Source organism: Pseudoliparis swirei, chromosome 17 (genome assembly GCF_029220125.1).
Source record: "Pseudoliparis swirei isolate HS2019 ecotype Mariana Trench chromosome 17, NWPU_hadal_v1, whole genome shotgun sequence".
In the NCBI taxonomy this organism is placed as follows: Eukaryota; Metazoa; Chordata; class Actinopteri; order Perciformes; family Liparidae; genus Pseudoliparis; species Pseudoliparis swirei.
This window is the reverse complement of record NC_079404.1, coordinates 5,317,713-5,378,660: the sequence shown is the minus strand read 5'-3', so window position 1 is coordinate 5,378,660 and position 60,948 is coordinate 5,317,713. Positions and strand designations below refer to the sequence as shown.

Here is a 60,948-nt window from a genome sequence, read left to right as displayed (position 1 = left end):
CCAGCGATCCATGTTGTGGCAGCAGCGGGCAGGTCATGTCGGCGCCGGCGCGGCAACCCTCCAACAAACTGCTCCAGGATTCTGCCTGCCTGCTCTGCCGCGCCTCTTGTGCTTCCGGGCTGCAGCCACCTCGTGCAGGCGTCCCTCAGCGCCGTGGCCGCGCGCCGCGGGCCGCGCATCATCGCCCCCATCGTGAGCGCTCGCGATGATCCTCAAGTCAGCCCAGCCAGCCAATCACCGCGCACCGCCTTTCCCCGCCTGTGTGTAAACTGTGGCGAGAAGGGGGGGCCGGCCCGCCTCTGCTCTGCTCTGGCCCTGCCACAGTAGCCACCGCTCTCTGCCCGCCTGGTCCTTCGTCCCTGCTGCCATCTGACCACCATCTGACCAGCAACTGCCCATAACATCACATGCTGGGTTGGCAGATCTTGGTTTAGCCGCTCTCTTTCCATTTGAAAAAAAAAAAATCTCCAGTGTGACAGGCTCCACCAGGTCGTGGCCTTTTTGCCCCAAAGCCCCAAGGAATGCACCAGAGAGAACGTTTGTTTTTATTTTTTTTTTTAAGCCCTGCGACTGTGTCTCTCTGCTCCCCCCATGGCCCCTCTGTCCTCCTCCCTTTATGGGGACAGGACAGAGCCTCGAGAACCCAACCCAGATTGTCATCAGCTGATGATGATGACACAATTCGCTGAATGACAATCAGACACCGTTCCTGAATCCCCACCCCCCACCACTCTGCTCTGCAGAGGCTTACACCCCCCTGCCACACATATACACCTACTTTAACGTCAAAAACACCAAATGTTGATGTTTTGAAACTTAATTTATTAGTGTGTATTTTCAGCCGTCAGCATTTTGGGGATTTTAAAGAGATGCATTTTTTTTTATTTGGTCCCATGACTTCCTAACAATTTCTCCCTGGGAAATTTATGCAATTTGAAATAATTATATTAAAACAAAGATCCAATCCAATTGATAATTGCTACTCTAGTTTAAAAAAGGAGGAACTATGCCCAATTTCAAAATGGATACATGTTATTCCAAATATGTTACGCAATCAAGTTTAAATCGGGAGATATGGTAGAGATGACACAGAGAACCCAGAGTGTACATTTTCTGTTAGATTTAAGCTAATTTGGGGATTGAAATAAAAATAAAAGGAACATTATATGGGTCCGAATCAGTCAGCTATAGTTTCCAATAAATAAAAGCATATTTCATCCTTATGTTTAAGGTTCACACATCTTGGATTTAAAGTTATAGAAATGTATCTCAAGCAGTCGAAAAAAATGTATGTTTTTACATTTATACAATAATACTATATTATTACACTATAATTATGCGAGGCGTTGACTTAAATTGAGTTCATGGCTTCAATTGTACAAACCAAAGAACATATTTCTGTGATAATAACATAGTTTGAACGAGATTGTGTGAGTTTCTCCATCATCTTCTCTCTTTTTTTTCATCCCTCAGTCACCACGTCGTGTCCCGCATCTCTTACCTTCCCAAAGCAGAGCTTTGATTGACAGTCGTTTTATTTTCAATACACAGAAGCTGTTGCCCAGATGATGTGTCTGGGGAAGAATGGCATTAATGTGCAAGCTAGTTGAACGATCTGGTTACCTGAATGGCACTATGCATGGATTCACCCGCCTGTCGGGTCTCTTCAAGTTGATCAAAAGAACCACGATGTTGAGTACGGATTTTGGCATAACGACAAGATCATCGGCCATGCCAAGTAAGGTCAACGGTTCACATACTAATGATCCATAAATGTCAACTTCATCTCGTCACCTCCATTCAGCCAATGGAGCTGTGCACAGGGGTCCTCACTGGACCGAATCACAACCTTTCAGCCAGGTGAATACATGTGACCAGGGGCGTTTGTAGGACTCAAAGAAAGGGGGGGCTAAGCCCCAAGGGGAGTGTCATGTCACGCAATTTGTTTGGGGGGGCCCCGGATATCCATTGTTTCCGACAGTTCATAGATTGGTTCAATCAGAAAGAGTGTGCTTTTTCTCTGTAATTTTGCTTGCATTCAGATGATAACAAAAGAGACAGAATGTCAGGGTCATTGTGATACTTTATGCTAATTTGGACACTATCACTTAGATAAAGATAATTCAGCGTCAGATATACCATTCAATGGAGAGAAAAAATGCAATAATGATATATATGAATGCTAAGAATAGAGAGATGTCGATAGTTATTTCTTGTATTTTGAATTCTCTCGGTCACTGGAGACAGTTTCTATCTGTTATTCCCTTTTATTTGCCTCAAGTAAACCTAAATGTAAGCAGGTAACACTGAAGCGCCCCTAAAATAGGCCTAACGACGCCCCTGCATGTGACTGTACACGGGAGGAGATGTTCAAAGATGGCCTCTGGTATCAGATGTGAATGATATGAAATCATTCCCTTTGTTTCTCTCATGATTAAAGTCTTTGGCTCGATCCTTTTGTGTTCTGACTTCGACAAATATAGTATCTCTGAGGGGAAAACCATGTTGCGAGGCTAAGTTTTGATTTGACTATGTTAGGCTGCGAGGACTGGCTGGTTTTGCATACAGGTTGTTGACATGCAGCTCATTCACACACAGTGATGGAAACATGCAAATGGACATTTGGAACCGAAAACCTCAACGGACTCTCACAAAGTCTACTATTAACCTCTTTTATTATAACTCAACTAGAATGGGCACTCGGTAGAGCGCATACCTTCGCATATCACAAGATTGGGCATTGAATTATGAACATTTTAGCATTAGTTGAATGCCAATTGGATAAAAATTGACCGCGCTATGGTAGAAAGAAGATGTTGACCTTTTCATGACCTTGACCTTTGACCCGACCAGTCCCAAAATCTAATCAAATGGTCCCCGGATAATAACCAATCATCCCACCAAATTTCATGCGATTCAAAGAAGATTTTGACCTTTTCATGACCTTGACCTTTGACCCGATCGATCCCAAAATCTAATCAAATGGTCCCCGGATAATAACCAATCATCCCACCAAATTTCATGCGATTCGGTTTAATACTTTTTTAGTTATGCGAGTAACACGCATACAAATAAATAAATAAATACACAGCGATCAAAACATAACCTTCCGCATTTTCAATGCAAAGGTAATTACTACTTCAAATAAATGAGGAAGATGCTCGGTAACTGCTGGATAGAAATAGGCAATTGTTTACTAACATGATGGCCAGTGCTGAGAGACAGGGGGAAGGGGGGAGGAGAAGAAGCACATGTCAATTTTTGGGGATTTCTTTCAAAAGAGAAAGAAGCCAAAGTCTTTGTACTTCCTGAAGTGTAAGTGCCCGCCTAGCTGTTGGGTTAAATCAATGTAAAACTCGCAGTTCCTGGGCTGTCCCGCTTTCTTCCTTCTTTTTTTCTTCTTTTTCCTTCTCATATTGCTCTGTGAGCAACACGTGTTTTCATTCACAGACCACATATTTTTTCCACTGGAGAGGAAACTGGAGGGCAGTTCCTGACTGTGAGTCATCACCGGTGCCCCAGCAGCTAATAAAGTTACACGCAAAAGCAGGGACTTCTCTCTTCAGTCCGACTTATGGATGAAGTTGATTTTGTGTTTTTGGACTCCCCAGTTTTTCCTGACATGTCATTCCACTGGATGTTGCAAATGGATTCTAAAGTCTGAGTCACATGTCCCGCCTCAGGACACTGGCAGAGCGTGAGTTTGCATGACTTTGTTCTTTGTTTTCCATGAAGGGGCAGGATTTATGTAAAAATAACATCGATCGAAGTATTTTTTTTGATTGTTTTTTTTTGTTTGAGTATGTATGACTAAAGTTTTAGACTTATTTCCCCCAACTAAACTGAATCCATTCAGTACAAAGCAGTCATTCAGGCTACAGGAGTGTGAAACAAAAAAATATCTAAAACTCCTAGTTCTTTTATTTATTTCACTTTTTCTTTCTCCGTCTGCAGCCCGCCGACATTCCTGTAAACCAAACTCACAGCTCTGTTATTCTCAGTAAAGACCCGACATCCCGCTATGGCAGCTACGGCGCTCGTCACAGAGAACTTTAAGTTTGTGTCGCTCTTCTTCAAGAGTAAAGATGTGATGATCTTCAACGGTCTGATTGCTCTGGGCACCGTGGCCAGCCAGACCGCATACAACGTTTTCGCCTTCGAATGTCCTTGTTCGCCTGGGAGGAACTACCTCTACGGCCTGGCTACCATCGGTGCTCCGGCGCTGGCCTTTTTCCTTGTTGGAATAATGATGAACAACAGCACGTGGGACCTGGTGTCTGAGTGTCGGCTCAGAAGTTGCCGGAAGCTGTCGGGGGCCTCTGCCTTTGCGCTGCTGGGAACCATCGTCGGTCGAGGTATGGTGGCACCTATAACGTGGGTAGTTTTCTCTTTGCTGCAGGGCCAGGCGTACATGTGTGCCTTCAGCGAATTCGTCGACCCCGGCACGCTGGAGGGCTTCCCCTCAGGTCAAGGGCCGAAGGTAATGGCGAAATTCCCGTGTCAGAGCAGTGTTCCGACAGAGCTGTCAAGCTTCGGTGCTGAAGTTGAGCGACGACTGAAATTTGAATCTCAGGTAGTGAAGTACTTAATTTTTTTAATTTATTTTTTGCAAGACAGGCTTAGTTTTATCCTTAGACGTTGGTTTAGTGTAGCTATTGCAGCTGGGCACATGTAAGGGATGTTACATATCGATCAAAAATAAAGGCCAGCCGCTACCTTTGATCTTATTCGCCATCAAAACCCATGAAAGGATTACTTACACATGAGGAGGTACAATTATTTTCTTTTCTTCCAAATAACTAAGTGAGAAAATACACCGACAGCCTTACGTGGTGGAACTATTTCTTCATCTTCATCTATAGTTGCCAGATACAGTGAGGTCATTGAGTACAGGTTTGGGGCGCAATAGTACCAGACCTGGCAACCCGCTGTGAAGACAAGACTTCAGGAGGCACTGCACACTGTGACAAGACATAGTTTCATCTTTTAGCTTTTTACTGAAGCTTTATAATGGGACTTTGAAAGTATCTTTGTTTGAAAGGTTCAACTATTCCCATATAAATTAACATTATCTTTTGGCACATGTGGAGCAATGACATTTTAATACGTAGACATTTTTGAAGCTATTTATTTTGACATTTGTATTTACTTTTTATTGTAAAGTAATATTGATTATTCATTGCTTATTTAGGTTATATTTTGATATGTTAGAAGAGCTTTTTTCTTATGATAGTTTTAGTTTAGTTCATTGTGATTGTTGTTTTAAATATATTTAGTTTTAGGATTCACTGATTGGGTAACACTGGGCACCTGTGGTTATATGTAGATGGTGGTCGGCACAGGACCAGCATGCACCAGGGTGGCCTCTGTTTTTTTTTACCAGCATCAGCACAGAGAGGAAGTGTCCGCGTTTTGTTTGTTCTTTTTGTTTGTTTGGAACATAAATTATCAGAATAATAACGTACCAAAATGGACATTACTTTCTTTTTGGCTGCGTCAACTCCGAAACCCACGGTGCGTCAGTGGCAATTTGATTTAAAGTTTCATTTGATTTCTAAAGGACAAATGGCCACTACAGTCATGATAACATGTTTAGCTTCATGACTAAAATGTAAGTCTCTGGGAAAGAAAAGTCTCTTTGGGCCCAGTGGCATCACATGACACTGCCCAGAAATTGTAATTCCATCGTTTTTGGCCACTATGTAACATTTGCTTCAAGACCCAGCGTTCCTTCTGCGGGCTTGTTAGAGACATGGCGAGGAGACAAAGGGATTAATATGAACTTGCAAATATAAATGTAACGGATCCATTGGTGTTGACCTCAATGCTCTCGCTTCTTTTCAGCTGACAGGCTGGCTGCTGGTGGCGGTAATGTCAGTGACGGTGTTCCTGATGCTGTGCTTGAAGCGCTGCTCCTCTCCACTTGGCTACCAGCAGGAGAACTACTGGTCCCAGTACCGCTCGAACGAAAAGACCCTCTTCCAGCGCACTGCGGCTGTCCACGCCCGCCAGCTGGCCGCGGAGAACGTCAAGACCTTCTTTGGCTTCGTGGCCCTGGACACGGATGAGAAGGAGCAGCTGGCTGAGCACCAGAGTGCCGGTCCCATCTGCAGCACCAACTGGAACAGGGTGACTGGTGTTTACCTCTACAGGGAGAATAAAGGACTGCCTCTGTACAGCAGGCTCAACAAATGGGCCACGTACAGCTTGGAGAACAACGTGGAGGCCATGGAGAAAGAGATGGATGTGATCAGCTGAACGGATCTTTCTGGAAGGCGGTCCGGTGACTGCAAGCATCATTGCGTCAGTGTGCTTCAAACTGAGTGGGTCATCAAATAGCAACTACAGTGCAACCCCCTCCCTCTTCTCCTTTCCTGTTCCATGACTTTCTCTGACAATCGCAATGACTTTCTGAAACTGTTTCGATGATACCTCATGAGACCCGCTTAGTTTGAAGCATGCTGAACCCTTTCGTTCATTATCAATACAACTTGTCCACCCTCGGCTATGCTCCCAGACGGACACATGGACAGCTGTGGACAGTGTGTGGAAGACAGGTTTCCGGGGGGGGGAGGGAAGTTACTCTACCACTTGTAACGTAGTGGCGGCGTGGACAACTCTGGACAAGTCTGCTTGGTCGTATTTACACATATGTTTATATATGTTTGTTTGCGCCATTCAAATGATATGAAAAGTACCCTTTTGATTTACAGTGTTTCAGTGTGACCCAAAAATCTGAAATTATATATTTTTTTAATCAAAACATGAAGCGCACTTCGGTACGTTTACCTCCGGTATTACCATGTGTCTTGATACAAAAATAAAAAATTCACGTGTTTTCCCATAACAATATAACCTCACCTTCAAATCAAATTTAGTACATCAAACCAATAATTTTATTTAAGTTAACATATTTAATAAAATATCTAATACATCTAAAATAAATTAATTTAAATTCAATAATTAAATGTTAATATAAACTAATGTATAAAATAACTAAAAAAATTGTCAAACTAAACAGAAGGAACGCCTGGAAGAAGGACTGAACCATGGACCAAGTTGGACCTGGGGCTGAGACTAGGCACTACACCACACACCACCCCTGAAAATGTCATGCCTCTTCCTGCAAATGCAAATTTTAGAGCAGATGCCATAAAGGAAGGTCCAACCTGAAACACACACATTTTATGAGTTTTTATTAACACCATCTAACCTAAATAAATCTAATAAATGAAATATTCATTACATTTTGTGTTAATCCATTAAAAATATATATCTATTTTGTAATTGTTATTTTTTGATGTGTCAAACTATATTTAAATGTGTCTGCCTCAAAGAAGGCTTGAGTTTTTTTTTGAAAGTGTAACCTAAAATAAATTAATGAAAGTTCATACATTTTGTGTTACACTTATTCAATATATATAAATATCTTCGTTTTTTAATTGATTTAAATGTATCAAACAATATTTAAATGTGTCACCTCTAAGAAGGGCTTGAATAGTTTTTTTGAGTGCAGCGCGTGTGTTGACGAGCCCGTCTGCTCGACCTAATTTGCAAATCAAATTTGATCACAACACAGGCTGAAACTAGTCAAAGAGAAGAGCTCAGGTATACATGTGGTGCTAGAGAAAGGATTTGACTGGAATCAACTCAGATTCCTCATGGAAAAGGTTCCATTTGCAATGTTCCTTTTAAAAGTTAAGTTCCTTCATTAATAAACTCAAAACCAATATGTTTGGCAGAGTACTGTCTCTATGGGCTAAATATCGTCTCCAGTCCAGCCATATAGATGTGACATTGAATGTGGTCCTGATTATGTCACCTCGACATCTTTTATGGGTTATGTGACGTCATCTGCTGGGTTTTTAAATACTTTTTCATCTCTTTTTCATCTCTCTTTCATTATTGTGATTACAATCAAGCGTGGTTTCTTGTCATGCAATCCCCATCATCTAACTTGGGATGGTCCCTGTGTTTCTCTACTGACGTACAATAATACAACAATAATCTGGCCAGGCAGATTCAGATGCTCTCTCTGCAATCCTGCAAGCCAATGGGAAGAGAGTATGCTCCACCCTTGAGACACTTTTACTGGATTTGAAAATGCTCACAAAGTTTCTGTGCACAAGACTTTAAGTAGTGTTGGCATAATGTGTTTTTGTGAGGTGAAAGACTCACTAAATATTATATAATATATAAAGAAATGAAAAAATACTTTGTTACAACTGCTGTCCAGACAAATCAAACACGGGTTCTTTACACATAATTTATCTACAAATGTTTTTCTAAGACACAATGTGTGGCGGAAAGGTATCATAGTGTTCTGTTTAAGAGTAACTCATATTGCTGAAGTCTGAATAAACACAGAGACAGCACATCTTGACCTCGGCACCAAGGCGCCAACGAAGCAACCTAAAGTTGATCTTATTATTGTATTATTATTTTATGTTCAGGGTGCAACTTTGTTCTTCTTTTTCTATCCCTCCCCCTTACTCAACAGGGCCGCAGACAAGTAACCTCTCACATGCATGCACCAAGGCCTCGGTATGGCCTTGGTGCATGAGTGGAGGAGGGAGGGCACTGCTCGGAGGAGCAGGGGAGGGGGGAAGGGCAACCGTTGCAAACATTATAGAATTTGTATGAATCTCTGTTGAACTATTTTTCTGGTTCAGACCTCCTAACCATATGTGGTGAACGGATGCTGTTCACTAAATTTAATTATTCCAAGTTTATGTTTAATACATGTTTTAAAGACATTTGAGTGTTTCACATCGCATTTGTTTTCTCTAAAGGAGTTTGAAAAGGGTCATAACACCATGCAATTCAGCAGGAACTCAGCTTCTCATACAATGTGTCAGCCTACCTATACAAATTACACACTAACTGCTTAAGTTTATCTCCAAAAGTTAGAAGAAGGCTATTTAAATAAATATATTATACTGACTACCTGTCCAGGGGAACCATGCCTTCGCCCGATGTCAGCTGGGATCGGCTCCAGCCCCCCCTGTGGCCCTGAATCGGACAAGCGGTTTGAATAATGGAATGGATAAGTAATCGATCATCTTTAAAGCAACTTTCTGGTATGATTGACTAGACTAATTAATCTCCTCTCTCGTCCATTGTACTCTGAATTATATCATATTTGGAATCATAGTGGAGGATGTTAAGAATATAAAATACATACTTAGTACCCGAAGCACCATACCTTGTGTCCTTCTATGGCAGTAAGGCCCTGACCAGAGAGAACAGCACATACACATGCTCACACACATGCTTTGGAAATTGGAACATACTGACATTGCCGCATAAGAAGCACAGACTGGTACAAACTCTTTTTGACCTCGGCCAAAAGATGACACATCCACACAGGGAGGATAATTAGGCACGCTGGGGAGAGGCACGAACTATGCACAACACCCCCCCCATCCCTCAGGGAGGACAACTAGGAACTCTGTGCACCCCCTGGCTCTGGCCTCACCTTGACCGCTCAGTCGTAGAATTGAGATTTAATAAGAGCCGTACCTGACACCGTCAAATAACTTGTTTATGTAAGCAACAGATAGTTTCAATGCCTTTTTAGTTTCTATTATATTAAAGAAACCAGCACCTCCTTAGTAGAAACTGCACAGCTCCTGCTTTAGAGGGAGAACAACATACACACACACTGATGATGACGATGGTGAGAAAATCAGAGCCAAGAGGGTGGGACCACCCTGAGCTCCATCAGAAGGTGTTCAAAGTCGAAACCAGGAACACCTCCAACTGTTTTAACCAACCACTGCTGCTGTCGTGAGCCAAGAGGGTGGCACCACCCTGAGCTCCAACGATGAGATGGACAAAGTTTAAACCGAGTGACGTCTCCATCTATATTATCCAATCACGCTTGCTATTAAAGATTATAAAGAGTCATGTTCTCCATGAGAACTTTAGTCTGTTATCGAACGATGCTTTTTGCTGACTTCATCCAGGCCCGTTGCTGCACGTTAAAGATGTTGTGTCTTCGGACTTCTTGTTCTACCACACTTGATTAAATCCACTTTGTTTTGAATTTTACTTTGCCGTCCTGGTCATCTTTTCCCAACCTTCGACAATGATAACATTTTCTGTTGAGTACTTAATTTATTTTACGTTAAATATTGTATCTATGAACTATATTGGTGTTTGTTTTAAGAAGAGAACTGCACCTTAAATAATTGTGGTATATTAAAAAGAAAACAGCAATAAAAAAAACTACTGTACATTATTGATGCCAGATTAGTTATTAGAGGCGAACATTTAGCTATTTTGGTTTATTTCGTCTTTCATTAGATTATAGTTATGTTTACATTGTGTGCTCTGTTTCCTAAATAGCTACAGATTATGTATCTGGTACTGTATATTCTTGTTTTAGTCTCCATTCTCTACTCGACAGGCCATACTCCTGACCAGCAGATGGCGCTAAAGGGGCTCAAAGAAGTTAACCGGTAAAATAATCACTGACGAAGAAATCTTCACTGCGCATGTGTGAAATGCTGTAGTTAAGTTTCGCGCGGGCTGATTCAAAATATAAACAAGATGTCTTTAATATCCGCGCTGCAGTTTCTGAGGTTGAATGAAATTTCGAAAGGTAAAACTGCATATTTCATAACGTTTTTCATTATAATGTATATCGCGACTACGCCTAATTGAATTTGAGTCTTTCCCGGGTGTTTGACAACTAACCTAACGTTCGCTATTTCCCGGGTTATGGTCCCTGTCCTGAAGCCCTACACAGGAAGAACAGCGTCCAGGACTCCACTCACATATCTTGCAAATTAGACAATGCCGGCTGCTTTGGAAGCAAAACACAGTTAAAATTGAACTCGACACCTTGTACCTACGAGTCATTGGCGTTATCGGAAAACAGCTGTCTAACGTTGACACTGTTGTGCCGCTGTCTTGACACGTTAAACATCCCCAGCCCCGCGCGTGTAACGTGAAGTAAGCCCAGTTTAAATCAGCATTAAATAACGAAAGTTATCTGTTTGCCGAGTTAAAGAACGCAGGTGTATAGTTACTAAACGTGTTAACTCATGTTGTAAGGTTATTAACACACACCCACTGCTGATAACGTGGGCTAACATGTCATCGTTTTGTTTGAAATACATCGTTATATATGATTACATATTTTATACATTTCGTTTTCACACGAAACAGTTGCAGCTTTTACATTCCCTTAACCTAAACTGCATGTCTTTGCAATGTGGGAGGAAGATGGAGAACCCACAGGGAACCCACGCTGCCACGGGGTTAACGTGCAAACTCCACATAGATAATAATAAAGCTCAGACAACACATTTTATAGCGAGTAAAAAAGTGTTTCAAAGAAAGATATAAAAGAACAAAGGATAGCATTTAATGCATTTATGCATAAATATATGAATGAATCAGAACGAGGTCTGTGAACTACAAGTAGCCTACGGATCCGATCTAACAGGAAGTAACTGTTTATTTGACATCCGACTTGACTGCTGTTTTCGTCAACTCCCCCTGCTGCCGCCGCTTGCTCTCGTCTTCTTTCCAGTCGAGGAGCAGTTCATCTCGAACGAGCTTGACGTCTGTCGTGTTATTGTGTCATGTGTGTGGGGTAATTTGATAACTGTTGTGATTTCCAGCCTGGGTGGATGAGGTGTGGGACTTGGAGTTCACAGAGAGAAAATCATTGGATGACATCATAGAGGACGAACTCTCAGTCAGTGGAGACAAGGAATTCCGAACTTTGTACCAGTGTTTACTGACCCATGCTGCTAACCAACAAGATGAAGCTGTGCAGGTAACCTGATCCAGCTCTGGAAAATTCCGTTTATGTATACATATATATATATATACAGTTTACATGTAAATATATATATATATATATATACACACATATATATATGTGTGTATATATACACATACTGTATATATATATATATGTGTGTATATATATATGTATATATATATATATATATACACATATATATATATATATTTATACACACATATATATATATGCTGAAATGTACCAAAGCTAGTGGCTGCCTAAAATGTTGTGTGCTCCGATGTCGCCAAAAACCCGTCTTCCTTTTTTCTCTTCTTTCTTCCTTCCTTTCTGGTGGCAGTAGTAAGCATTGTCTTGTCTCCCACATTGCACTGCAGAGCATCTGGGCGATTCTGGGGGAGAACGAGGTGCCAATCAAGTCCCTGGTGGCCGTGCTGTCCTTCTTTGTCCTGGCGGGGAAAGATAAAACGGCTAACGTCCAGCAGAGGGTGAGCGGTCTGCACGCAGCCTCACTTTACCTGCTGCTGCTGGGAATCCCAGGTGAGGAGATCTGCGAAAAAAACCTCCACAAAGGAAGGTCTGTGTGTAGTTTCAGTGCAGCCACGGTGTCAGATTTATGAAACACGAAGCAGCATTTGTTTTCTGTTGAATAACCAATAATAGAAACTGCCCAGCTTGTCGTTTCACTTAACTGCTTGTGTGTGAGATAGCACCCATTAAATTGTTGAGTAATGAAAAAGACTTTGAACACAAACATATACAGTTATTATTTATTCCCTTAATCCTGAAGCAGATTGGATTTCACACCTAAAAGATCATTCTAGTTCGATGCAACGGGTCTTATTTATCTTTGTGTGTGCACGACACAAACTAAGCCACAGGTGTCATGAGAACCAAAACTCAAATACCAAAACGTGATGGTACTCAGAATTAGGCCTCGAGTCTAACGCTAATCTCTGCAAGGACTTGACAGAAATACTTCATGACGTGTTGTTAACGGTACAGGTGATGGTAGTTTGGTGGAGAAGCTAACATTTGTGTTCGACCTATAGAAAACTGTGAAATGGATTCGTCGTATCTTTTGGAATCAGACTGAAAACATGAACTGCTCTTTTGTCATTATTTAATTTTTGGTGAATTACGTGTGCCTGAATTCATACTGCTTTAATATTGTTGAAGAGGCCCTAACCCTTTTCCAATTAAAGTATGAAAGCCACTAACGGGCGAACGGGAGAACACGCTAGGAGGCGTGTTCTGTCACAAACAAATACACTGTCCAATGGGCTTTGTCCCTTTCAATGGTTTTAATCCTTGCTCCGTGACACATTAGCAGAACATTATTATTGGCCAATACAATTGCGATACATTACACATTGCTTACAGCACAGCACAGGATCCTGTCCACATGGTCAAAAACGGTTTGCTTCCCATCCCCACCTGTTCTCATTAGCAGGCACTTACCTATACGCTTTTTAATGTTACTGTGCCACCCTGTGTTCAAATGTAGGACCTGCATCTCCCAATCCACCCGGGGTTTCCCTCAAAGATATAAGAAAGCAACAAAACTACATTATGACTCCAACAAAAAACAGACGTTATGGCTCTAAAACAAAAAACAACAACGTTTTTTCATGCATTATATAACTGAACATTTTTGAGCGGTCTATTTGCAGAATTGGAATATAATATTCATAACTATGTTTTTGTTACATATGATCAGCTGCAATGATCATATCTACGTAGGGAGCTAGTTCTCTCTGCCGGCTAAATCCAGGACTAACGATAAATTAACAAAATGTATGTGTGTGATGGTGCGTAACATATGTATTGCTTCCAGGGAGCATCGCCACCAAGGTTTTCCACGAGGTTTTGTTGGACACGTGTTCAGACCTGACCTCTCACTGCTGGCCTGAGGACTCTGGAAAGAAGCGCAAGAAGGACGGCACGAAGAGCTCCCAGACAGACGGCAAACGCTCCAAACCACAGCGAAGAGAAACGTCAGAGGTATACGACACCTGAAATCAGTCAAACCTGCCGACAGGATGTGTGATGGCACAATCATTTATTTCAGACTTTCATAAATTGGCCTCACCTGTAGCAGGTGGAATATTGTGAGCTCAGATTTAAATGTCCTCAAACCACCTGGATTGATTGCTCTGATGTGAGAGTTACCATTACATATGTCATTTTTTTATCCAAAGCGACTTACAATACGTGCATTCAACCGAGAGTACAAACTAAGAACAACAAGAATACAGAAAGTAACCATTACCACCAGTTACCATTACAAAGGGTGACTTTTTAAAATAGCCTTTCCTTTTTCCACTAAATGAGAGCGCCAGACATGAGTTGAGGGCAACCTGGGGGAGGGGTCTTCTGTTAGTCAATCAAAATAATAAGCGCTTTTGACACCGTCAGCTAAATTTAGAGACTTATATTTGACAAAAAAGGGGACACGTGTTGCCCTATAACTGTATTATTTATTTTTATTTTGGGACAGTAGCTTAGATTACAAAACAACAATAATATTAAATCTTGAATAAAAACAGACTGATGGTGTTTTTGTAGTCGCTTTCTTGAAGAAATGTTACTTTCTTGATTGTTGTTGTTCTGAGTTTGTACCCGTGGTTGAATGCGCTTATTGTAAGTTGATTTAAATAAAAGATAAGAGTCAGCTAAATGGTATGTAATGTACTGTAATGGAAATCAATTTTTCCTTGAAAATTACTGTGGAAAACTGATGGTATCTTTGTGAAACTGCCCAAAATGTTTTATCACTGGACATTCCCAAAATATATAACAGTGATTTTCTTAAAGGTCTTTTGAAACAAAGAAATTGTGCAATGTTCTGGTACAACAAATCAATTGGTAGTCATTAAATAAATTATATTTTCGTACAGAATTGTTGACATTTTATACTTGCAACACATAATGAGATACCTCTTCTGACGATAGAATGTGCTTGAATCGTAAAACACCAAAATGAGAAGTATTAAAATGGAAAAAATATATAGAATGGAATCTGTAAACGTCGTCTCTGTTATCCTCAGATGGAAGTGGATGGGGCAGAGGAGGAAGAGGAGGAAGAGGAGCTTCATTTCACTGCAAAGGACTTGATGAAGATCAGAGACGCTGTGGTTCTCCTGGTTCAAAGCCTCCTCAGACTCCTGCAGACGTTTCCGCTCAAGAACAGACCCCAGAGCGCCGGCAACTGCACGCAGGTAAGCTCGGGATTCCCCGTCGCCCCGCCCCTCATTGCGGTGTCTTCATGTGTTTTCCGCTTTCTCCCTGCAGATCTTCAGCAAGCTCCTTTACTTCGAGCCGGTCATCGGAGAGATGACCTTTGCGGCATTGTGAGTTGTCCCTTTCACTTCTCTCTCTCTCTCTCTCTCTCTGGAGCTGACCGTTGTTCCTGCACAGGGACATCACCAAGCTGAGGAGTGTTCCCGAGATGGCTTTCCACGGCCTGCAGCTGCTCTGCTCGCCAAAACACGGAGAACAGAAAGAAGTAAGATCCAGTAATCATTCCCCCACGGTGGGCCAACAGTATGCACACCTGCTGGTTTATTTACTATATCAGAATCAGAAACAGGTTTATTGCCAAAGAATGTTTTCACAAACAAACGAGGAACTTTTTTTGGCGGAAGGTGCAAGATTCGCGCACCAAGACACCGAGGCGCCGTCCGCGGCGCCATCTTGGAAAGGGTGGATGAAAGATTACAGCATAACATGAGGGAAGAGAGGCGAGAAAAGAAAAGCCACCCCGACTATGCCCCTAGAGGGTACAGTGTGGGAGCAGGAGAAACAAAAACACCATTGCACATAAGCACATACATCTTAGACATGACTTGCAACGAGTAGGAAGGGGGGGGGAGGTAATCCAAAGACTGGGCGATAGCCCCGTCATTGGGGGCAGAAGGTAACCAGCACCGACAAGCAGCCAGCCCGGTCCTTCGCCGTCACGGCGCCGGACACAGACCCCGTCCTGTCACCCTGGGGGGGCAAAGCAGGCGAAGGCGTGGGATGGGGGGGGGTAGTGAGTGCATTTCAGTGTGTTGGTTGTGTGTGAGTGGCCTGATGTATCGTCCTCCCCCAGTCCACAACAGACAAAGTTCCCAGACCGCAAGATGGTCGTTGCCATGGAGATGGCCTTGAAGGGTCCTGGGGAGAAAACAACCACAGGTGTCTGTGGATAGGGGGAAGGGAATGAGAGAGAGTCTCGCTTCAGTGATCTTCGGGGGAGTTGTTGTTCCAGTCACGGCCTTGGCCAAGGCCCGTCCTGGTAGAGGGAGCCGAAAGCAGATAAGATTGGGATTGTTTGGTCTTCCAGTAGCTGCATATCAATTTTGCGCACCTACTATTCCTCCATTTTCCTCCCGTTTGCCAATAGGATTTCAAATCGATCCAATTTCATTTGCAGAGCCATCAGCTTCTCCACGATGTTGTCATTCTGACGGTTTAATGCCAAAGTCTGAGTGCCAACAACTCTGCCCAACGTCAATCATGTCGGGCAGCCTTAGGGGGCTTTTAACGGCTGTCACCATTTCCTTAATTTTCCGATAAGCCAGGGCAGCGCCAAATCCAAACAGCAGAAATCCTGTAATCAAAGTTCCGAATAGGTAGATGTCTTCTACGTCCTCCACGGAAAGGGCTGCTAGGCACAAGACACGCCACTTCCCCCACGCGTCCATCGTGTATCCAGCAACACTCGTCCCAGCAGGACAGGCAGGTTCCCCCGAACCCGAGCTTCTCGTCGAGAAGATGGTGTCAATTGCGTTTAGGGACCAGTTGATCACGTCCATGGTTTTTAGTTCGAAGAGCGATGCGGAGAGAGTCTCTCAAGTATAGAGACAGACAAGACATGACGAGAGAAGCCAAGCAGGGAGGGGAAGGTCATGGGGAGGAGAGGGAGAGAAAAATGCGACCGCCTTCGTCGAGAGCCAAATCCATATGAACTTCTCCCACGAAATGAATGTGTTGTAACTCTGTAATGACTCCTTCTGTACACATCACATCTATTTCACCTGTCCATCCTGGAGAGGGATCCTCCTCTGTTGCTCTGCTGAAGGTTTCTTCCCTTTTTTCCCTGTGAAAGGGTTTTTTGGGAGTTTTTCCCTATCCGATGTGAGGTTCTGGGACAGGGATGTCTATGTGTACAGATTGTAAAGCCCTCTGAGGCAAATTTGTGATAATGGGCTGTACAAAATAAACTGAATTGAATTGAAATGTGCAGCTATTCTAAACACGTTACACAAATAGTGTCCCCCGCTACTCTGGATAATCCACAGACCTCGCTGTCAACTGTCTTTGTGGAGAGGATTTCTTGACTGTCTGGTTAATATTTCCAAGCAAACCACATACATATCTTTCAACTTTACTGCACTGAGGTTAATAAACAGACTGGGGGGACACGTCTACTGAAAATTGTTTATTGTCTGAAGCAGTGATGCACGGGTGAAGCGGGTCAGAAGAAGTAACAGTCTGATTAGTAGCAGAGTATCTCTCTTGAAGAATGTATCTCTTTAGTCTTATATGAATATCAATCAATATGAATTGTGTTTATTACTATTTTAATCGGTTTGACTATAACATGACGATAAGAAGATGTATAGTGTTTTGAAGTCAAACACTCGACATGTACATGGTCAGCATGGTCAAAGCATGGAGACCACCTCAGTTTAACTTAATACATTGTATGATAAATATTGTGTTGTGGTGCATTTTCATCAAATGTAGATTCAAACATATTTGTACTTACAATGGAGTCATATAACCGAGCGTCATACCTTCCAAAGGAGACCAGAAGTATGCGTATACGCCTTACAGCCCATGAGCTTTTCCTGATTCATTTTGTGACTTGACGTATGTGTTTTTTCTTTTCCAAACCCACACCAGAGGGATGTTTCTCATGTGAACTGATGTGTGTGTTGTCCAGTCCCTGCGGAGGGTCTTCCACCAGCTCCTTTACGTGATCCTGATGATGAAGAAGAAAGACAACAGAGGGAAACCCTCCCTCCTCGTACCCAGCCAGGCCATCCAGGCCACCCGCATCCAGACCCTCCGCTTTGTTTGGTAAACAGCCGTGTTTTACAGTTCCTCGTCTAAATGTTAATATGCTGCACAACAATTATGTTTTTACAAATGTGAGACTAGAAAATGAAATGCTTGAATAAGTTGATGTCCCAATCCAGCAGTTTTAGCCTCAGTTCTAATTTTAATGTTCTAACATGCTGATCAATGTTTTTTGTTTTTTTACATTTAGCAACGTCACAGCCACACACACACACACACACACACACACACACAATGTCGTCGATCTGAAAGTTCTTCAGCGTGAATATCGAAGACATAGATCTCACAAAGTCACTGCAATTAATTTTCAGTTGAATTTTATTTGTCCACTAACCTTGTTTGTGAATGAATGGAAATCGGACTCGGACAATACTTATATTTACTTTAATGTTGATTAAATATGGATCTTAAAAATTTAAATAACAGCTGTACTAACATCTAGATACAAATATTGAAGTTCCTGGTTAAAATGTGTATCAGCTTAGGTTATTGATACAATATGAAAGCTTGACGGAAAAATTGATGTGATGTGATCAGATAGAGAGAAGGCTTATTACCTTGTTGATGGCCAATACATATTGATAAATAGTCCTGGATATCTGTACTTAACAGCTTCTATAATGATGAAAGTAGTCAAACTGACTCAGGATCAGAAGCTACAGGAGAGTAGCAACAAAAGTCCCAGGACATCAAGAGCAAGGGCCTAAACATGTGGCACTAGTCAAGATGATAAACAAAGAAACAGCTACTGGTTGTAAACCTAATGTCGAAATGAAATAAATTAGGGGAATTTATGTTTCTGTTTAGTTTTTAATGACTAATGTTGCACTTTGAGTCACGTCTGCCATCTGCTGGAAAAAAAGAAAAGTTCAGTTGGATTTTATTAGTATCTAAAATAAAAAAATGTCAATATGATATTGTTTTATGGTACCCACATCTGTCTTAAACTAGAATGGGCACTCGGTAGAGCGCATACCATCGCATATTACAAGATTGGGCAATTATGAACATTTTGGCATTAGTTGCATGCCAATTCGATAAAAATTGACCGTGCTATGGTAAAAAGAAGATTTTGACCTTTTCATGACCTTGATCATTGACCCGATTGATCCCAAAATCTAATCAAATGGTCCCCGGGTAATAACCAATCATCCCACCAAATGTCATGCGATTCAAGAAGAGTTTGACCTTTTCATGACCTTGACCTTTGACCCGAGCGATCCCAAAATCTAATCAAATGGTCCCCGGATAATAACCAATCATCCCACCCAATTTCATGCGATTCGGTTTAATACTTTTTGAGTTATGCGAGTAACACGCATATAAATAAATACACGGCGATCAAAACATAACCTTCCGCATTTTCAATGCGGAGGTAATAAGTGGGACAATTAGATCATACATTGCAACAGTCATAAGCGGAATGTAAATATATGTGACATCGAGCAACTCCCATCTCCTACTCTCTTGGCGGTTCTACCCATTTACCTGCAGACGTGTTCCGAGCCTTGTAGCTGATTCATGTGTTTGTGGTTGCAGTCATCTTGTGGACGAGCTGAAGGAGATGGCGCTGCCTGTACTCCAAATCCTCCTGCAGCATATCTGCTTCCAGGTGAATCCTCCAGCAAAATGCAGCGATGCACTTTCTATTTGTGTCAACTGTTTACCTCTTAAAGGGGACATAACATGAAATCTAAAACAGCTGCCAAAATGAACTATTGTGCGGATGCATTTGAGTATCTGTTGTTCCTACCAACCCACAAACTGAAATTAGTAAATTAATCCGGGTTTTTTTCAGATCAGAAAACATGTGGTTGAAGGAGGCAATCAGATTTGGCTCCCCTTCCTTGTCACATAGAGACTCATGACAATATACTGGCCCTCTGTATATGTGTATATATTGTATTTCTATCCAATCTTTTTAATTTATTTTTTTGATGTGCAAGATTTGAGAAATTGACTTTACTTCTCTTCATTTATTCCCTAAGTAAACATTGTAAACATGAATTCATGGCCTCAATTTCTAGTTTCAAGTATTCTTTAATACAGCGTGATGTTCATTTCGTAAATGATGGTCATTTAGAGTCAAATAAACCTCAAAGCAGAGTATGCTTTAGGACAGGCGTACTGTGATTGACAGGTCGCTGCAGATACCAGAGACGTATGCGCCGTCTCTACGTCACTTCTCATCATTCCAAATATGATAACCTCTACTTCAAAACGGTAGTCCACAAACCAGTGGGTGGCATCTCCATGACTACGTCCACTACTTGTATACAGTCTATTGGATGAACCTGAAAATGAACATGATATGTCCCCTTTAAAATTAGGAAGGCAGTCACATCACATCAGGATACTTACAGGCGATTGTGGTGGTAGGATAGTTTGCTCTCACGTTGTGTTGAGCTGACGCATTTGTATAGCTGTGATATAATGAGTCTGCTTTGGGATGTTTAGATGGTGGAGAAGAGCGAGTTTCGAAGCCATGGAGCCCAGGCTGTGGGTATGTTGACGTCCCAGATGGAAACTGCAGACTATGTTTGCTTCATCAAGTGGCTGTTTAACTTCTCCAGAAGCTCAAAGGTAACTCAATTTAAACAATTATCACCTCAGACATGTTGGTAATTGTTTTTATTCCATATTTTTTTATTGTAATTCACACACCCAGTACATGATCATTGTAGGTTTCTGTACATGCTGATGATTGCACAGGTTGATTAGCAGAACTTCTTCTCCTCCTGCATCTGTATTGCAAACATTATATTCATCACTGACTTTCAAAAGACAGCTTTCAACCTGTTTTAACAAATACTGAAGGCTGTGTACTAAGCCTGTCACACATTATCATCACCACCATTACCAGATTATTTTAACACAGCTCATTTATTTGCATAACATGCTGCTAAATACAATTTGATGCTGGGCTGCTGAAGACACTTTTCTGGAAAGCAACGAAGCGTTAACTACTGTAACATAAAAGGGAAAACCTGAAACACGACTTCCCTTACATCATCATCATTAAACGATTCCTAGAAGGTTGGCTTGTCAAGGATAAAGTCTGGAGCTGCTCCATAGACAAGCAATTGGAAACACATTTTGTGGACCCACATAATATACATTTTCTTTTTTTAATGGCCAAATGAGCAGAGTTGTGAAACAGAAAATATACCATATACTGTGTTATGTTGTGTAGCAATCATTGCAATACAAGACAATATTATTCTATATAATATACAAAACAGAAAGACTGAAAGGGTATAGGGAGAAGCAATAATGCTTATATCTTCCTATCCTAAATTAATTTAATCAAATGAATCAGAAAATTTAGATAAAATAAAGAAAAAAATACACAGAATATTCCCCTGGGATTGATGAAGATTTTAAAAACTAGTATTTATTTTTTGAATGGTTCTCCTTAAAATCCTTTGACTGGATTATAACTGTAAACAACCATTTAACCGGCCTGCTTCATAAGTAAGCAAGTTGAAAGACAGAACAAATACAAAGTCAAGCCTTCAGATTATTGAAGGGCTGCAAATATCCCCCATTGTGTGTTGGCTATCAGCGGATGAAGCCTACGTGTCAGTGAGGCTTCATTACATCGTATCCGTGGGTGTGAACAGTGTGTTGGGCTGCCTCCTCTAGATGGTGGGCCGGCTGTTTTCTGTGGACGTGGTGATGGTTTTGCTGGAACAGCCCGAGAGGAGTTTGCGGGAGTGTCAGGACCCGGAGTTCTCCTTCTTCCTGTCGCACAAGTTCCTGATCCAGAAACTGCTGTTCGATCGGCGGATGGACGACTCGCCCACAGTCCAAGGCCACGCCTTGGCCTCCCTCGCCCAGTGTCTGGAGCTGCCCTCGCTCAACGCCACCCGGGCAGTCTACAACCTCTTCTCTGCCAGTGAGAAAACACACACGCTGGTAGAAACACACATTTAGGCCACTTTTGGATCTGAAACCAAGACTCGTTTTGGTAGACGATGCACTTTTCAATGAATTATTAGAGAATGTAAGGTGATGTGCATATACAGCCTTTAGCTTAAGAAAACTCTCATAAAATTTTAATATTTCCTCAGACCAAGTTAAAAAAAAGAGCTGAGTGTTTGTCAAGGCTCAGAAACCTTGCAGGTGTTTGTTAATTAGACAATTCAATACTTTTTCATGATATTCTAATATTGAGTTTTCTAAATCAGAATAAAAGGCTTTTGATTTGTATGTTTTTAATTGCATTACAGAAAATAAAGAACTTCATCACAATATTCTAATTTTCTGAGACAGTCCTGTATATATTTTAAGAGCAGCTGCGTTTGCATCGGGCCCTTTTTTCTGCGGATACATTTCCACTGAAGTAAATTGTCTACTCTTCTCTTTTTAGCTGGAGCCCAGACAGTGTTGGAAAGCGAAATTACAGAAGGTACAATATTTTTTTGTTTCATTTTTACAGATTTGTTGTTTGATTTGTTTTGACTTTGGTTCGAGACGGGCTGGGAAAGGTTAGTCCTCCCAGACAGATTCGCTCTTGCTTTTAAATTATAACTCTTGTTTATTACAACTTGTTTTGTTTCTTTATTTAATTCCGATTGGTGGTAATCACCTTTAACTCGAAGTTTAAAACATGGGTCTTTCCAAAATAGTCAGTGCTGGTCTGACAGGGAGTTTACTAATCCAGCAGGGACTCGAGGTATTCCTTTGGGACCAGACCCCGAGTCCCAAGGGGGTCTGGTTTGTACTAACGGATTCTTTTTTTAAATGATTTAAACTCCAATTTTGGCCATATCTTACACATTGTAATGGCCTTCACTGTCTTGCATGTTGTTTGAAGTGTTTCACAGATGTGAGTGTGTGTTTCAGGTAGCCTTAGTTCCCAGCAGACTCAGAAAACCTTCCGCACGCTGCCGTTCAGGACCGTGGAGATCAGCACCTCGGACAGCTCCGACTGTAACGGTGAGACAAGCCAATCTGATTGGCTATTCAAATGTTTTCATTGTATGCATTGGGCGGCATTTTGGAAATAGATGTGCAAGAATTGTTTCCACGTTTTCTCACGGTGTGAATGCACTCAAAGTCTGACATTGACTCAGAGAGGTTTTGTTATTTTCGATGCAGCAAAAGAGAATCTGGCTCTGCTCTTGCGGCGGGTAAAAGACTCAAAGATAAACGTGAGGAAATCGGCGCTCCAGGTATGAGGAAAAACTGAACTTCATGTTACAAATTGAAACGAGGATCAGCCTCCAGTATACTGTACGTGTTTCGCCCTGGTGTTCTGTGAAGATGACCCTTTAACCTCTGGGCTCTGCCATCTCTACACAGACCCTGGTTGGTCTCCTGAAACATAACGTGATCCCTCTGAGCTGGGAGAACCTGGCTACGCTGTCGGAGCGCTGCAGGGACCCGGCCGTGTCGGTGAAGAAGAAGGCCCTGCAGTGCGTGGGAGAGCTGCTCGCCGTGAGTCTCAACATGCTTTTGACATTTGATACAATTAAGAGATAAGAAAATCTGTTGCACATTTTGCAGTACACATATTTGCTCTGACCGCTAGACCAAACCAGAGTGCACCGTGGTGCAGAAGGCGTGGCTGCAGGGAGTGGTGCCAGCCGTGGTGGACCCAGAGAACTCGGTGCAGGACAAGGCCCTGGAGGCTCTGGACCAGGTGCTGCTCAGCCAGGTCAAACAGTACTCGGCCAGCCACCAACTGGATGGCAGTCAGAGGCTGACCTGGGACCTGCTGGGCCTGCTCTGCAACGAGTGCTGGAACCTCAGGTCGGAACCAGCTGCATTCAGTCTACATCCATGCTAAATAATTGGTCTACACCAGCGTTTTATAAATGGTTTCTGTCCATATTGACACGCCTGACAATGCATATCACATGACCATTCGCGTGCACTGGGCATGCAGGTGCTGATGTTATCAGGAAGTAAATAGATTATATTTTTACCCTTTGATAAGAAAATGTGGTGGTTGCTACATAAGATCTTCCTCTCTACTTCCCACTACACACTCAAATAGACAAATTCAAATTACATTATTCTAACTTAGTTAAAAGGCTCTCGGTCTAAAATTGGTCTAAAATTGACTTGAAAATCACTTACAACTCGAGGTTTACTAGATCACGAGTCAATGAACGCGGTGAACACGTCGCTGACTCGTTTCCTCTCGGTTTTGTTGTTAGTCTGCTGTCGCACACGTAGCTCTGCTGGAGGCCGAAGGCCCTGTCGTACTGGAGAGAATCTATTCTTTTGTTTCATTAAAGTTTCTTTGTGGATTTCACAATTGTTGTGCAGAACAAAATAAGCATTAATTAGAAAATTAAAGTCCTCTGTTTTGTGTTCACTGCCCTCCTCAAAGTTGCAAACCGTGACTTCAATCCTCTGCTCCGTAGTGCTGATAACGCCGCTGTAATCGCTCCAATAGCGGCTTGTTTCCTCCGCATGTCTGCAGAAGTAGAATTATTTAATGCTGAATTTACCTTCGCAACAGCTGCTGCTAGTATCGACAAAAATGTCTGAAAAGCTTGTAATCTGTTATCCATGTTGAATTACCCACTGGGAGTCGATTCACGTCATGAATCAAGACCCAATGAAGTGCGAACGCGGTTGTCTGCGTCAGCATTTTCAATGATTTATGTCAGTGGTCCCCAAACTACGGCCCGCGGGCCGTATTCGGCCCGCCTCCACATTTGGACCGACCCCCTGAACAATACCAGAGACGCGTTCCGATTTATTATTTTTTTCACCCTGCCCGCTGCCGTTGAGATTGCAGTGAGACGCGGAGAAAATGTGAAGTGGTGCTCTTCGCAATAAAACATCTTTGATGGGACGTGTCGCGTCTCGGCCAATCAGCGTTCAGATGTCCACAGTGTTTGGGAAGTTAGGTTAGCTTGAATGTTAGTCCGCTACATCTGCTGCTGTCACGCTGCACGGTGTAGCGATGCTAACAAAGTACCCGTACGTTAAAAACGATGTGATTTAGCATAATTTTAGTATCGATTACTTCATTAAAAGAGCGCACGATTAGAGCGCACACGCTGCTCCGCTCCGTGCGCTCCCCCCCCCCCCACCTGCTGGCCCTCCAGCAGACAAGGGAAACGTTATGTGGCCCTCTCAGGAAAAAGTTTGGGGACCCCTGGTTTATGTTGTTGCCTGTCGTGAACCCCCAGAAAACAGTGTCAATATTTACAGCCTCTAACATGCCGGAGGCTTGGCGTAAACGTAGCAAAATGTATGCTGTGTGGATGTAGCCTCAGTCCAGTTTGTTTCATACTAAACTAGAACGGGCACTCGGTAGAGCGCATACCTTCGCATATCACAATATTGGGCATTGAATTATGAACATTTTGGCATTAGTTGCATGCCAATTGGATAAAAATTGACCGTGCTATGGTAAAATGAAGATTTTGACCTTTTCATGACCTTGACCTTTAACCCGATCGATCCCAAAATCTAATCAAATGGTCCCCGGATAATAACCAATCATCCCACCAAATTTCAAGCGATTCGGTTTAATACTTTTTTAGTTATGCGAGTAACACGCATACAAATAAATAAATAAATACACGGCGATCAAATCATAACCTTCCGCATTTTCAATGCGAAGGTAATGAGAACAAACTCCACTGAATGAGTATCACATTATTATGTAAGGTTTTTATCAGCAATCTGTTCAAAGCGATCTTTCCTGACTTTCTAATCAACGCTGCTGTCGCTGACGTTGTTTCTTGTCCCGGGTCTCCAGCCGGTATTTCAGCAGGGCGTTCACCATCTGGTCCAAACAGAACAAGTTCACACAGACGCTCATCACCAACCTGATGTCCCACACGGAGGCCGAGCACGCCGCCGGCGCCTGGCTGCTTCTCTCCAAGGTCGTCCCCTCGTCCCTCAGGCTGCCCTACGGGAAGATCCTGAACGCCTGGGAGAGCATGTTCAGGTGAGAGGGACACCCACTGTTTAATGGCAACATCAACAGATGAGCGCCCAGTGCCACCAAGATGATTTTTTTCGTACTTTTCCTACCTTTTATTTTTGACTTTAGTTCAAAGGACATAACTGCGACGACCTGCTGTCACATACTGTGTGTGATGGGAGACATCGCCGGGCATTTAAACGAAGACACCAAGGACAGGATAGTTGGTGTGTAATGTGGTGTGGGATGAATGGTAAAATTCACAAAAAGAGAGTTTTGGAAGTGTCATGATGTCTCTTTCTGTCTCCCCTCTCTCTAGCTGATCTGATGTCTTGGTTGAAGACTTTTACTTTGTCTCTTGAGGTGATCTGTGCTGCTGTGGAGACTCTTTATCAATTCGGATGCAGCGAAGACATCAAAGAGACTCAGGTTGGAGTTCTCCCCTTTTCTCCTTACAAGTGCCCGACACACAGTCTCGTAATTAGAAATGTTGGAGAGCAAAATGTATCGTTTCATGCTGTAGTTCAAAAGACGGCTCTGTTAGCCGAATGTTTTCACGTTTACTGATGCTGCTTGCTTCAGAAAACTCATATCTTCTATTTGTATCGTAATTATTTAAAGATAATCTAAATGTATCTTTTTTTGGTTTTTATTATGAGGCATTACAAATATGATTTGTTTTAGAAATAGCAGATAGTCACAGTAAGAACAAAATAAATTTAGAAAGAATTAATCAATAATCGCATCTACCGCTGATCGTGATTATAAGTATTTAACTATATGGAAAGGACCGGACAGAGAAATGAAACGCTTTTCTTTATCCCTTATTTGTGTGTCATGGGATTTGTTCCTGGAGGACGACGGTGAAAACATCATTGAGGGTTAAAAGAAAGAAGGTGCCGGTGGTGTAGCTTGGTTTTATCAGAAAGATTTTCCGATGTCGTGGCTGAAGGTTAAAGAAGATTTAAAAAATGTGGACGCGATGCAAGAAGTCTTCGTTAGACATATTAACATGTTAGCCGTCATATGAGTGATTTTTTGTTGTTGCGGATATCGCTTTTAGTTGTCCAGCCAAATGAATAAAGAAATTAATTCATATTCAATTCAATTCCCTTTATTTGGTATAGCCCAGAATCACAATTTACAAATATGCCTCAGAGGGCTTAACAATGTGTACACATACAGCATCCTCTGTCCCAGGACCTCACAACGCATCAGGAAATACAAAAATGTCTGAAACCGAATTCTGATTTTGAATAAAACTTTTTCTATTCTTCAATGAATAGAACTGTTCTGTTTCATTAGTTTACTGCTAGGTGCATCGTACATGCCTGCACTTGCCCTTTAAATACAAAAAACTAGTGAAGTTTGTGCCAGCATTTTAAGTTTTCATGGACAGTATTAATACAGCTGTTTTCATTTTTGGTGGATTTATAGTATGATCATAAAGGATTATCTTTATCTTATTAGGATAATAATAAAGATATTATTATTATCTTAATAATAATTAAGATCTAAATTGCCTCATCGGATATCTCAATTATATCTTTCTTAATATTAAATATATATTTTTAGGATATCTTTATCCTATAAAGATAAAGGATTATCTTTATCTTATTAACCCTTGTGTTGCCTTCGGGTCATTTTGACCCGATTCAATATTTAACCCTCCTGTCGCCTTCGGGTCAATTTGACCCGATTCAATGTTTAATGTCGGTGTTCTTTCGGGAGTCAACAAACCTCACACTTAAACTTGGAAAACAATATTAATTCTAATAATTTTCTGGAGATTTTAATAGCTGGGGTCATATTGACCTCAAGGGTAAAATATGTTAGTAAATATAAAGGTAACAGGAGGGTTAAACATTGAATCGGGTCATATTGACCCGAAGGCGACAGGAGGGTGAAACATTGAATCGGGTCAAATTGACCCGAAGGCAACACAAAGGTTAATTAAATATTTAAGATGATCTTTATCTTATTAATTTAAGATGATTTTTAGCTTATTAATGTAAGATTTAAGATGATCTTTATCTTATTAATTTAAGATTTAAGATGATTTTTATCTTATTAATTTAAGATTTAAAATGATCTTTATCTTATTAATTTAAGAGTTCTTGTAAAAAAATAATTTAAGATTTCTTATAACTTAAGATTTATTTATCTTCTTAATCTTTATCTTATTAATTTGGATCTTGTGCAGAACCTAAACGGCTCCTCATCCAGCGATCGACAGATTCTCCCCATATGATGTCTTACCTCATAATTGAATAAAAAACATCACTCAACCCCAGTTCACCGCTTCCTGTCGTGTCGTATGTGATTTCCTTTGTTTCTTTTAGGCTTTTCTAAACCAGCACTGCGGGGAGCTGGTGTCGGTGTCCGAGGCTTATTTAGCCGGCATCATCCTGAGAGAAAAGGGAGCCCAGAACCTCAACGAGGAGCTGATGGTGAGATCTAACCTTTCGCTTGCTTGTTGATGTTATTTCCTCACCCTGATGGGCCAATCATAGGGATGATACATGTCTGTAGTTCATTAAAGATGCCAGTGTGCAAAATGTAACCTCAAACCTGCCTTTGCCACTTTGACACAGTCTGTTCATTATGCTGACCCGAACTTATGCTGACTCCTAAACCAAGTTGATAACTGAACCATCACTTCTGTATGCTGTTTCACCCGATGTAGTTTTAAATAGTTATTTAATCGCCACGAACACTAAATGTAAACATGCAGTCATTTTCAAGCTGCTGAACAGTGGTATTAAAATCTTTATTTTAGATCTGTATAATAAGTCGTGGACACGGACAACAGCTCAGCTGTTTGCAAAATACTGTGGCCTTTTTATTTTTCAAAAGACCCATAGTTCTGCACCATCCCAGGTGAGTGTGTATGTAAATGTGGAACTAAAAGTGATATCTCCTTCAGGTGAAACACCTCCACACTCTGGGTGTGGTGTCACTCCACTGTCCCGCCAAGGTCGGCAAAAGGACGGTGCTGCTGGTGGAGTCCGTGTTGACAACACATTCTGACCAACTGGCAGGTGAGGAGCATGGACACCTGGGGAAATGCTGTGGTTCTTAAATCCACGTGTTCTATTCCAACAACTAGCAACCTGGTTCTGTGGTTAGAAGGAGAATTTCTGATTGTGTCGAGTGTACTCTCACACGTAAAGCACAATAATCTGATAGCTGGCGTGCGCCCAACTCCACCGGAAATCAGGGAGTCATGCGGTCTGCAATCAGCTGGCCTACACAGGGATTTGCTTTGGCTGAATGTCGGTTACTAGGGCCTTTCACTTATTTGGGATCGGGTCGCTGTGGGAGCAGGCTGACCCAGACTTCCCCGCAACATTTCCCAGCTCATTCTGGGGGATCCCCAGGCGTTGGGAGATGTAATCCCTCCAGCGGGTTCTGGGATCTCCAAGAATATCTCAAAGGCTGAGCCCGGCCACCCGAGGGAGGAAACTCATTTCGGCCAGTTGTATCCACGACCTGGTTTTTTTCGGTCACTACCCAGAGTTTGTGATCATAGGTGAGGGTCGATAGGTGAGGGTCGGATTGGTACTGACCGGTAAATTGGGAGCTTTGCCTTCCGGCTCAGCTCCCTCCTCACCAGGACGGTTTGGTGAAGCGCCTGTGTTCCTACTGCAGCCGCACCGATCCGCCTGTCGATCTTCCGCTTCGTCTTACCCTCACTCGTGAACAGGACCCTGAGATACTTAAACTCCTTCGCTTGGGGTAGGCACTCCGTCCCCACCTGGTGGGAGCGATCCACCGGTTTGCTATGGGGCGTGTCCGACCTATTTCCGAGAATACAAACACAGCTCTCACTGCAGGCATACAGAGACCGGATGGCCTGTTGCAGTGGGTCCGGCCCCCCATTCTTCCGCAGCATCCCCCACAAAACCCTCAGAGGGACCCGGTGGAAAGCCTTCTCCAAGTCCACAGAGCCCATGTAGACTGGTGTGGCTAACTCCCAGGACCCCCCCAGTAGTCTTGCGAGGGTCCACTGTTGGGCTGTCTTGGCTGGCTCTTCAATGGACTTGCAGACCAGGGCAGCGGTTCACATTTTCCAAACTATCGGAGGATCACACTCCTCGGCCTCATGGGGAAAGCGGATGCCAGGGTGCTAAGGAGGCTACGACAGTTTGTCGAATCCGAGAGAAGCCGTTTGAATTCTGTCCCAGTCGTGGAACAGTGAATATAACATCTGAAAATACAAAAAGGCTGGAAATAAATGCAGCATTGTGAAATAAAGTCCCCTTTAACCTATACAAATGAAGTAGTCCTTTTTGTAAAAAAAAATCTTGATTGAATCTGTTAAACTCTACTATTTATATATTTATTGCCTCATTTATTTATTTGTTTCATAGCCATATTTACCTATTGGTCATACTGATGTACTGACTGATATCAATACAGATATTGATATTCGGGTGTTCAAATCTAAACCTACATGTATGGGCTTTCAAATGTAGCATCACCTGTATTCTGTGGTAACATGTTTGTATTGTTGTTGACAGAGTGCCAAGAAGAGCTGCCGGTGTCGCTGCCTCTGTCCCAGTTCAAAGCAAACTCTCTGCCTACCCGAGTCAGAGCACACGGAGTCATCACTTTAGGTAAACGGTCCTTCCCTCACTCTATAGCCCCTTTACGTCTCTTTCAGTAATGTCTGATGGTAATTATCCAGAAGGAGGTATTTTTAGACGAGAGGGGACATGCCGCTTCTCAGTATTGTACACCTTATAGGCTGCCACAACGCACCTGATCCTGAAATGTGTGTTTTGAAAAGATTTTAGGGTACGAATAAGCCAAGCAGTTGATGAGTCTTTCTTAATTTTAGATCGACAATGGCTAGTTTGTTTTAAAATGTTTGGGTTAGCTTCCAAAAGTGTCAAGTCGCGCTGGACGCCCCTGATTTGCATCAAGTATGCTAGACTCTCTGCAAATGAGGAGGGGACCAACTTGATGCCCCTGTCTCTCGAAAAGCAGCACTGTGCTACCAGAATGCATTGCATCGCTGCACACCACAGCCTCACCCGTTGGTGTTGTAGACTGCGCTTTTGAACCCATGAGTTCTGTAATTTGGCCGTCGCCATCTTGTTTTTTTGCATCCAGTGAATGCTAGTGACCGTTCTTGGGCTGAGGAGGAGTAACGTATACGTCTCTGGTCACCTATCAATCACCTTGTGGTCCCGCCCTAAAGCATACCCTGCTTTATGGTCTGTTTGACTCTAAATGGAGCATCATTTACTCAATGAACATCATGCTGTATTGAAGAAGACTTGAAGCTAGAGATTGAGACCATGAACTCATGTTTCCTGAGGTAAATAAATCATGAGAGCAGTCGAGTCATTTTCTCATAGACTGACTTGTCTTTTGCAACTAGAGGAGCCGCCCCCGGCCGGCCATTTCCATGAATGCAAGATTAATGCACTTCCACATTGGCATCACTTTTCAGAACCCGAGGTTGCCGCCCGCTGCTTGTATAGACAATGACCAACAAGCGTGGATATGATCGATCCTGCTCACACCTATCATCCCAAACATTGTTCATAGCCTTAACCTCCGTGCATTTCCGCCGTCTCGTCACACATCTAACGTTTTCTTCTCCGTCGGCTTTTCTTTCCGGGTTCAGGCAAACTGTGTCTGCAGCACGAGGAACTCGTCCAGAAGTACCTGCCGGTGTTTGCCAGGGAGCTGGAGCTCGGCACGGAGGTTGCCGTGCGCAACAATGTGGTTGTGATTATGTGCGATCTGTGTGTTCGATACACCAACATCGTGGATCACTATATCCCCAACATCTCCGCTTGTCTGCGAGACAGTGAAGCTATCATCAGGGAGCAGACTCTCATCATGCTGACCAACCTGCTGCAGGTGGGAACTGTTCTACTCTTTCTACACTAGGCCACAGATGGAGAGATGCTTTAAGATTATTTATAGTAGTTTTATAAAAAAAACTAAATAGGTTGATATCTAAATAGGGGGCGGCTGTAGCCCAGTGGGGAGAGGGGTCGTCCTGCAACCGCAAGGTAGTCGCTTGTACCCCCGGGTGCTTCACAGCAGCCCACTGCTCCTTAAGAACTAAGGATTTAAAATTGCAGAGAACACATTTCATCTATGTATGTAAACATTTTTAGAATGACAATAAAAGTCTTTCACTTAACTTCATCTTTAATTTTTAAGTGCAAGCTATTTTTGCCCTGTTAAAAATGACAGGATTATTATCAAATCAGTTGACCTGATATCACAACAAACAAACATATAATATTTAATGTGGATTATGGACTAAGTTTAGCGTTAGAAGTGACAATAAAATATTTACGGCATTTTCAGCCCCCTGTATTTGTCAAATGTCAACATAAATGATGTTTCCAGTGTCTAATTGCCTGTTTTCTTATTTCTCCAGGAGGAATTTGTGAAATGGAAAGGCGCCCTCTTCTTTCGCTTCATGGTGACGCTGGTTGACCCGGTCCCTGCCATCGCCAGGTACATCCCACTGCACACATAGAAAGATGATGCCTAGGTGGATCATTTCAAAATATAACATCCAAAAATAGAGAAGAATACGCTGCTACCCCTGTTTCAGACTTATGACTGTCAACATTTTTGTTAATTAATTATTGTGTAGTAACCTTTTGTGCTTCTACATTCACTTGCTACCTATCCTTGCATTTAAGAAGCATTCTGACCAAAAGAAACAAATATTTATTTCACAGATACGAGTATGGAGAAGATTTTTGTAAATTTAAGAATGTGACATCTAAAAAGTAGGGACGGTCAAGTCAACGCATTCATTAAGTAATTAATTAACACCGACAAATATGTTATCGCGTATTCATGCTGCGTTCACACCAAGGCTACCATGTAAGAAATAACCACTATTCACAATATATATTTGAAATACTACTGTGTAAAGGGAATACTGCTGTGTTTGCAAAATAAATATTATTGCACTTTTGTTCATATAGCAAAAATAATTTTCAAAAAAGACACATTCATTGAATTTCATTGAATTTTGCGCGATCGTTACCCAGCGCTACTAAAAAGTGATGTTAAAACTGTGTTTTCCGGAAAATCAAGGCACTAAATTGTGTCGGAGCAGTTGTAAGCAGCGTTCTGTTCTGTAGATCTTTAGCATCCAATCCGACCTGGGCTGCATGATGTATTTTAGGATTTTCCAAAACAAACTTATTGGCAGTTTTTTGGGCTTATGTGTATTTAACTTTTGGCTCAAGGTACAACAAGTACACGCTGACACTTTATACTTAAATCTTTCTTTCAGTATTGTTGGTATCTAACATCACTCAGAGTCCCCAAAGAAGTCTGACACAATATCAAAAATACCTCAAAATTAAAAGTACCTCTTGTTTTCTTGTCCCAGTCTGTGTGAGTACTGCCTGCTCCACCTGCTGCTGAAAAAGAACCCAGAAATGTTCAGCCAGCACTTCATTGAGTGCATCTTCCACTTCAACTCCTACAACAAACACAAGTCTTACAACAAGTTCCCTGAAAGTGAGAGGTAGGAAGCTTTATGGATATTAGTCCTGTCATCCAGTTCACGTGGCTTCATGTATCCTGTAGCAAAACATCCAAGGATATTTTTGTTGTCTATTCATTGGCTTATTTTTTATTTAAATCCATACAGAGAAAAGGTTCGGTTCTCCCTGAAAGGAGATCAGCACCGCGAGAAGCGTTTTCGGATCTACCGCTTCCTGTTGGAGCACTTCACGGACGCCCAGCGCTTCAACATCACCGTCAAGATCAACCAGACCATTTTAGGTGAACACGTGTGTTGAGAAGTAAAAGAAAGAAGAAGAAAAGTGGTAAAAAAAAGCTTGTGCAAAAACAAAACAAAAATCCCTTTGAACCCTCTTCCTTTCCCAGCATGCTTTGCGGACGAGGAGATGCAGTTGGATGCGGATGGTGCTGAGATTTTGTCCGAGACCTTCAAAATCTTGAGTCTGAAGGAGATGAAGCTGCAGGCCATATCTACTCCAGCAGGAGGCGCCGCAGGGGAGGAAGCGGAGGAGGAGAACATGGCCACCATGGCAAAGGCTGTCCTGCTGGTGGCGCAGAAGAAGGTGGTGTCTCAGGTGAGCTGGCCGAGTCGGTCTCATCAAAAACGGAGTTATATTTCTTTGTTACTCATAACTCCGCGCGAAATAACTTGTTACTTTACTTTAATTTCTGAGCTAAAGTATTAGCCCTGAAACCTGGTTCTAAACGGGAAGTGGTTCTACATTTTTTTTTATAAGCCGTCGTATTGATCAGGTCCTAAATCACCGGTTCTGCTATCAATACTTCAGAAGTTACGCCGTGAGATGTCCTCGGTCTGTGTCTTTGTGCTTTACTCTGATGCGCACACACGCACACACACATAATGACAGAAAGAAGAAAAATCTCCAAAGTGTGGCTGTATTTTACTCCAGTAGATGCTGAGATTTCTCGTAGCCACAAATGCAATGAAACCTTCACAAGTAAGCGAGGAAACGGCAGCAGTGCATCACAACATGACCAACAAGCAGAATATCAATCGGCAGAAATGCTCAGTTTTCTATTGCTTGTCGCGCAGCCCGTCTGTCCTCGTCCACTGCAAGTAAAGTTAGTGATGTCATCTGGAGTTTGATCAAAAGAACAGGCCAATAGATTCAAGCTAACCATTGTTTAGCGAATGGTTGAGCTGCGAATGTATTGTAACGGACTGAGGGACATGTTAGTGTGATTGTGTTTACAGGAAGTTGTTCTAGATAAGAAGGTTGGTTATGGCAATTACTGAGTTCAGGGGGTCAGTGAAGGTCTCATGACCTCTGTGTAGATGTGAAACCTGTCATTCATCCTCGCTACCTATGGGGGTGGGTGGAACACATGAATGTTGTTTGTGTTACTTGGTTGTTGAGCGTAGTCCATGACCGGGAGCAGACGGAGTGTCATGCTTTACGGTGTTGACTGTTGTCGTTTGGCGTGGGCTACGGCCCTCAGGAGCCTGTGTACGGTCCCCGAATAAATAAACGGCAAGACAACGTCTCGTAGCTTTCCTAAACCCAGAGTCGCTATATTATTTTGAAGATTCTGGAACTTTTTGCGTTTTTGCCGAAAGACTGTCTGTTTACATACAAGAACTAGAACGGGCACTCGGTAGAGCGCATACCTTCGCATATCACAAGATTGGGCATTGAATTATGAACATGTTGGCATTAGTTGCATGCCAATTGGATAAAGATTGGCCGCGCTATGGTAAAAAAAGAAGATTTTGACCTTTTCATGACCTTGACCTTTGACCCGATCGATCCCAAAATCTAATCAAATGGTCCCCGGATAATAACCAATCATCCCACCAAATTTCATGCGATTAGGTTTAATACTTTTTGAGTTATGCGAGCAACACGCATACAAATAAATAAATAAATACACGGCGATCAAAACATAACCTTAAAGGTAATAACAATGACATGTCAATTCTCTTTTTAATTATTTGTCTTTTTTCCCACACAAAATAATAAAAAAAGGAACACTCAAGAGTACCGATAAGGAACCGAACTGATAAGCGGTGTGGATAAGGGCAGTATCGATAAAATCCGAACGATATCCATTCCTACAGTCAGCCACAACTCTTAACCCACCACACCCACACGTCCCATCTGCTGCATATAACACGTGAAAAGTTAGAAGACGTGACACTAAAGTGAATAAGCACCTGACCACGGGCCGATGTATACGCGTTGAAACAGACGGTGTGCATACTGTGTTACCGATGTATCACTTTTGATCCACAGGTCCAGAAGAAGGCTTTCATAGAGAACACGGTTCCTCTCATCATCGGCCTGAAGAGCCTGCTGGAGCAGAAGCGCTCGCCCGTCCTCCGAGACCTCATGGCTTACCTTCAGGTGAGACCACAGCACAGACGGACCACCGCCCTGCGTATTTATTTGAAGACGGAATTGATGTGCAGCCGACTTGCATCGGGAGGAAAAGAGGCCCTTCTTTTGAGCGTGCCTTTGTGTGGCCGTACTCCAGGTGACAATGCAAGACTACCGCAACGAGGTCAAGGAGTTTTTCTCTGGAGACGAGCAGCTGGCGGCGGAGCTGGAGTTTGCTCTGAAGACGGCTGAGAAGGAAAGAAAGATTGCGGAGCAGATGGACAACTGCAGTTTGACAGGAGAGACCAGGACTCCTACTGCACAGGTCAGAAAGCACCGCCTACACAGAGAGCTTTAGAGGGCAACTTTAAAATAAGCTTGTATGGAAAAGAGGAGTGATTATATTATATACTATATGTTTACATAACATGTATGATTTGCCAGTATTTAATAACAATATTTATATGCAGTATAATAATAGAATATATACTAACTTTACATTTGGTCTCATAGACACAATTTTTCTTCAATTATTTAACAGGATTTATCATTTTGATTTTCGAACAGTTGTGTCAATTTAATTAGCAGTTTAAAACCCCAAACTGTTCTCCATTGAATTCCTTTCATTTGTATTGTGATTTAGAGAAAATCATAAAAAAGATGTGAATAAATTAAAATGTAATGTTATGTGCTACATGCACGGTGCTCGGCTAAATATGTGAAACGCTGTTGTAAACACTGATGTTTATGTTGCGGTATTCTAGTTTATTTAAGCAATATTTGCTTTTTGTCTACTTAATTGTTTACTCTCGAAGAATGACACTGTAAGCGGCAGTTTAATCTGTGATTAAGAATAATAATTAGAGTTGTGTGTCAACAGTTTCTGCAAGGCCTAGAAAATAATCAATTTTAATCATTAATTGAGATTAAGCATCTAACCTTAATCCCTGAAATAGTCTTGAGGTGTAATATTGTTTACATACTGTGAATCTGAAAGTCTTTTTTAAATGTTTGTTTTTTCAGCTTTCATTAATTTCTGATTTTAAAAATACAATACAATGCGTGAAAATATATTGCCAATGTTTAAGAATTATTGATTCGTTTTGGCTTTTACATTGATAACAAATGCAGGCCAGTGTCTCTGAATTCCCGACGGTCAGTGAAGGTGTCTTGGTGGCTCTGCTCTCTCCTCAGTGTTCAACCCAGGGCTCTCCCGTCAGGTCCAGGCCCCTCCCATTAGTCTTTGCCACGCCACAGCCGCCACGTCCAAACCCCCTCTCTACCAGACTGGCATACACTGACAGGTGGGTTTTTCTCAACATAGCAGCTTATCAACAACAACGATTCCCTGCAGGTTGTTGTTGTTGTTGTTAGCTGTGATGAAATTTAAAAAACACACGGTAGTCAAGGATAGAATATTTGTTTTCCTCTACTTTCCTGTAATTTCTACAATATTAGTTTTTAGCATTCACAATCGTCCATCATAAAGGACTTTGGAAACAGCTATCTTTAAGATTCATCTTATTAAAAAATATGCAACAGGTCTACTTTCAGAGAAACAGAATTAGCGGGATCTTTTTTGTAGATTTATGCTTTAATTTTTAAAATTCTGATTTTGTTTGTCTCAGAGTTAATGGTTAATTATTACGTTATCTTTTTTTGTTAATCTTCAATGGTCCTAATATGCCGTCGTAGTTTAGCGACTTTGTGTCCAATAATCAGTGGGCTTCTTATTTCAGACTGAAGCATTAACATTTAGCTTAAACGTTATCAATTTTCAGTGCTGAATTCAGGCATAGCTGGTCAGTTCAGCTTGAAAGCTTTGTTTGTTTTTAGTTTGTTTGTTTATTGAGTGGTTCATGCACTGCAGATACAGACATGAAATAAATGGAAAGGGGATGGTGGGAAGAATGCTGGTATTGAATCAGGAACATTGCACATTTTAATAGTTTTTTAAATATCCTTGATACCTTTTTATGATGCTCATGGTATCAGTGAGGAAAGAAACGTGTGTGTGTGTGTGTATATTATCAGGCGTGTGAACAGTTCCAGGTGGGAGGAACATGTGCAGACTAAGTCGATGGGTCTGGAAGGAACAGGTACGGCATGCCGGAGGTTTAAACTACAATGTACATGCTTAAGAAAACCCCGCGCAACAGTGGGGGGACTGTTAGCTACGGCTTGGAGGGTCAGAGTGCACAGCATGAATACAACTCAACAAATACAATCAAATGAATGTGTTTTCATCTGGATTAGTCCTAAACAGATTATACTATTCTTCAACTGGAATAAAAGATTTCAGGATCTGAAATGTTTAAATAGGGTATTGTTGCCAACGGTGTAACAGTGTCAAAGTTGACGATGTTTACTTTATTTTGTTCATAGATTTGTTTCTGCTGGGAAAAACAAATCAGTTCCCACAGATTTAATTCTCATTCAGCGGGTTTTCTTTAGTCATGAACAAATCATTTTGCAAAGACCATCTAAATTTGAGTAAATGCGTGATTAAATAATTTCACATCCTTCCCAATCTGATCCTCTTTAGTTTTCATACCTAATCAATTGAGACCAACTGAACGCAGTTTTACTCCATCAGTCCTTGACGGGAGTCACAGCGTCCTGACTGTTTTTTTTCTTTGACTTTCCAGTGATGCAAAAAGGAGTTGTGGATGACAGAGCCATCAGCACACCCAAAGGTACGAGCCCACATCACTAGCGTTACTGGCTAGAAATCACTCACTCCAGACCACATTTCCTCCTTTACACATGGTCGTGTTCTCGCAGTCCGAATGCCCTTTTCCTTTTTAAAGTGTATTTGTGAAAATCGTAAAAAGAAATACACGAATATAGAGTCCGATGGATACTAATCTCGTGTCTGTCAGGAGTTGAGGCGTAGTTAGCCTAGTTTAGCATACACTTGGGAAACGGGGAGCAGTTGGTAGCCTGGTTTAGCTAAACGTATATACAAATACACCCACTCTGTGAGGAACACATCTCAGCTCTTTGTTTGGACTGTGAACAAACAGAAAGTCTAAAAACAACACTTGCTGGAGCCATTTCTAAAAGGAATTTTAAATGTACCTTTTTAATTGATTAAACATTCCAGTCTTGTCATCTGTCTTCCCTGTAATCCAGGAGTCGGCATCAATCTGACGTTCGATGAAGGAGTCAGCGCAATCTTCAGTGACCGACGACCAAGTAAGCCGCTCTGACATCTCACTCAATCCCACTCATCGGCATTTTGGGCAGCAGTGTCTCAGCATGACAATTTTAGTCTGAGTCTATTGTGTGTGTGTGTGTGTCTCCCAAAGGTGTTGTCGGGGAGACCAGTGTCCTTCATATGCGGTCAGATGAGCAGCAGTGAGTGTACTACTTCTGTCTGTGTCCACACAGTCCATGTTTTCTGTCACAGTTCTGGTTCCTGCGGGCACTCCTACATGTAGTTTGAGTACAGTAACAATAGTTTTATCTCGATAAATGGTAAAAGCTGTAGTTCTATTTCATCCGTAGAACTGGATATCTTCTTAATAACAACAAAGTCACAGGTGACCTCGGATGACCCCCCCTCGCCGGGTATAAATTCCGGCGTCATCCTGAGATCAGTCCTTTTTTATCTTCCCGCTACGCAGGCTAACTACTACGTTAGCATCAGCTAAAGCTGAACTTGTACAAAGAGATAACTCTGAAGCTCGTCGCGTGTAGCCTTGTGACCACTGGTCAGGGTTGCGGATCTCTCGCCCTCCAATGGCTGCGACAAGCTGTATCTTAGAACAGAGGCGGTACATTTTCTACCTTCGGACCATCGAGCCCGACCGGAGGACACGCCAATCTCCGGTCTTCACCAGGTTGGCCACTTTTTATTGCCGTGAAGCATCAACGGGTGAGATCGAATAACTGTAGTTACATACGTGACTTTCGTTTTTTTGTCACCGAAACCAGCATTTAACCCTTGTGTTGCCTTCGGGTCAATTTGACCCGATTCAATGTTTAATGTCGGTGTTCTTTCGGGAGTCAACAAACAAACATAAAGTACCTCACACTTAAACTTGGAAAACAATATTAATTCTAATAATTTTCTGGAGATTTTAATAGCTGGGGTCATATTGACCTCAAGGGTAAAATATGTTAGTAAATATAAAGGTAACAGGAGGGTGAAACATTGAATCGGGTCAAATTGACCCGAAGGCAACACAAGGGTTAAGAGAATGAAAAATAAAGTTGTTAACCTAGCAACTACAGAAGGTCCGACATTTCCTTTTTTTCCTATATGGTATAGAAGGTGCAGGCTATATTTCATGGGGTGTAAGACAATGTAAAAACATTCAGGGTTCATACGGTCATGGAAAACTTGGAAGTCATGGAATTTGAAAATGGATATTTCCAGGCCTGGAAGTCTGTGGAAAAAAATGTAATCCCTCAAATTTTGGAAAAAAATGTGTTATATTCACATGTTCATTTATGGAGTTTTATTGAAAGAATAAACATTTATATCAATATTTATTCTTTTAATCAAACTATTGTCTATCATTCATTTGTGTCATTTATACACCGAGATTTCACCAAATGTTTGGTAATGGAAATTTGGTTTAAAGTCATGGAAAAGCACCCACCCTGCCCGTAATTGTGGCTGCTTATTATTTTTGCCTGCAGTATTAAAAGACTTGCTTAAGACTTCTCTAAAGGTGAAGAAGATTTACGTTAAATAAAGTCTCCGGATCGTGTCGACTTGCTGTACACACCTCCCTGAGATCCAAAGTCTGTGAGAGCCATGTCATCTTTAGACGTGTTGAGCTGATCGAATATTAAATCCATGGAAGATCTGATCTCTGAGTGCACAGACTTGACAGTCCTAGATTCTGCCTCCACACACTAAAAGGGAGGCACATGGAATTAAGTTTTAATGGCGCCCGCATAACTTTTTCATTTGCGAATCCCTTTCATGAATAATGGCCTAAGTTACGAGAGAACATTTGAATTACCATTTAAATGGTGACGCCTGCCCAATATAACATTGAATTGGTATTTAGTTGTTTAAAATTTCTTCAGACGTTTTTGTAAGTCTGTGTGCGTGTGTTTATTGATTTGTTTCAGAGCTCCTGGACTGAGGCAGTGGGACGTGCAGTCTCCTCTCCGCCAGAGAAAAAAGTCCTTTAAAGTTTAGTCAATGTACTGCACTACGTCTGTTTTTTGTCTTTTCTACAACTACCCTTACACTTCTTTTCATCTTTCCATCCACATTTTTCTCATCTTTATTGTTGCTTCACTGTCACTCTTTGTCCTCCTATCTTTTTTGTAATAAAGGTATAAAATATTATTTTTGGCTTTCACAATTTTGTTAAAATGTTATTTACATTTGTTCTGTCCGTTTAGTTTAAATGCAGAGAATAATTATCTTATCCTAAGTCTTGTAAAGTATGAAAACATTCATCTGCTGGCACGTCTGAAAATCCAGAAACAAAAATCCTTTCCTTAAACTGTAGCTGAAAATGACATCTTGCTAATTTTTTTACAAAAAAGAAAAGAATTAATAAAGAATACTATGCAATGGATCTACTAAAATCATTCAATTACCAAATTTATAACCATGCACTTACTGCATTGAAAAACAAAGTTCGTGTTTTTTGTAAGGGTAATCATAATAACCGAATCTGCACACAGAGAGGACAACTGTACTGTATTCAATTAGATCTTCCGTTCAGTTGCTTTGCTCACCTAAAACTACCCCCACATTTAGGGTAGTATGAGGCAGGCACGTGCACAGAAAGCAGGGCCCAAACCGTTTTCCCCGGTGAGGGCCCCTTTTGTGGGGATTTTTTATTCATCTATTTAAAAAAAATTTTCTGATGCCCCCAAAGGAAACCGGGGCATTTATCAAATCCCCCCGGCAACCCCGCCGGTTTTTTCCATTCCCCTGGTGCCGCCCCCAAAAGCTGCACCTCCTTTTTGAGAGATAGAAAAGGTCAGCTTGTTTTTCCCCCACTTTTTTTGATAAAAATCCCTGGTTGAAAAATACCCCCAACAAAAAAAAAAACAAAACTAAAAAAATCCCCCGCAAAGATTATGTTTTGGTGGAAAAGGGGAAAGAGAAAAAGAAATTTTATTGCAAACAGGGGTGCTATGAAATTTCAAAAAAAACAAACCTCTGGATTAAACAAGTTTAATGCCTTTTTTTAAGGGAAAGATCCACAACCACGGGGAAACTGACGTAACCCCCCTCCATTGTTCAAATAAACATTTTAAAAAAAAGATTATTGGGGGAAAAATAGGGAACCCCCCAGGGGTTGGTTAATTTGAATTTTTATTTCCCTTTTTTAGATCCCCCAATTTTTCATTTTGAAAAATGAAACCAATGCCCACAATAGCCTTATAATTTTTAAAAACCAAACAAGCCCCAAAAAGGGGCAATAATAAAAAGACGGGGGATCTGTGTGAGGGTTTCTTCCTTGGTCCAGTAATGCTCAAGGTAGCCTTTTGTGAAAACATAAGAAAAGGGAAAAAAAGAATTTGGGGGTTCAATTCGAAAACCCCAAAAAATTTTCCCCTTGTTTTTCTGTTGAAGAATACACAACCAAGACAACTCCAAAGAGAAGCACTTATGAACTAAAGAATCATCAGTGTCTCCGTTTGAGGTTATCTGAATGTGGGGGAAATGAGCAAACCAGCTTTTCCCAAAAGACACAGCTTCATACTTGAAGAAAAGATCAGCAAACTACCCCAAAAAAAGCACTTCTGCATTGAAAACAAGTTAGGTTTTTTAAGGGGAATCAGATTTACAAATCTGCACAAAAGAGGAAAACTGGACTGAAATTTAACCAATCCATTGTACAAAAGACAACCCCCAAAAAGAAGCACTTATGAACTAAAGAATCATCGGGGTCTCCGTTGAGGTTATCTGAATGTGATTTTGTTGGATCATCTTCTTGTCGTCCGGGATTTGTCATGCTCAACCCCCCAACAAGTAGCACTTACCTCAAAATTAAAGACCAGTCCCTTTCCGTTGAGGTTAAAGGGAGGGTTTTTCCCTTTGCCCCCTTTTGGTCTTTCCATGTCGACAAACAAAATTAGGGATTAGGGAAAACAAAGTTTGCATTTCATTCCCCCAAATTTTTCTTGATTTTGTTGGTTTTTTAAAAAACAACCCCAAAAGGAATTTAAAGAAAAAGACATATGCTGTCTGAATAAACCAAAAATTTTTAAACGACTTTCATTTTTACACTTTTTTCCCCTTAAAATGGGTGTTTCAAAATAAACATTCATTCCGATCCCTAAGCCGTGTTTAAAAATTAACTCAAAAAGTAAGTTATTTCCCCGCTTGAAAATTTAAACACAAACCCAAACAACTCAAAAAAAGAAAGAACAAAGAACAAGTTCTCCATTACTAAATTTTTTTGGTTTTTAATAATGCCAACCCCCCAAATGATTCTGAAGAAAACAAACGCTCAAAAAAAAATTTTTTCCCTTTTACTGGTTTTTCCCTGGAAGGGAAAGGAGCAAGATTGACAAAAACAAAAGCCAAAACCCATTTTAAAAATTTAAAGAGAAAAATGCCCAAAAGAATCACTGGATCACAAACTTTTAGGTGGGAATCAGTCGGACCAATGTCCCTTTAGGTGTTTTGAAAAAAAGGAAAAAATGAAACAAAAAGCTAGCCAAAAAGATTTTAAAAAAAAAGCACTATGTTCGTTAGGTTTTTGAAGTAAAATTTTTGGGGGCAATCTTTCAATTATCCATTTTGGGCAAAACTCCCCAAAGCCCAAAAAAAGTAGCATTTGAATGAAAACCCCAATCATGCTCAAGTTAAGGCAAAAAAAAGACTATCCCTTGTTTGGTTCTTTTACCTCCTTTTTAAAAAAGTGTTTTTAAAATGATGCCCCCCCAAAAAAATTTGCATTTTTTAAAATAAAAATTTCCCCGCCAGTCAACAAACCCCGGGCACTTTGAAAAAGTTCATGTTTCCTTTGGGACAAAGTTCTTTAATAATTTTTGTCAAAGAAAGATTATAAAAAAAACCCCCCTTTTTTTGGGGTTTTGGTAAAAAAAAAAAGGGGGGCCCCCAAATTTAAAAAAAAAAACCATTAAAAAACATTTTTTGGGACGAAGTGGTAATTTTTTAGACTGCCCAAACCCCCCGAGTCCAACCCTTTGGGTTTTGGGGCCTTATTTTTTTTTTTTGTCCCCGAATTTGGGGGCCTTTTTCCCCAAAAAAAATTGGGCCAAAGCCCTTTTGAATCAAGGGTTTTGAAAAAACCCCAAAAAGAAAATTTTAATTTTGCAAAGGGGCTTTGTGAAAAGCACCCTTTTCCCTTGGGAGTTTTCAAATGAACAAACAAAATTGCAAAAAAACTTGAAGATGGAAAGATAAAAAACCCCAACAAAAGCACTTACTGAAATTTAAAATCAAAAGTGTTTTTGTAAGGGGTCAAAACAATCTGGACACAGAGGACAATGTACTGATTCATTAATCTTCCTTTAGTTGTTTTTAAAAACCCCCCAAAGCACTTACTGAATTCAACAGTCAATGCTCAAATTTAAATATGAGGACATAGAAAGGGAACCGCATACCCCCTGTCTCTTTTTAAAACTGTTGAAGAAACAAACCCAAAACAACCCAAAGAGAAGCACTTATGAACGATCATCAGTGTCTCCGTTTGAGGTTATCTAATTTTTTTAAAAGCAAAAACCACATTTTCCCAAAAGACACAGCTTGATACTTGAAGAAAAAGATCAGCAAAATAAAAACAAAAGCACTTACTGCATTGAAAACAAGTTAGTGTTTTGTAAGGGTAATCAGATTTACAAATCTGCCAAAAAGGAAAACTGGACTGTTCAAAATCCGATTGTCACAACCAAGACAACCCCAAAGAGAAGCACTTAGAACTAAAGAATCATCAGTGTCTCCGGGGGTTATCTAATGTGATTTTTGGGGTCATCTTTTGTTAGTATTTGTCACCAAACCCCCCCAAAAAGTAGCACTTACTGAAGAAAACAAGCAATGCCGTTGAAATATAAAAGACTTTTCCCCGGGTGCACCTGGTTCTTTTTGTGTAATCGAAAAAAACAAGGAGGACGCTTCCGATTTTAAAAAAACCCAAAACAACCCAAAGAGAAGCACTTATGAACAAAGAATCATCGTGTCTCCGTTTTAGGTTATCTGAATTATTTTGGTGTCGTGAGAGAGCAAAACAAGAGCATTTTAAAACAAGCAAACTGGAGGAATAAAAAAAATTTACCCCCACCAAAACAACTTTTGATGAAAAAAGTTAAGTTTTTTTTTTGAAGGGAAAAAAAAAACCGAAACTCCAAAGAGAAAAAAACGGTACTGTTTATTTCAATTTAGAAACTTCCGCCCTCCCCGTTGCTTTGGGCTTTACAAAACTACCCCCAAAAAAAGCACTTACTGATTAAAACAAGTTAGGTTTTTTTTGGGAATCAGATTTCAAAACTGCACGGGGGCAAATGGCTGAAATTTAATCCAACCAAAAACAACCCAAAGAGAAGCACTTATGAACTAAAGAATCATGTGTCTCCGTTTTAGGTTATCTGAATGTGATTTTTTGGTCTCTTCCTTGGCCGTATTTGTCATGCTCAACCCCCCAACAAGAGCACTTACTGAGTAAAACAACAATGCTCAAGTTGAGGAATATAAAAGACTATCCCCGGGTGCACCTGGTTCTTCCTTGATCCGTTTTCCCCAAAATGGAAAATATGAAGATTTGCATTTTTAATCAAAAAGCCGCCAAAAAACCCCCTCTTTGAAATTTCTGGTTAGGGTCCAAACAAACCTCAAAGAGAAACACTTATTTTAATTAAAGATCAAATTTCCCCCCAAGGTACGATGTGATTTCAGTTCAAAATCTTTCCCATTTTAAATCTAGTATTGGAAAAGTCAACCCCCCAAAAAAAAGCACTTTGAAAAATTTTTTTAAGGGAACAAAAATCTTTTAAGAGGCAATTTTAAAAGATCCCTTTCATTGTTTTCCTACCCCCGTTTTTCCAGAAGCTGTGGGGTGAAACTTTCCCTATTTTGCTCTTAAAAACAAAATCCCCAAAAAACAATCAAAAAGGGGACTTTGAAAAAGTTCATGTTTCCTTTAGGTTTCAATTTTTAAAAGAGCATACCCCGTTTAAAAAACATTTTAATTGAAGATGCAATCAGAAAACCCCCAAAAAGGCACTTTGTTTCTAAAATTTTTTTTTAAGGGAAAATTTATTGCAAAACTTGTTTAATAACAAACCAAAAAAAAAAGAGCATTATGAAAAACATTTCCTTTTAGGGTTTTTAAATTTTAATCCCCTTTTTTCTGAGATGAAAGCCCCCAAAAATTTCAAAAAAACAACTCTTAAATTAAAAGTTTTGAGGTTCTTGATGAATTGCAAGAGAGGACAAAAATAAAAATTTTTATTAATCTTGAAATTTTTGCCAAACCCAAACAAACCCCCAAAAAAGCACTTATGAATAAAGAATCTCAGTGTTGTTTGAGGACTGAAGTGTTTTTGTTCATCTTCTTTCTCCGTATATTTGTTGAACCCCCAAACAAGACAACTTAAAAAAGCAACTAATTTAAATAAAAAAGGGGTTCCCGGGTGAGGTTTTCCTTTATTGGTGTCCCCGAAATGGCAAATTTTTTTACGAGCCCCTTTTCAAATGGCACACAAAAACCCCCCTACTTTTAGATGAACCAAGGTCGAATTCCAAACAAAGCCTAAGAGAACAAAGTAGTATTTTTGAAGGGTAATTAGATGCAAATCTCCGGGACTGACTGTCCCTTTTGTTTTCACAATAAGCAACCAAAAGAGCACTTTTGAAAAGAACTTTGGGGTTTTAAATATGGGATACTTGGTGAATCAGCAATCCCCCAAAAAAAGCACTTACTGAATTTAAAACAAAAAATTTTTTTTGAAGGGGAATATAAAAAGAAAAAGGGGACCCTGTTCAAACCTTGGTTTTCCCCCTTCCCCTTGGAATTTCCCGTCAATGCCAAATTAAATATGAGGCATGAAATGTAACCTGATCCCCTGCTGTCTCTTGTTATATCTGTTGAAGAACACACAACCAAGACAACTCCAAAGAGAAGCACTTATGAACTAAAGAATCATCAGTGTCTCCGTTTGAGGTTATCTTTTTGTTGGAGAGCAAAAAGCATTTTTTCCCACAGTCATCCTTGAAGATGGACAGATCAGCAAAATTACCCCAACAAGAAGCACTTACTGCATTGAAATTCAAAGTTAAGTGTTTTTTGTAAGGGTAATCATAATGACCGAATCTGCACACAGAGAGGACAACTGTACTGTATTTTTCCCTTCAGTTGCTTTTACCAAAAATCCCCAAAAAGCACTTACTGAATTCAACAGACAATGCTCGTTAGGTATGAGGACATAGAAGAGTGGCCCCACCCCCCTGTCTCTTGATACTGTTGGGAAACACAACCAAGACAACTCCAAAGAGATGCACTTATGAACTAAAGAATCATTAGTGTCTCTGTTTGAGGTTATCTGAATGTTTTGAGAAACCCTTTTTAGGAGTATTTGTCATGCTCAAATGCCCCAACAAGTGCACTTACTGAAGAAACAAGTCAATGCAAGTTACAATATAAAAGACACCCCGTTAATGGTTCTTTTTTGCAAGAAAATTTTAAAGAAGAGGACAACTGACCCGAAATACTCCATTGTTGGACAACCCAAAACAACCCCAAAAAGAAGCACTTATGAACTAAAGAATCATCGGGCTCCGTTTGAGGTTATCTGAATGTGAGGGTCAATTTTTTGGATATTTGTCATGCTCAACCCCCAACAAGTAGCACTTACTGGGGAAAACAAGTCAATGCTCAAAAGGAATATAAAAAACTATCCCCGGGTGCACCCGGTTCTTCCTTGGATCCTGCTGGTGAAAATGTGAATTTATTTGTCTCTTGATATTTTTCCAACCAAAAACTAAAAGGGCCAGCTAAAAACCTGCTCCCTTTTAGGACTTTAAAGGTCTGAGAAAAAGGCTTTTAAAAAAAGTCCCAAGAAAGAAGAAAACCCCCAAAAAGGTTTTGAATTAAATAAAACATTTTTGTGGGAAACAAATGCCAAAAAACCCCGGGCACTTTGTTTAATTTTCCTTCAGTTGTTTTTTAAAAACAACGACTTTGAACAACAGAAAATTTAAATTAGGCATATGAAAAACCCCCCCTTTCCTTGATTTTAAAACAACCGCAACCCAAAAAGAAGCATTAAACAAAAACACTGCCCTTTTTATTTCAAAGTTAGTGTTTTTGTTTTAAACCCCCCAAATGACCGGAAAACCAACTCAAAGGGGGAAAAAAAATTTTCTGGGGGATTTTTTTTGGGTCCTTCGTTCCCAAAATTGCTTTTCTTCAACCCCTTTAAAACTCCCCCAAAAATGCCACTTAATGAATTTTAAGGGCAACCCCAAAGTAAAAGGGTATTAAAGAGACATTTAAGCGTGGCAATTGCTCGCATTTTACTCCATGGGTTCTTGATTATCTGTTGAAGAAATAACAAAAAGCAACCAAAAAAAGCCTATTTAAATAAAGACAAAAAAAGCCTTCGTTTGAACAAATGGTTTTTTAAGGGGAACAAATACAGACTCAAAGGGGCCTGTTTAAGATGCAGTTGCAAAATACCCCCAAAAGCATTCAAATTCCGTTGTAGGGGGGAAAAACATAAAACAAACCGAACACTTTCTTTAAAAACTTTAAAAACCAAAAAACTAAAAAAGCACTTATGAACTTTAATGCTAGGGTTTTCAAAACAACCAATTTTGACCATGCCTTGAAATCGTAGAAAACCCCCAAAAGAAGCATTAAATTAAAATAAGTGTTTTTGAGGTAATCAAAAAAAATCGGAGTAACTTCCCTTTTAAAAAATGATTTTGAAACCAAGCCCCAAAAAAGACAAATAAAACAACAAGCCTTTTAAAAAAAAACCCTTTTGGTTTTTTTTGCAGTAAAGAATACATTTTTTGAAAAAGACAAAAGAAAAAAAGCCCTTTTATTTTAAAAAAATTGTTTTGATATAAAATTTTTGAAAATACACAACCAAACAACCCCAAAGAGAAGCACTTATAATAAAGAATCATGGGGGTTTCCGTTTTAGGTTTCTTGGATTTGTTTTCAACTTCATTTTGGGGTTAGATTTGTCATCTAAACCCCCAACAATGCACTTTGAAGAAAACCCAAGCAATGTCGTTAAAAATATAAAAGATTCCCTGGGTTTTGGTGCATTTTGGGTTTTTCCTTTGGATCCTTTCTTTTCCCAGAAGCTTTAAATGACTTCAAGTTTGACAAAACAAAAGGAGCACAAAACCTCCTACTTTGAATAATTTCAATGGTCTACATTTGCAAAATACCCAAAGAACACTTGATGAAACAAGCATTTGAAGGCAATAATCAAAGGGCCTTTTTGCCACTTCCTCAGTTGCTTTCACAAATTTGAACAACAAAAATAGTTAGATTTGTGCATTTTCCCCCGGGTTTTTTTGATACTTGAAAAACAAAGAAAAACCCCAAAAAAGCACTTATGAATTAAATCAAAAAGTGTTTTTGAAAGGGGGTCTAATGAAAATCTGAAAGAGGCAACCGATTCAAATTGACCCAGTTGCTTTCCTTAAAAAATCCCCAAAAGCATTACTGAAATTAAACAAGTAAATTTGTAGGGAATAGAAATTTTAACTGCAAAAGCCTTTTTAAAATGTTAAGAAAAAAACCAAGACAACCCAAAAAAACACTTATGAACTAAAAAATCAATGCTCCGTTTTAGGTTATTAAATGGGGTGTGGGGCAACCGCTTTTAAATTTTTCACACCGCAACCCAAGAAAACCAGAACAAAATACCCCCAAAAAATTACTGCTTGAACAAGTTAGTTTTTTTAAGAACAAATAAAACCCCAAGAAGGACAACTACTGAATTCTTTAATCCGATTGCAAAAAAACAAACCCCAAAGATTATGAACAAAAACCGAGGTTTGAACTGAATAATTTTTGATTCGTTGTTCTTTTATATTGGAAGTAAAACCCCCAAACAAGAACAAAAAAAATCATTAGTTTTGTTTGAGGTTTTCTGGGTGGGTTTTTGATCTTCCTTCCCGATTTTTTCATCCAATGCCCCAAATACACTTTCTGAAGAAAAGCTGCTCAAGTTGAAATATAAAAAATTTTCCCGGGAAATTGGTTCTTTTTGGGTGCAAAGGGGTAGTTATTGATAGGACAACAAGGGCAATGCCTGATTACCCCATTCCTTTTAAATCTTTGAAGCCAACAAAAAACCCCAAAAAAAGCACTTATGAATAAAAATTTTTTTTTGAGGTTATCGAAAGGGTTTTTAAAAAATTTCATTCCCCCGATTTTTCAAACAACCCCAAAAAAGCACTTATGAATTAAAAAAATGTCGTTAGGAATATGAATTTTGGGCACTTCCTGCTGTTATTTTAAAACCCAAGAAACCCTTTAAAAAAAATCCCCGTAACAAATTTTTTTGGAACAGTTTTAATGTCGATTTGGAACAATAGAAAAAAACGATACCCTGGTTTCTTTAAGATTTGAAAAAAGGGGAATCGGGACGAACGGGGGGTTACTTTTGCATTTGGTCATTTGGGTTTCCTCCCCCGGCACTTAAAAATTTTAAAAACAAAAAAAAAGTTAGTTGAAAAATTTTTTTTGAAATTTTAAAATAAAAAGGGGCAACTTTGGTGAATAAAAAACCCCAACCCCAAAAAGCACTTATGAATAAAAATTTTTGGGGTTTTTGGGGGTTTTAAGGTTTTAATTTCCCATTTGACCAACCCCCCAACAAAAGGAACTGAAAAAAAAATTCAAAGATTAGTTCGTTTTTTTCTAAATTACCCCCAAAATTTAGCAAACCCCAAAAAAAGCAATGCTAAAAAAGGGGTTTGAGGAAAAGAATGTAATTTCCACGGGCCCCTTTTGCTTTAAACCCTGTTGGGTAAAAAACAAGCAACTCAAAAAGGAAAATTTAAATAAAAATCATAGTTCCCCTTTTAGGTTTCTTGGTTTGTGGTACCGGATTTTCAAAACACAGTGCATCTTAAAATAAACCGCCCGCAAAAAACCCCACCCTTCTGATTAAACAAAGTAAGGTTTTGTAAGGTAATGAATGAATCTGCAAGGGCCCCGTAGCCCTTTAAAACCCCACCAAGACAACCCCAAAAAGATTAGAAATAAATACATTCTCCTTTTTTTTATTTAATGTATCTTGAGAAATTTTTTTAACAGCCAATCCCCCAAAAAAAGCACTTACTGAAGAAAAAACAATGTAAGTTACAAAAAAAGAAAATTTCTTTACCTGGTTTTTTTTTGTAAAAAGTTGGGGGTAGAGGCTGGAAAAAAGGGGACCCCGTTCTCAACGTTGGCACAACCAAGACAACCCAAAAGAAGCACTTATGAACTAAAAAATCATCGTGTCTCCGTTTTAGGTTATCTAATGTGTTTATTAAAACACTCCGTTTTTGGATTTTTTTGCCAACCCCCAAAAGCACTTAGATAAAACAAGAATGTTTGAGGAATATAAAAACCCGGGGGACCTGGGGACCCGGTTCTTCCTTGGTCCGCCCCAAAAATTCAAGTAGTTTTAGGATTTGGGAAAATCAAGGCCAGACCCCTCTTTTTGGTAATTTTTGTTTTAAAAACAAACCCCAAAACACCCAAAGAGAAGCATTTGAATAAAGAATCATGGTTTTCCCTGGGATCAATATGGTGCAGTGATGAGCAAAAAAGGGATTTTAAATTACACAGTCAATACTTGAAGATGAAAATCAGCAAAAAACCCCCAAAAAGAAGCACTTACTGATTGAAAATCAAAATATGTTTTTTAAATATAAAGACAAAATCTGGCCCAAAGGGGAAATGTCTGATTACTTGTTTTTTTCCCAAAACCCCCCAAAAGTTATGAATTTAACATAACAAATGGTTGAGGTAAAATTTAATGTTTAAGGCTCAAAATTTGAAAACCCCGGGGAACACTTTGAAGAAATCAAATGCTTTTAGGTTTTAAAAAAAGGGTTGAGGTTTTTGAAGCAATTCAAACCCCAAAGCCCTTGAAAACTTGAAGAAACCAACCCAAACAACCCAAAAAAGCACTTATGAATAAAAACATGTGTTTTTAGGTTATCGAAATTTATTTGGGGCAATCTTAAATTCTCCTGATTTTTCACCCAAACCCCCCAAAAGAGCACTTATGAAAAAAAGAATCTCGTTGGGTTGGGGTATCCCCGGGTGATTTTTTCTTCCCTTATTGTGTGTCCGAAATTGGGGGATGTTTTAAACCCACAAATACAAAAAAGGATACAAACCCCTGCCATTTTAGATAATTTTAAGGTCCCTGGATGTCCTAAAATGCTCAAGAGAGACAAAAAAACCCCAGTGTATGCTCTTAGATTTGGATGGCAAAACTCAAAAGCACCCTTTTTTTCCCAGTGGGTTGTTTAGTTATCATTTTGGGCCCTTAGTTTGACAAAAACCCATTTTAAAAAGGAAACGTTTCATACTTGAAGATGGGAAAACAAAACACCCCCAAAAGAAAATTACTGATTGAAAACAAAAAAGTGTTTTTGTAAGGTTTTAAAGCAAAAACCCAAAAAAAAATTTCCCCAAAAAAAAAAAGGAAAATTAAAAAAAATTAGGGTTTTTTAGGATTGGTTTTTTTTCCCTAAAACCCCCAAAAATTAAATTAAAAAATTTTAATTTTTAAATTTAATTTTTTGGGTTTTTGAAAAAAAAATAAAAAAATTTTCTTTCCCTTCCTTATTTCTTTGTCAAACCCGAAACCCAAAAGAAATTAAACTAAAACCCCGGTTTGGGGGAATTTCCCGGAAAAGGTTAAAAAATAAAAAAATTAAACAGCAACTCAAAAACCCCCCTTTTTTTTTTTAATGGAAGAAGGAAAAATTCAAAAGACCCAAAACCCAAAAAAAATTTAAGGAAATTTTTTGTTTAAAGGGAATTTTAGTAAAATTTTGGGAAAAAAAATTTTTTTAAAATTTTTTTAAATTTTTTAAAAAAAACCCTTATAATTTTTTTCGTCCTTAGGTTTTTCAATTTTATTTTTAAAAATTTTTCCCCCAACCCCCCCCAAACCAATTTTTTTCCAAAAAAGGAGCTTTTCCAAAGTAAAAAAATAAAATTTCCCCTTGTAAATTTTTTTGTTTTTGCTGTTTTTTAAAAGCGGAAATATTTTTTTGAAATTAAACTCTTCAAATGATCCAAAAAACCCCTTTTCCACCCAAAAAAAAAATTTTTTTAAAAAAAAATTTTTGAAAATTTTTAAAAAATACCCCAAAAAATACATTTGAGGCCAAAAAAAAAAGTTTTATTTAAAAAACTTTTTAGTTTTTTTAAAAAAATTTTTTTGGGTTGGGGAAGGGGATAAAAAACCCCCCCCAAAAAATTTTTTTTAAAGTTTTGTTTTTTTAAAGGGGTTTTTTTTTTCACAAAAATTTTTTATTCTTTTATCCACCACTCATAATACCCCAAAGAGAGGCAATGAGATTAATGCTTGTTTTGTCAAAAAACCCCCCAAGAAATTTCGAATTCCCGTCAATGTATAGAAACAAAAATGTGCAAAGTCTCATACTACTTTATATACTTTGAAGAAAAACAACCAAAAACCCCAAAAAGAAGCACTTACTGAAAAAAATCATAGTGTTTTTAAGGTTCAATGCATACACAAGCATTTTCAAATTGCACACAGCTCGTGATCCTTGAAGATGGACAGATCAGCAAAATTACCAATAAGAAAGCAATTTCACTGAATTCAAAACAGTCAATGCTCAAGTTAGTTTTGTAAGTATGAGTAATCAGAATGACCACAATCTGCACCGTTCTATCTGAGGAAAAACCCCATTGTACTGCTTGATCAAATCTAACCGATTTAGTAATACACAACCAAGACAACTCCAAAGAGAAGCACTTATGAACTAAAGAATCATCAGTGTCTCCGTTTGAGGTTATCTGAATGTGGTGTCAGTGAGTAGAGCAAATATCACGAGCATTTTCAAATGGCACACAGCTCGCATCCTTGAAGATGGACAGATCAGCAAAATTACCCCAACAAGAAGCACTTACTGCATTGAAAAACAAAGTAAGTGTTTTTTGTAAGGGTAATCAGAATGACCAAAAATCTGCACAGAGGAAAAACTGTACTGCTTTCAAACCAATCCGATTGTCACAACTAAGACAACCCCAAAGAGAAGCACTTATGAACTAAAGAATCATCAGTGTCTCCGTTTGAGGTTATCTGAATGTGATTTCGTTGAGATCAATCTTCCGTTGTCGTTCGTAGTATTTGTCATGCTCAACTGCCCCAACAAGTAGCACTTACTGAATGTAAAGACAAGTCAATGCTCAAGTTGAGGCAATATAAAAGACGGGTATCCCTGTGGTGCATCTGGTTCTTCCTTGGATCCTCGCTGTGTCCCAGAAGCTGTGGAAGTGATGTCTCTTGCATAGATTTGCCCATCTTAAATACAAAATGCCGGCCAGTCATACAAACCCCTGCCTACTTTGAGATACAGTTTCAATGGTCCTGACGATGTCGCTGAACAATAGCTCCAAGAAGAGACGATCACCCTAGGTGTATGCATAACATTAGCATTTGACGAGTGGTCAATCAGACTGCAACGAGTCACCTTTGTGCTATTCTTTGTCAGATGGTGGCCTGCAGTTGCAGCTTGATCAGCCGTACTTTGAAGCAAGACAGAAAAATATAGTTAGCAGTCTATGAAATAGCACTTTTCCCTGGAGTTTTCAAATGACATACAGCTTGCATACTTGAAGATGGAAAGATCAGAAAAATTACCCCAACAAAAAGCACTTACTGCATTGAAATTCAAAGTTAGTGTTTTTTGTAAGGGTAATCATAATGACCGAATCTGCACACAGAGAGGACAACTGTACTGTATTCAATTAGATCTTACGTTCAGTTGCTTTGCTCACCTAAAACTACCCCCAAATTTAGCACTTACTGAATTCAACAGTCAATGCTCAAGTTGAGGCAATATAAAAGACGGGTATCCCTGTGGTGCACCTGGTTCTTCCTTGGATCCAGTCAATGCTCAAGTTAGGCTAGTATGAGGACATAGAAAGTGTGCAATGCTCTGCATTCGACCCCTACTGTCTCTTGATATATCTGTTGAAGAATACACAACCAAGACAACTCCAAAGAGAAGCACTTATGAACTAAAGAATCATCAGTGTCTCCGTTTGAGGTTATCTGAATGTGATTTCGTTGAGTTCAATCTTCCATTGACGTCCGTAGTATTTGTCATGCTCAACCGCCCCAACAAGTAGCACTTACTGAATGTAAAGACAAGTCAATGCTCAAGTTGAGGCAATATAAAAGACGGGTATCCCTGTGGTGCATCTGGTTCTTCCTTGGATCCTCGCTGTGTCCCAGAAGCTGTGGAAGTGATGTCTCTTGCACAGATTTGCCCATCTTAAATACAAAATGCCGGTCAGTCACACAAACCCCTGCCTACTTTGAGATACAGTTTCAATGGTCCTGACGATGTCGCTGAACAATAGCTCCAAGAAGAGACGATCACCCTAGGTGTATGCATAACATTAGCATTTGACGAGTGGTCAATCAGACTGCAACGAGTCACCTTTGTGCTACTCTTTGCCACATGGTGGCCTGCAGTTGCAGCTTGATCAGCCGTACTTTGAAGCAAGACAGAAAAATATAGTTAGCACTCTATGAAATAGCACTTTTCCCTGGAGTTTTCAAATGGCACACAGCTCGCATACTTGAAGATGGACAGATCAGCAAAATTACCCCAACAAGAAGCACTTACTGCATTGAAAAACAAAGTAAGTGTTTTTTGTAAGGGTAATCAGAATGACCAAAAATCTGCACAGAGGAAAAACTATACTGCATTCAAACCAATCTGATTGTCACAACTAAGACAACCCCAAAGAGAAGCACTTATGAACTAAAGAATCATCAGTGTCTCCGTTTGAGGTTATCTGAATGTGGTGTCAGTAAATAGAGCATATCTCACCAGCGTTTTCAAATGGCACACAGCTTACATACTTGAAGATGGAGAGATCAGCAAACTTACCCCAACAAGAAGCACTTCCTGCATTGAAAAACAAAGTTAGTGTTTTTTGTAAGGGTAATCAGAATGACTAAAAATCTGCACAAAGAGAGGAAAATACTGTACTGCTTTCAAACCAATCCGATTGTCACAACTAAGACAACCCCAAAGAGAAGCACTTATGAACTAAAGAATCATCAGTGTCTCCGTTTGAGGTTATCTGAATGTGATTTCGTTGAGATCAATCTTCCGTTGTCGTCCGTAGTATTTGTCATGGTCAACTGCCCCAACAAGTAGCACTTACTGAATGTAAAGACAAGTCAATGCTCAAGTTGAGGCAATATAAAAGACGGGTATCCCTGTGGTGCACCTGGTTCTTCCTTGGATCCTCGCTGTGTCCCAGAAGCTGTGGAAGTGATGTTTCTTGCACAGATTTACCCATCTTAAATACAAAATGCCAGCCAGTCACATGAACCCCCGCCTACTTTGAGATGAAATTTCAATAGTCTTGACGATGTCGCTAAACAATAGTCTCAGGAAGAGTCGTTCATCCTAGATGTATGCACACATTAGCATTTGATGAGTGGTCACTCAGACTGCAATGAGTCACCTTGGTGCCACTCTTTGCCACATGGTGGGCCTGCAGTTGCAGCTCTATCAGCCATACTTTGAAGCAATAGGGGAAAATAAAGTTAGCCCTCTATGAAATAGCACATATCACTAGAGTTTTCAAATGACAGACAGTTTACATACTTGAAGATGGACAGAGCATCAAAATTACCCCAACAAGAAGTTCTTACTGCATTGAAAAACAAAGTCAATGTTTTTGTTAGGGTAATCATAATGACCCAATCTGGACACCGAGAGGACAACTGTACTGCATAAAATTATATCTTGTTCCATTCAGTTGCTTTGCTCACCTAAAACTGCCCCCACATTTCGCACTGACTGAATTCAACAGTCAATACTCAAGTTAGGCTAGTATGAGGACATAGAAACTGATTGGAACAGCCCCCCCTCCCAGACCCAGACCTTCCTGCAGATGTGACCCCCATCAGCTAAACCCCCTGTGGATTATCCCCCCTCCACCTCCCCCCTTTCCACAACACTATAGGCTCCCCTCCACACCTCTCATACTCAGTATTCTACGACCATCAACCCACTCCAACACCTCCCAGCACCCCACCCCCAGTGTGTCCCTTAACCAGGTGAGAAAGGAATTGATGTGGATCAAGGTGAGAAAGTCCACGGGTCCAGATGGTATCAACTCAAGGCTCCTCAAATCCTGCGCAGACTAGCTGTGCGGGAGGGGAAAGAAGCACAAAGAGCTATTTTTGTTAACTAACTTTGTTGGAACTCAGTTTAAGAAGTTCTGCTGTTGTTTTTTTACCAACTTTTATGAATTTATTAAACTTTCGATCAGCTGATGATTTTTTGTGTGACTTTAAGATGAGTTGTGATATTCATTTAACAGTTATGTTCAGTTTAACATACATTTCATGTCTGCAGATCATATTACAGTTCATTGAATTATATAATCCAGACATCCACCATGGATCAGTGGGTAATGCTTTAACTGGAAAACTTGATATTGTTTTAATTCTAACATAGAGAGGACCATTTGTCTTTTCTGAGACATTTGTAGAAAAAGATACAGAAAACCTTTTCATTACAACTTTCATCAAATTATTAAAAGCAAGTTTAAGTGGAGAATTTGAACATTTTGTGAGCAATTTGAACAAGTTGTAAGCATAATTCTACAACTTTCTACAGAAATTGATGGACTTCATTGAGAATAGCTGAAGTTTTAGGTGATCGTGGAGAAGGAGGAAGAATCATCTCTGATGCACAGCTGTACTGGACAAATGACCAGACAGGACCGTCTACAATGTAAATGGTTAGCTGCAGGTAAATCTGAAAGTCTGTGAAGTCCACCAAGGCCTGAGAATAACCATAAATAAAATAATGTGTTGTGTGAATGTATATAGCTAAAAACCTTTAATCACATTCATATATCAGTTCGTCAATTTCAATAATAAATAAATCCAGAAGAGAATCTGACCTTGAAACTTCTTTGTTTAATCTTCAAATATTATTCTAAGATGTTATATTCCACATATTTAAAACATCCCTGTTTTAACTTCGAATATACATTCAAAATCGGATAAACTAAAGATACAGACATTGAAAAATCTTATTTAGTCACGTAGTAGTTTTCAAACTATGGTGCATGCCCCTCTAGTGGGGCGCCAAGGTATGACAGGTGGGGCGCAAGGGTAAATGCAGATTTTTTTAATTTCTAGACCTTTATTGAGAACTTCACATATTACAAAGTCCACAGACATAAAACTAAGTCATTAATAAATAAAAAGTTAAATGCCTTCACTTTCGTGTAAATGTTTACGTTATGGCGTTAACAGGTTACGCTGCCCATGCGCGACGGACGAGATACTTGAGCCGTTTCTCAATTCCAAGTACACTGAGTACAGACTTGTGTTCTTTTGGAGTCTGGACTTTGGATTTTGGTCTTGGGAGTCCAGACTCCAGAACAGCAGCTTACTTGATGACGTCACCACATCAGCTGTTTTTGCTCCTAAGTTTACTCCAATTATTCACTGTATATTATTTTTTACAGTCAAACAAAATATGACAACCCTGCTTTTTTCATTATCCTTTAAATATACTTATTTTATTTTGAATTGTGTGTGTGATATATATATATATGTCTATATATATATATGTATATATTTATTTATACACACACAATTCAAAATTAAATAATCATACATATATAATTGTATATATATTGTGTAAAAAATAAAAACATATCTATTGTTTATAAATATTTAGATTATATTTACATGTGTATATATATATATAATTGTTATATATATATATATATATATATTTGTATATGAATATATATATATATATATATTTGTATGTACTGTACACATGTAATTGCAAACAACTCGGTCAAAAGTAAAAAGACACCACTATAGTTCAACTTTAAAGTTCAATTCAAATATTAAGTTATGAAACTGATTTAACGTTATCTGTGAATAAATGTGCTCGTCAGATCCCCCAAACCAAATTATATCTCATGTTTAACCGCTACTGGTACAATTTTGAGTGACTCTAACGATTTCAGAGCCAGCAGAGCATTTAATAAAGTCCTGCCGAGATCAAGCTGCTCTCGGCGGCAACACAGCGCTGATGCTGTGTTGTGGAAAGCTCATTGCAGTGTATAATAATGATAAAACGTGATGACTCCCACATATCTGCACTTGTTTTGTTTTTCAAAGATAAGCAGTGTAAAACTCTTTATAGCCAAATATTTGATAATGTTTTATCTTAGGTTTCCACAGTTTACACTTTATTGTTATAACCTTGAAAAGATATTCAGTGCAAAACAGTTTAATTTACGCCACTATGAGCTATTTTTTGCCAACTATTAGTTGTTTTTTGCACAGATAGAACTGTATTTGTTTTCTAATAAAGTGATTGAAAACTTGTATTAGTTTTTTGTCTGATGGATCAATCTGAATTGAAAGGGATTGCAAAGTAATTCTAATATTAGCAAAAGCACAAACAAGTTGTTATTACAGAATTGACACTAATCATTATAATATACATGTATATATACATATATATATTATTTAAAACATTTTTTGTATTCCAAGACATTGTGCAGGGGGCTTATCGTATTGAGCAAATAATGATGATTAATTTAAGAAACCTTTCTGTCATTTGTTGGTCATTTCTATATTTTTATGGGATCTGATTTGAGGATTATTGAACAATTACCTCTTGTTCCTAGAACAAATGGCCCATTCCTGAATAAAAAATGTTATTGACATTTTTTCGATCTGATGTTGGTGTGATGTGTAACATCTCTTTGGGGACCTCACATTGTTTTGGTAAGTACATTTAACAAACACACTTTTCACAGGTATGCTGATCCCAGCAGTACTGCTCAGGATAAATATTATGTAACAATGTGGTATCTTTGCTCTAGGGCAGTAATTGCTGACAGCAAAGTACATCTGCCACTGATCATATGTAGGTAACAACTTTTGTGTAAACGATTTTGGTTTGCTTTAGTCAGCTTGATATTACATTTCCTAGGCCAAACAATGACTTACATTAAATACTTCTCTTTTGTTAGCTCGACAGTGCATGACTTTAACTAACATGGGTGACTGTATCCCCCCTTTTAATGTATTACTTAACTACAGTAATTCAATTTAGCCACTTAAGGGTAAAAATAAATTATACAGAGCTGAGAACAGATCTGACGTATACTTATTACAAAGTTGATGTGTTGAATATCTTAGCAAACAAACTCTTTTACTTTGCACTTTGAGTTGATGCAGAGCAACATGATTGGAGTTATGTACCTCTCAGCCTGATAAATATCTTATTCTTTTAGCTCTGTATTTGGTCACTACCAACTCCCAAGAAAAATGTCTGGCTCTTAAGCACCTCAATATTCTACTTTATTCACAGCTTCACCAGCTTGTCAACTGATGTCTATCTTCCAGAGGAAGGGTGGAGTTGCTGGCCAGAAACCAGCTAAACATCTAAAGAGCTTGCAATAGGTAAATATGTATACCAAGTATCATACTGTTGAGCAACTTAATGAAATGTGCCTATCTAATGTAGCTCAAGCGAAAGTTCAGACAAGAGTTTTTCCTGATCCGATGTGCGGTCCTGGGACAGGGATGTCGTATGTGTACAGATTGTAAACTCCTCAGGCAAATTTTTAATTTGTGATAATGGGCTATACACAATAAACTGAATTGAATTGATATTCTGTAAACCAATCACAGCGTTGTTGGCAACACTTTAAAATGTGTTCTCCTCTGCTGTTGTCAGTTTTAGCTCAAATCGATGCGACCCTCCACCACCCCAGGCTCCTCCAATCGCCGTTGCGCCAACTCTTCTTCTACACCACCACCAGTGTCTGGACTCCATGGTGGGATTCGGTCTGGGCAGATATCAGCATCTCTTCCCTTTGCTTATCCTAATTCGGGATGGAGTCCAATCGCCAAAAAAACTATTTCAATATACTATTGTAAATAAATTATTGTTAAACTCTAAAATCTGGGACAGGGATGTCGTTTGTGTACAGATTGTAATTTGTGATAATCTGTTATACAAAATAAATTGAATTGAATTAAAATGCCCGTCTCTCCTGATTGAACTGGTTTTGTTTGTTTCTTGTGCTGCGTTTCTTGTCTGTTGTGTCTATTTTTTGTCTGTATGACTTGTTGGTGGCAAATAA

The 60,948-nt window shown here is 39.8% G+C and overlaps 2 protein-coding genes and 1 long non-coding RNA gene across 4 annotated transcripts; all 3 read left to right on the top strand.

The window, feature by feature from the left end:
• The first annotated feature begins 3,500 nt into the window (after positions 1–3,500).
• Positions 3,501–6,774, top strand: LOC130207205 (calcium homeostasis modulator protein 2-like). Of its 2 annotated transcripts, none has more exons than XM_056435696.1 (3): positions 3,501–3,697; positions 3,955–4,480; positions 5,845–6,774. In XM_056435696.1, exons 2-3 carry the CDS (start codon positions 4,022–4,024, stop codon positions 6,256–6,258), a joined length of 873 nt encoding a protein of 290 aa, XP_056291671.1. In that variant the 5' UTR covers positions 3,501–3,697; positions 3,955–4,021; the 3' UTR covers positions 6,259–6,774. The 2 variants fall into 2 exon arrangements, with proteins under 2 accessions (XP_056291671.1, XP_056291669.1); XM_056435694.1 differs by having other exon boundaries at positions 3,502–3,697; positions 3,955–4,573.
• A 3,753-nt stretch (positions 6,775–10,527) lies between these two features.
• On the top strand, positions 10,528–40,922 carry ncapd3 (non-SMC condensin II complex, subunit D3). Its single transcript, XM_056436249.1, has 35 exons — positions 10,528–10,606; positions 11,634–11,791; positions 12,157–12,319; positions 13,617–13,783; positions 14,830–15,000; positions 15,074–15,132; positions 15,200–15,287; positions 17,715–17,851; positions 19,391–19,463; positions 20,309–20,434; positions 21,497–21,749; positions 22,224–22,262; positions 22,700–22,792; positions 22,955–23,028; positions 23,159–23,293; positions 23,388–23,608; positions 25,581–25,772; positions 25,878–25,975; positions 26,068–26,177; positions 28,091–28,198; positions 28,675–28,789; positions 30,272–30,367; positions 31,387–31,625; positions 32,158–32,237; positions 33,133–33,270; positions 33,397–33,530; positions 33,636–33,844; positions 35,525–35,635; positions 35,766–35,933; positions 36,803–36,912; positions 37,643–37,707; positions 38,257–38,304; positions 38,744–38,806; positions 38,920–38,968; positions 40,700–40,922. The coding sequence occupies exons 1-35, from the start codon at positions 10,555–10,557 to the stop codon at positions 40,767–40,769; spliced, it is 4,212 nt and encodes a 1,403-aa protein (XP_056292224.1). The 5' UTR covers positions 10,528–10,554; the 3' UTR covers positions 40,770–40,922.
• Positions 40,923–58,642: 17,720 nt separating this feature from the next.
• On the top strand, positions 58,643–60,840 carry LOC130207343 (uncharacterized). The gene is made up of 3 exons (XR_008834275.1): positions 58,643–59,723; positions 60,171–60,262; positions 60,540–60,840. It is a non-coding gene; the product is annotated as an uncharacterized LOC130207343 (long non-coding RNA).
• Positions 60,841–60,948: the final 108 nt, after the last annotated feature.

Excerpts from the sequence above, each read along its gene's own strand:
- LOC130207205 (XM_056435694.1), top strand. The coding sequence starts at position 4,022 with ATGGCAGCTACGGCGCTCGTCACAGAGAACTTTAAGTTTGTGTCGCTC. Across the intron at positions 4,574-5,844 it reads GACTGAAATTTGAATCTCAG|CTGACAGGCTGGCTGCTGGT; the intron begins GTAGTGAAGTAC and ends GCTTCTTTTCAG.
- ncapd3 (XM_056436249.1), top strand. The coding sequence starts at position 10,555 with ATGTCTTTAATATCCGCGCTGCAGTTTCTGAGGTTGAATGAAATTTCG. Across the intron at positions 15,001-15,073 it reads GCGCCGGCAACTGCACGCAG|ATCTTCAGCAAGCTCCTTTA; the intron begins GTAAGCTCGGGA and ends TTCTCCCTGCAG. Across the intron at positions 22,263-22,699 it reads GGAAAGCGAAATTACAGAAG|GTAGCCTTAGTTCCCAGCAG; the intron begins GTACAATATTTT and ends TGTGTGTTTCAG.